Consider the following 67,413-nt stretch of genomic DNA (forward strand, 5'->3'; position numbering starts at 1 on the left):
ATTGAAGGGGAGGAGAAAACGAGGAAGGTGAGGAAACTGATAGCGCAGTTGACGAACATGAATGAATCAAAGTCGAGTTTTTTCTTCTGCGTGTTGGCCAACGAGCAACGTTGGAAGTCTAGGATTTGGAATTTTCTGTCTATTAATTTTTTAAAAATAAATATTAAAAAAAATTCAGGCGAAGGAGCTAGTTTTCTTTCTTTTTAGTTAAAAAAACGTTTTTATTTTGTCAATTTTGTCCAGTTGCTAGGACGACTTGACCGGGTCGTCGTATCTTATGAGTTTTAAAGTTGATAATGGCATTAATATTGGGTGATTGGATTTTTTTTTTTTTAGGTGATTGGAAAAAATTGGATCAGATATTTATCCGAACTTAGACTAATTTGATCCGAAAAATTTAGATTCGATTTGATTCATTTAATTAATAAGTCGGATTTGGATTAGATTTTTTTGACCCATTTATTGAGCAAGTCATATTTGTATTGATTTGAGAAACATATTTCAACCAAAAAATACTTTTTTAATTTTTTACTTGTAAGCTTAATCTTTTTTTTTTTATCAAATATTATAAACTTTATAGTCAATAGATTATAAAAAAATAACTAAAATGGGTTAATTGGTGGAATTGGGTCATTCGACTTGAAAGTGGGTCAGGTTTTATTGATCTTTTTTACTCTAATAAATTGGTTGGGTTCATATTGAATGAATTCTTGTTGGATCAATTTCAAATTTGACTCAAATCCAGCCCATCTATCTAGCTTGACGCCCCTATTCCCAATTCAATATCTTAATTTTTATTATGGCAGAATTCTAAATCAGTATATAACATAAATTTTTTTTTGTGACAAATATATGATATATGATTGTTGCGGGCTAGAATATACGCGGCGGTAGAGTTTACAAATTCATGTACGAGCGTTGCACGAATATTCAGCACACAAACAGAAAAGAAAATGAACACAAGGATTTTTACGTGGAAAACCCAGAAGAGGGAAAAAACCACGGGGCCACGCCCAGCTGAAAAGTTCCAGTAGTGTTTTTGTAAATTATAAGAAACTGATTCATCCCACAAATCAGGACGATCAGATTACAACTTGAAGCAAATTTACAAAGTTTTGTAGAATCCCATTGTTTCCCGAAAATCCGGCAGAGTTCCGACATATTCAAGCGGCGGGAAGAGCTCCGGCGATGGTCGAGGAGGAGAGGATTCTCCCTTTCCCCTTTCTCTTCTTCTTCCCTTCTTCTTCTTCTCTCTTCACTTGAGTCCCTCTTGTGAAGAATGAGGGCTATATTTATAATTTTTATGGAGTGGCATGGCATGTAAATTGGTGTGAGATCAGGGGCGAATTGGGAGTGGTTTGAATGAACGGCCGATATGGAACAATTTGATTGTGCATCATTCGTTGGACATTTGAAGGCCTTATTGATATCGGAATTCGGCGATCTTGGGCTCATTTGATTCATCTCGTCGAGCCGTTAGATTCGAGTATAAGCTCGTTAAAATCGGAGACCATTTGGTAACTCAAATTTTGGTTTGAACCTTCCTACAGCGCTTCGGGTCTTTGATTCAGACTCATTTGGGCTCGGATTGGGTTGAATTTGGTGTCATTGGGTTAGTATTTCCGAGACGCTCAGTTTGACTATAAGCTCGCTGAAATCAGAGTTCGGAAGCTCCCAAATTTAATTTTTGAAGTTTCCGGTTCAATTTTGCCTCGAGATTCGTGCATGATCAAGATAATTTTTTTAGAATTTATCTAAAAAAGAATAATTTTATGTTAAAATTTTGATATTTTATCATAATTTTTTTAATAAATATCTGATGAATTTATATTATTTTTAAAACTATTATATATAGTAATTAATCACCTCATGTGAATTAATTAAGGTCCGTATTATATGCATTGCTGGAATAAGGAAAAGTTTTAAAAAAACTTATATATCTATATATAATAAAAAATTTTAATCTTTAAATTTTTCTTATAAATTGTATAAACTTTATCCTTCTAAATTTTGAATAAACATTTTTCAAGTCTTTTTATTTAAAATTTCAATCCTATCATTAAATTATTACTTAATTATCATTTATATAATTTCTTTTAATATTTTTAAACTATTTTGCTATATATCATCACAATTACAAATTAGCAATTCCAGCTTATCAGTAACCCAAAACAGTTCAAAATTCTTATTCTATTTATTTTTTTTGGACATTTATGTCAATTAAAGCAAATTCATGCACACATCACATATGCAAAACTCAAACTTATGACCTCTCAATAATCAAAGCTCTCAATCAACAGACTAAGGCTTCATTTGAGACAACTTTCTTATTGCTTCTTAAAATAAATTTCTAGTATAAAATTTTTAATTTTTGTATAAAAAATTATTAAAAAAAAAAACAATAATAAAATCGTCCTAAATGAAATCTAAGTTGAGCTGTGTTGTTAGATTTACTTAGTATAATTGAACTGCACCGATAACATACCGTCAAATAAATTAGCATACTTTCCCTTTGTTACTAAAATGCGAAGGAAACAGTCCTAATCCATTAAGAGAGATATTACAATGAATATAAGATGATCGATTCAAAATAAAACCAATGCTTAAATTATTATTATTATTATAAGAGATGAGCATCAAAGTGTAATAGAAATTAACAGGCTAGCTAATGCATTTTAAGGAGTGAAAGCTCTGGATTAGGAGTGTAAGTGAGCCAAGTCAACTTAAACTAGACTCGTTAATGAATTTACGAGTCAAGCTTATCGAGTTAGGAATTTGAGCTCGAGCCTAGTCGACTTGACTCATAAGCTTGCCGACTCGCTGAATTAACATAAATTATGTTTCAAATTTAATTTTAAATATATATATATATATATATTAAAAAAAACTATTTCTATGTACTACAATTATTTTATTTGCATATTATAAGTAAAAAAAATCTTATAAATCTATAATTTCTTACTGTAAACCTATAGCATAAAGACCGCATAGATTTTCTATAGTTTATATCTCAATCTGATCCAAAGCACCTCTCTCTCTCTCAAAGGGCTCAAACAGGTCTCCTATGAACCCCACCTTATTAAAGAGAAACTTCATTCCAAGTCTTGGGCTTAATCTGCAAATACGCTAAGACCTTAGGTTTCCACAAACACTACTCAACTCAGTAGTCACAACACAACTCTAGTTAAAACTTACAAGTTATTTTTATCCTTAGAAAGAATTAACTTCTTAATTTTATATAAAAATTTAAAACTCGGATGAAAAAAACTGTAAGTGACAATAAAATTTTTATATGAACAACTTGAAGAGAGAGAAATCATGAGATCTGACTCGGTTGAAATAATTTATTATATATATGAGATTAAGGAAATATACTCTTCCCCTCAAGGGGACAAGATGAGATTACAAAGTATAAACCATTAGCTTAACCTCTTGTGGTTGCTATAGAGAATGATGGGGATGGAGAAGCAATGAAGGGTGGTGACAGTCTGACAAAGGTCAATAGATGCTACTCAAACAACAATGATTAGACTAGATAGACATATGATGATGCTCGAACAATGAGAATCGGGCAACGATTGAGGCAATAGTAATCGAGCGATGGTAGTTGGACAGACGGTTGGGCAATGACGATGATCATCTAGAATTCATTAATTAGATCTTTGCTTATAGTGATTATTGGTGGTGATTACCGAAAAATTCAATGGAGCTATTTACATTCCTCAGCTTTTGAACCCCCTTCAAATAGAAGCTAAGAACCTATTTGTACCACTATTTAGTGGAGTATTTTGATAAATTTAGCTAGAATTTAAAACGCTCAAACAAGCAATTCATATCAATCTCCTTGATCATAAATGATTAATCCAACAATTAAGTTCCTTAATGATCTCAAATTCACATGACCTTGGGCTCGTTATATTCTTTTTGTCAAGCCGCTCGATTTGACTATAAACACAAGATTTTGAGACCATTTGAACTTCCAATTAATATTCATAAATTTTCAACTATATTTTGAGTGCATGATTTAAGCTTATTTAGATTCATATCAGATCATTTGTGATGTCAATAGCTTCATCACATCAAGGCGTTAATTTCAACTATAAATTTGTCAAAATCAAAACTTGGATGATCATAAATTTAATTGTAAAAATTTTCAATTCAAATATTACAACGAGATTCGTACTGATCAAATGAATTTTTTATAAGCAAACCAAATTATTTGTCGATGATGATCAACAAGGAATATTGTAAGTCCGGTGATAGTGGATGGTCAGCTTGTTCATTCTTCTAATATTAGAGGAGACCAAGCAAACGGAAAAATGAGACCAAAAGCCAATAGTAAGTGAACATCTATCATTGGTGGTGTTGAGCAGTTAATGAAGAGCATAAAAAGTCTATTAATGATAGGTGATTAGCTTTATAATCACCTTAATAAGACGGAGATATGAGAGACTAAGAGGACAAGCCTCTACGAGATGAGGATCACAAATGCCGGGCATCAATTATCGTCATGCATCAAGCAAAGATTAATGGAGAGCGTTGGAAGTCGAATGATATTGGGCAACCAAGTTGGCATAGTTATTCTCTCGACAAGACGAAGATTGGGCAACAAAGGAATAGGCATTCAAGTGTAAGTGTCTATCAATGATTGAGAGGAAATGTTGAGGGTTAGGTGATCAACTTAATTCATTAGCTTGGTAACAGGGGAGATTGGGCAAACAAAATGAAAAGAATTAGATGTTTTTTAGTAGTAGAATTTAGATACTAGTCATTAGCAGGCATAAGGGCAAGATTGGATGGAAAACATTATTGATTGACTAATTATTTACAATTGACTTGGTCACTCTCCTACTAATAGGGGAGACGTGTCGACAACGAAGATGAGCATCAAATGTTGTTGTGCCAGGCCATGATAGGTGGTAACTTGACCACCCTTCTGATAGATGGGAAGATCAAGAGACTAAGAAGATCATTGTTACGCCTGAACCGGCCTAGCCGGCCCGTTGGCCGTCTCAGCACGTATACAAGAGGCGGACACAGTCCCCCTCCTCCTCCCTTGTCCGCCGAAACGGATGGGTCCCACCCATCAATAACAACAACAACAACAACAACATCAAGCCTTTATCCCACTACGTGGGGTCGGCTACATGAATCTCTTTTCTCCATTGTGTCCTATTAAAAGTAAAATTCTCGTTTAAATCTAATAAAGGAGTCCTCCTATCATTATATGCTATATGTAAATTAATGGATGATTTTTTTCATTGGTTTTATGCTATATGTATTTGGGTTTTGTATTTTTTTTTATAAATTTTGTCATTTTTTGGTATTTATCTTAATAGGTATTAAAATTCAATAGAGGGGGGCGGCTAGAGCTTTGGGAGGGAAATTAGATTAGGAAAGTTTTTGTATTGAAGTGCATGAGGGGATTAGGGAGATGTTATATTTTGTTTGATTGCAAATTAGAATTTTTTGGCGTTTGGGCTCTAGACTCTCTTGTCTAGAGATTTGGGAGAGACGATCCTCCTCTCGAATTGCGGATAATTTGTATCTTGTTTTTGTGTTTGTTTGGCTTTGTTCTCTTATTGCAATCCATCGTTTTGGGGCTTATTTCGCCCAGATTTTGCATTATTCTTGCTATTTTCACCAATTGGAGATAGGTTTGCTTGCGAACTCAAGTATTACCCATAGGGTTACTTGCGAACTCAAGTATTTCCTATCAATTATTGATGGATGAAAATGGTTGACAGAAGTTATTCATTGACAAGATTCAAGTGATGGCCTCCAAAGAATGTTAAAATTTGAGCAATAATTAGCAATTAGCTTGGTCATTGTCTTAATATGAGCAGAGACCAAGTGAATACAAAGACAAACATCAAACATTAATTTCTGGAAGATAACAAAGATCAATTAACGAGTCATGCCAAGCAGTAGGTAGCAAAGGGCAAGGATTGATGACTAATATGGTTCATCGGCCAACATCGATCGATGATTGACAATGAGAGAATGATTGACAATGTTGATTGACGACCAACATTAGGTGGCCAACAACGATAGGCACAATGTTGATTGACAGTAATCACCAAGTGTCATGTGACAACAAACAACGAATTGGTGTCAAATAGATTAACTTTTAGCATTAGATGGTGGGTGATAATGAGTGACAACAGGTTGGCATCAAGTAACAAGCATCCCATTTGTTAACATCTTGTTAGACCCGTCCACTGGACTGGTCCAGCCGATCCATATGGAACCGACTCAGGCAGAACAGACGCGCGACGGAGCTGCCAAAGCCAACAGAGCGAGTAGGAAGGATTTTTGGGAGAGTTAGAAGAGAAATTTGAATGTAGGGAATGATTAGTGATTTCCTTCTGGATTGTATGCATTAAATAGTTTGTTTTCCTAGGGTTAGGGCATCTTGAATTTGGCTGAAATTTGAGATCTTTGAGACTTAGATTTTTTTGAGCTCTAGCAGCGTCTAGAGATTTGGGAGAGATAGATCGTCTTTTTGAATAGAGGATAAATTGTATCTTGGTATTTTCCGTTTCTATTTCATCAAATAATACAAATTATCTACTGTTTTTCTGGTTTTTGTGTGGATTCTTGCGAAAGAATTTATGTTGTTTTTCAAAATTTGATAGGAAATTCTTAAGATCTACAAGTGTTTCCTATCACATTTCCTGCTTAATTTTCTTCTTTAATAATGTCAAAAACATACAATCATATCAATTTTGCAAGTTATACCAATACAAAGTCCTAGCTTCCCAAGCCAAAAAAATATATAATAAATGGAATCCTTCAAGAAATTGGTGCCCATAATCAAATCAACTGGTCAACTAGTAAAATGAATAAGAAAATCAACCATATCTAATATATCTAATACATATTGTATAAATTGATTCATAAATACAAAGGCAATTAATAAATTTACAAAAGAAAACTATCTAATAAGATAAATGGCAAAGCAAGCAAAAATCTTAACAATAAACAAATAGAAAACTACTTTTAATCCACAAAGCACCTCAAATAAGCCTTGGTCAACAACTATGCAGAAAATAGAAGTAGACCCCATATTGTAATTTTATAATTGTTGCATGTTAAAATATTTGTAACAGGAGAAAAAAACTTTAACGTGTTCATATTGAAAAAGAAATATGAAAAAAAAAAAAGCTGATAACATACCGCTAGTCACCTCAGCCTCCTGATCCTGCTAGCGACGAGACAGGAGTTTTAGATATGCAAGGCAAACCTGAAATTCTTTTGAATGAAGGTCTTTTTTTTTTTTTTGCAAAATCAAGAATATGACACATTAGAAGCCTCAAAAATGTTGGTTTACTTAATCCAACTTCAGATCAGATTGAACCCCTCTGCTTACGTTACCAGCTTGAGCAGTTTTTCCCCTTGAATGCCATGCTACAAAAGCTTTAATCCGCCAGTTACATCATCAACAACATCAGCAGGTCCTGTTAATCCACAAGGCGCTAAGAAATTTGAAGTGCAACATAGTAACTGGTGAAATTATAATGTAATGCTCTCCAAATAAATATTCACTCGATAGATTTGATTTTCTAGAGTTGTTGGTCGTATCAATATATATATACAATTTTTTTGGGCAAAATTTTTTGTCAAGTTTTCATGATCAAAATTTAATCACTATGATGATCATTAAATTTATTTGAGATGAGTAATATAAATTGTAACTGATTGCTTGTGAATTGCATTAATCTCAGAAAATTCAACGATTTAAATACACAAAAAATTTATATGAATATGTAATCCGTTCAGGAAAGTTTAAGACACAAGAAAAACATAAAAATGAGGTTTTATGTGTGGGCTCTTTTTTTTAGAGTGACGAACTACTACATTGCAATAGTCTACATTTTCACAAACCTATTTGTTTAATACTTGTCTATCTTCTTTCTCCATGCACGTGAATATTAAAAACCTCATAGTTATGCACCATTCCAAGAGACCATGTAAGCAAAGGGCATGGGAGCTTGGGTTTGGTATGTCCCTTTCATCTTGTATCTCTCCTGATGTTAGTGCTTTCTTCGCACCATATAAGAAACTCTCTTCAAATTTGATTTTGACAATTTCCCCCCTTGCCTGCTATGCTGGTTTGGAAATTTTATTTGGTCTGGTAACCTGACGTAGCTCTACATTCGGTGAGCAGTAAACAGGCACCACGTGTTCTCACTATTTACCGCACGGCCCGACAACCCGACCCGGAACGGACCTGGGAGTTTGCGTATTGCTCGGTATTGGTATTGGTCGATTTTGCTCGACAAAAACCAAAAATACCATTATGTGAAGACCAATACCGAACAATACCGAGCAATACCGAGTTCTTTAGGTATTGCTCGGTATTGGTCTTCACAGAGCGGTATTTCTCGTTATTACCAAGCAATGCCTAGCAGTACCGAGTAATACCTAGCAAATACCGAGCAATACGCGAACATAGTAATCCCGGACTCCGGTGCGAGAAGGGTCATCGGGCCGCACGGTAAAGAGTAAGAGCACGTGGCGACATATTATTAGCTACCGGACGTAGAGCTACATCAGGTCACCTGACCTAATAATTTTTCGCTGGTTTGAGGGCATAATAACTCTCGTCTCTCCTCCTCTTGCTTGTAGTTTCTATCCTAACCTCCAAAAAGCGTTCCTCTTAAAAATCGTGGATCTAACTGATCTCTTCTCAGTGCCTGCGGAGCAACTTGTGTTCAGAGGTTAGGTTCGGCTCCAACCCGAAAGACTTGACATAATTATAGTCAACTTGAACAAGATTAGTCTATTAAACAAGTAAAAAATTTAAACTTAAGCTCAACTTTATCAAACCTGACCCGACACAACACAAAAAAACATTTAATTTGTGATGGGTTAGTGTCAACCTGATCTCAAAATAAACATAATAATTCGATTTAGATACGACAGCTAAAAAAATAACAAAAAATTATAGTTTTATATGTTTTGGATTAAAAAAATGAATTAAATAGCTAGGTCATTATTTTTTGGGTTGACCCAAACTCGACTCAATTTTTAAAGCTACTTATGTTGACCCAAATCCGACCTGAATATTACACGAGTTGGCCTAAACCCAAATTTTTTTGAACTAGGTTCAAGTCGGGTATATATGTCAAGTCCAATATCAACACCCCAACTTTCAATACTTCTCTTCAAACTCCCATTAGATTCTCTCAAAGGACAACGAGAGAAATCCGCTCCCAAGACCAGCAACTCCAAACAAAATCCTAAAAAAAAACGAACAAAACCTTAACTAATCTACTTTGGGTCAAGTCCATGCATTGCATCTTAAAATGTAAGAAAGCTCTCGAGGGAAGAAAGCATTTTGGATTGTCTTCACCATATAGTCGCTCACAAAAGTAACATTTTATACCTTTTGGAGACCAAAATAAATATACTCTCTTTGAGGCCAAAAATTCTTCCATAATCTTAAGTTGTTAAATCATGAGAAAAGTACAAACAATCTCTCTGGTAGACTTTGAGGGACTTCACTAGCTAAAGTGAAAAAGTCTTCTTCTCCCACTCTCTTTTCGGATTGTGATTTATCCAAAAAAATGGGGGTCTTGAAAGGAACAAACTATGGAAGACCATTAAGAATTTCTCTACCGGAGTTGGTCATAATGGGTTTTAATGGGGAATTTCAATATTATTCACTCCTATAAAAATAAGGTTGGTGGTAGGATACCTCTACCTTCAAAATCATTGATTTCAATGATTGCATTTTCAAATCAAGATTACTTGAGCTTTCCTAGTGTTGGTCTTACTACTACTTGGTTCAACAATCAATTATACTTTCCTATCAGATCTAAACCTGATTGGGTTGTCTGCAATCCCTCGTAGATCAACAATTTCTGTACATACTAATTTTGTTATGCAATGGAACTAGCGCTTTCAAGCTAAAAATTCCAAGAAACTATGGTAATAGCCCAGTTTTTAATGTATATGAGTTGATGTTATTTCAAGAGCTTGTTATTAGCTAAATGGATATAACTTGTTCTTGTAGTTATTCAAGATGATGAAATTGTGTTGATTTTGATAATGGATTTCAGAGTTATCTTATTCATTGACATGACAAACCTCTTTGTGAATAATCGAGGACTATGCATCACACGCCACAAATTGCTTAATGAGTACCAAATGTCAAATTCAAAACTTATTTTTTTTCCAAACGAAACCTAAATTATTATATTATACTGAAGGAAATTCAAAACTAAATTTATCCAAGCCGAGCAAATATGATGGAAATATACAAATTCATTCTAAATCAAGAAATAATTTGAGCATTATTTATTTATTTTCATTACTTGGTTTATTTTATTTTAGTTTACAATTTTTTTTAATTGGAACATGTTTGTAATTATGACCTCATGAAAGCGTGTATTTGCTTCCTAATGTTAGGTTAGTCTATATGTGTTGACATGAGCTTAGTTTGGTTTGGTTCTTAGATACCTTCAAGTTAAACCCTCGAGTTTAAATATCTTTCAGGGGTTGTTTGGGTGGAAAAACTTGAGATTCAAGGGAGTTTTAAATACAATGTGAAGTAAAATTATGCATTTAAAAATTTCACAGGTGATTGGTTTCTTGTAGAAGGAACTTGTGAGTTTTTTTTTTATTTATTTGGTTGCTTGCAAAGTAAAACCAATATTTGAAATATGAAAGCAACCTAATGCGCCAGGCACCAATGGTGATCAACGGTAGTGGCAGCGATGACAACCAACAACATGGTAGTGAGCGGTGACAAACAGTGGTGGAGGTGAGCAAAACTTCACAATTTCAATGTACTAGGGATTCCAAATACCTTTACAATGAACTTTCAAATACCTCAACATATTACTCTATATTTATTTTGCTTCGAACAAAACACCCAAAAATTAAAATCCCTTGCATCTGAATTATTTTTCTATTGACCTGCATACCTAAGCAAATAAAATAAAATGAAATTTGTACCTATTCGGACATCCAACGACGCCTTTCGCACGATGTCCCCATACCAACATCGTGTCTATGCATGATCTCTATCCAAATCGCGTTGATAAAGGATACAAGCGATACCTCATTTGCACTTCTCTTCCCCACTTGGCATCCTTCGTCGTTGTTCGACTTTGTCACTTCGACGACATTCCCTTCAAGTCAGATCGGAAGTTAAGACACTTCGATCAGAAGTAGGAACGGGAGCTTGTTCACTGTGGAGGCAACTTTCTACCTTTGGCCTGCTTCTTCGCCCCTTCGACGACATTCCCTTCCTGTCAAATAGAAATTTAAGAAATTTTGGGCGGAAGCAAAGAAGGGAGCTCGCTAACTGAGAGGGTAACTTTCTCCCTATTGAGCGCTTCTCTGGCTCCTTCGTGGCTGTTCGACCTTGCCCCTTCGACGACTTTACCTTCCTGTCGGATAGGGAGTTACGACATTCAGATTGGAAGCAATAATGGGAGCTCGTGTGCAGTGAAGGTAACTTTGTCCATTATAAGTGCTTCTTCGGCACCTTTGACGACTTTCCATTCCTGTGGGATCGAAAATTAGGGCATTTTGATCGGAAGCAATACGGAAGCTCGCTTGCTATGGAGGTAACCTTCCCCTTTGCGCGCTTCTTCGGCCTAATCTTGTAAATTTGCCAAACCAAAGAGGTAGAGGGAGGGGATTAATGGTTTAATGGATTTTAATTAGAGTTATATTTAATTTAAAAAAATAAAGAAAGAAAAGAAGTATAATTAATATAAATTATAATCAAATTAATTAATTATAATTATTTTTAATCATTATTAATTATTATTAATTAGTTATAATTAATTTAATTTAATTAACATTAATTAATTATAATTAATTATTTTAATTAATGATGATAATTATAATTAATTGTAAATAAATATAATTAATTAAACATAATTATAATTAGTTAAAATTAATTGATATTAATTATAATTTAAAAAAATAAAGAAAGAAAAGAAGAAAGAAGGATGCTAGCTTGCTCCCTTGCCTCGATCCACAAGCCGACACAGTCGCCGGCAACTCATGCAAGGTATGAAGTTCCAAATCCCGCCCTTGATGCGCTTGATGCGCTAGTGAACCTCCTATATGCGCTCTTGTAGTACGGTGGGGGGAATCCAGTGCAACAGGTGTGACGAGGCGGGTAAGTCCTATACACGTTCTTGTAGCGTGGTGGGGACAGTCCTCGATCTCGACATCAACGCCGCCGAGAACTGCTATGCAAGGTATAATGTTCCAAATCCCATATTCGAAGTTTGCAACGGACCGGAGAACCACCTATATGCACTCTCGTAGCATGGTAGGAGGGAATCCGGTGCGATGCATACGGTGAGATGGGTAAACCCTATACACGCTCTTGTAGCGTGGTGGGAAAAGCCACTGGTGTTCTCGTACAGGTACTGTTGAAGGCCCCATACACGCTCTTCTAACGTGGTGGGATGAAAAGATATACAGACGTGGAGTCTAAGGATACCTACCATACACGCTCGAGTAGCGTGGTGGGAAGGCCCAGCTCCCCTACATTTCCCCGTAACGGAATATATGTCGGGATGCTGTCGAAATTTTCACTGAAGTGCACAAAGCTTGAACAATAAGAACATCTAACTTGAACAACAATGCAGAGGACCTGTATCTGAACACAAGTACAATGAACTTGGAAAAAATACAGAGAACTTGTATGAAGAGCAAGAGATCAAATTTGAACAACAACGGGCCTGCACTTGAACTGAAATGTATAGAACTTGAACTTGAACTAAACTACAAGAAATTGAAATTTAAACTCTAAAATGCACAATCAAGATTAAAGTTCAAATGCAAAATAATAACATGATGCATTTAAATGAATACAATGAATGAACAGGGGACTTGCGGTGGGAAAATTTCAAATGTAGCTGACTTACAATCAACATCAGTTAACTACAAAATACACAAGTATCATCCATATGCTACAATCAAAGACTTGTTATTGAAATGGAGGCACCTGAAATTAACAAGGGAAACTTGTCCTACATACAACAAGTCACATCAAGATAATAGGCATTGAATACATCAATGCCTTCTAAATGACACCGTCAATATGTGTATGACCTGTCCCTGCAAACAAGTACAGTCAACGACCACCTGTGAATGATGAAGGTGGACACAATGCAGATACAATAAACTCCTACAATAGTCAAATACAATGTACTTGTAAGCAACATCAATCGACTGAAGTATACATATGTGTCTCCTACTTGCATCGACGAGAGCCTCAATTCAAATAGCAGTTAGCCTGTAGATTGACATGGCGACATTGACAATTGATAGTAGAAGACTCATTACTGCAAACAAATACATCAGATCACCTAAGATTGGTGAAAGGTAGATATGATGCAAGTACAATAGGCTCTTCTACAAGTACGTCCGGGAGATTGTAGTAAACATAATCATTCCTTATGAGCAAGGACAGATGATACAACGCACTTGTGGATTACAACAATGGCTATATTGTAAGTACAATGAACCCTTGTGAACACAAATACAGATAGCACCTACAACAGCGGTGATTAAGATGCTGCGAGTACGTCGGGTATGAAGACAATTCGATGTACGGAGAAGGGCACCTCCTGGCAGAATGGAAGGAATGTTTGAACAAATTCGAACTAAACTTCCTAGTGTTCCAAAGTTTCTCCATTGCCTTTTATCTGAGAGAAAACATCTATAATATCTATGGTCATTGGAAATACAAATGATCTTTGAAGTTTGGCATTACGACACAATAGATCATGCACACTTATAATGCTATGGTACCGCCTCTGCCGACGCTGTTCAACCAAGGAATGCAGGTATCTACTGATTTCTTAGACAGAATCCTCCCCTGAGAAAGACACCTTCTGTAAGAATGGACAAGATGTTTGAGCAAATTCGAACTAAATTTCCTGGTTCCAAAATTTCTTCCTTGTTCCTATACTCGGGAAGAAAACAATTCTAACATCCACAAACACTGAAAATGACAAGTGCGCCCAGATACCTCTATTCATTTTGAAGGTCAATTATTTATTTACGAATGTTACATCTTGTAGAGATCTACTACACTGTAAATCTTGAAAAGAGTTCTTTTCAAGCTAGCAATCACTAAATTCAAGGTATAGGGCATTAGTAAGGACGCAATCATCCAAGGTTGAAATAATTGATTATTTATTTAAACCAACAACAAAAAAATGATGATGATGGCATAATCAAAGAGTCACCTACTAATTCATATACGAGTTCTAGGAAGAGAGTCAGATCAAATCATTATGAAGTGAATGAATCTCAGTTCAACCAGGTTCTGAATATTGAGTTGGATAAGATTATTGAGACTTGCAAGCTTCCTGATGAAAGATAGTTGTGCATCTAACACACCATCCATAGGCAAATACAGAAGGACTACGATGAACATAGGCTCCTACAAGCTATTGTAGTAGGAGACCCGTAGTATATTTACAAATATTCCAAAAATGTCCCTCGCATATGCACCGTAATTTGTATACACATAGGTACACAAAATGGGTAAATGTATAATACACCCGCATGGGTCCTGACGAGCATGTTATGGATACATACGTGACGTCTAGGGATGCTGCGCGGGTCAATAAATAAGCCTAAGTTTGAGCCCGATCCTCATATGAAGATAGATATGAGTCGACAATGCTCAAATCCTTAAATAAATATGGGGTTGTGAAGTTGACCGAGATATTTATTTTAATACATTCATATTAAGCTTTCAATACCTATAACAATGAGAAAATTCACCAATAAAGGAACAAAGCCTATGACGAGCCCGATCCTCCATCGACAAACTAACAGAGTCGACATGATTCAATTAACAAAGGGAAATAAACCCTTTCACCCCGATGATAGTCGTGTTGAATACATAGCTGAACCGAAGGGGTTAATTTCAAATATTTCAAAAGGCCCTCAAATTTACACAAAATTCAGATGTTTTCAAGTAACCTCAAAGTCACTCCGATGATGGCCGTGTTGAATGCAGAGCTCAACCGGATGGGTTAATTTTAAATATTTCAAAATGCCCTCAAATTTACACAAAATTATGATGTTTTCAAGTGATCTCAAAGTCACCCTGATGATGGCTGTGTTGAATGCAGAGCTCAACCGGAGAGGTTATTTTCAAATATTTCAAAATGCCCTCAAATTTACACAAAATTCAGATGTTTTCAAGTGACATCACAGTCACCCCGATGATGGCCGTGTTGAACGTAGATCTCAACCGGATGAGTGATTTCAACATTCAAAGCTCCACCAAAATACCCACTAAATCCAAAATTTCCAAAAATCACCCAAATCCAGAGATTTTAAACTGAAATCCATCCATCAAATTATGGTTTAAAATTGTGCAATATGAGGCTCGCCTTGAGGCTCGCATTTGCGCAATTCCAGTAAAAAACGCCTCGATGCTTACGCTTTGAGTTTTTTTTATGAGGCTTGCGCCTCAACTTAGTTGAGGCCAGCCTTGGGGCCAGCCTCGCCACACTGGCATGAGGCTTACGCCTTAAGCTATATATATTAAAACTTACATAAATCTTGAAGTAAATGCCCGACATTGGACTCTGTAGGAGACGAGGAAGGGGAGAGAGCAGTTCATCATAACGATGATTCAAATGAAGAACCCCTTAGTGATGACAGTGCTGATGGCTTATGAGTTCTTATGTGATATGTCATTGCTATTTATTTTTGGAAGTTGGAATTATATGTTAATGAAAAGAATACTGTGATTTGGGAAAGATAAAATTTTGAGTTGAACTATATTTCATGTTGTCTAATTATTGGGATATTTTAATTTCACTTCATATCTTATTCTTTTTTATGTTTTATATTATTCACTCATTAATATATAAAAAATTTATCATTTTATGTTTACGCAATCTTTTGATTTTGAGGCTTACGCCTCAAAACGCCTTGAGACTTACGCCTCGCCTCACGAATGAAAAACGCCTCAATACCCGAATACGCAATTTTAAACATTGCATCAAATAACTTAAAGTAAAATCCATCCACCCTCCGCAATAGTTTGCAGGGGTGGAGAAATTAAAATTTATTTCAGCTCACATAGAGCTAATGCCTAGTCGAAAATATCACTATGATCCATTCTCAAACAATCTCCTGTCAATAAGGACGTAGTACGTGTCCTCTGACCGGTGGTTTTGCCGTCAAATGACACTGCAAGATAAACGGTTATGACCCGGGGCCCTCTGTACCGAGTGGTTTTGCCATCAAATGACACCACGAGTTAGCGGTTACGGCCAGAGTTAATACGTTCTTTAGTGGCATCAAATCTTTGAGATATGAATCAATAAGATATGATCGATAAGGCACAAAGCCCTCTTCTAGCTAAGATTGATTCAAATTTGTCCCCTTAGACAAATATTCACCACAGGTTTACAAGGTCCCCTTGGAAGAAGCAACCCATGGCTGCCGACAAGGATCTTCTGTTAGGTTGGGTCGACTAACTCCTCTGACTAAGTAGATTAGGGACTACGATGGCCCGAAACGACGGAACCATGGGATCTTGATCGGGTCCACATCCAATCCCCCACCATCCGCTCTAAGTGCAAGATAGTGAAATTTCTAATTTTAAATATCAACCTTCAAACTCCCAAATCCATGCTGCTACTATATGCTGGATATCGTGTATCTATAGGTACGACATATTCATCGACGACAAGCCTTAATCGAAAGTTCTCTCTCGTTATCGGGAGGGGTAATTAACTATAGGGGCTTGTGCCTATAGGAAACTAGAACTCAAATCATAAAGTCCTCGCAAAATGAGGGTGAAATCTCTGGGTAGTTTCTTATCTACAAATCAATCTGCCTTCCCAAAATTTACCCCGGAACTTACATTGCATTAAAACTCCCCCGAAAGAAAAAGCAAAGCGGTGGAAGCCGGGGCTGAATTTTCGGAACCCACATTTGCACTAAAAATACTTGCAACCAAATGACCCCTTAATGGCATTAAAAGCTTCATTAGCTAGGGATGAATTCATTCAAGCCAAGAAAATTGATAAACTACAGCATTATCATTGATGAGGAACTATTGCGGGTTGTATTGCTACTCCTGCAAGATGTTTATGCTGCTTACAAGAGTTCAGATAGTTTTTGTGGCTTTTGTGTATGTATTTTGTAGGCTAATTATGGGATGGTAGTTGAGCTGCTTAATTGACTATGCTGAAGTGCTACTTACTAGACAGTTGTTGCACTCGCAAGATGGATCAGATTTGTATGGTTTTATGTGACAGATTCGGTTGATCTAAGCTATGAAGAGCTATAATGTCAGTAAGGAATGGACTTCCCAAACAATGCAATCAGCAGCCGATAAAATAGGAAGGAAATTACAACATATGCAAAAAAACATCCAGTACCAATTGATCTAGCCATAATAGTAAACAAAGGATACCATAGCCGCAAGAAAAATAGGAGTGTTGGAATACGTATTATACTAAGAATCTTACAAGTACTGAATGGTAATTACTTGCAATAATAAATTAAATAATCAAGACACTAGAGTAACATATCTAGTTCTTATAAACAACAACATCATAAGCATGTCATATTCAAAATAAACTAGAAAATATAAAATAAGACAAATTGAATAATACCAAAACTCAAAATGTCATTGTGTCCATCCTAACAAACACATACTACGTTTCAGAATAGTTAAACTTTTAGATATTCATCGCCATCTCTTACCCATTTTGTCTATTGTACATCCAAACGTGCATACAAATTATGTGGTCATACAAGTAATAAAATGATGAGTATCAATCATCATCTCATAGACTGTGTCAACAAATTACTAAAAGTGGATTGATTTCATACTATTTGAACAATAGAAAGCATTTTGAAAAAAATAAAAATAAAAAAGAAGAAAGAAAAATAAATGAGGACTAAAACAAAAAATAAAGACTGCTTGGGGTTCTAAATCAGACTGACTAGATCTAAGGATTAAATTTCATTGATATTCATTATACTGGTTTAGTGGTGATACAATCAAGAGTTACCAATAACTTGTTGTGATCAAATCTAAAAGGGACCTACCTTTCTCTCAAAAGCCTAGGATTACTAACTTCTCCAAACAACATTCCTAGTTCTTAATGATAGATTCAATGTAGAAAAGTTTCATTTAAAGGCACAATTGTTCTATTGAATTACAAGATTTCAACATACCTATGTCAAGGGGTGCAACCCAAACCCATCTGCCTTCCAAAATTTATCTCGGAACTTATTCAGTTAAAACTCCCTCGCCAAAGAAAAATGAAGAGCGGGGAGGCAGGAGCCGAATTTTCGGAGCCCACAGCAAGTTGAGCTCGAACATGATTTTGAGCTCGACAACTTATCGAGCTCGATCTTGAATAGCTCTCCGCTCGGCTCGCAAGTTCGTCGAGTAGCTCACGATGGATGCTGGCCAGCAGGAAGAAGAAATCATGTACACGTGAAAATGAAACGCGAGGATCTTGCCGGCGAAAAAATGAAATCGCGACTGACACTGGCGACTGGATGCTGGGGACGACAACGACTGACGTTGGCGACAAACACTAGCGAAGATGACGATGACTGACGCTGTCGACGGATGTTGGCGAGTGGCAACGCCGGCGACGGATGACGCTGGTGACGGGCGGATGTGGATGAGCAACTCGATGAGCACTTTTTTTCCTTATCGAATCGAGCTCGAGCTCAGTATTTGACAGTCGAGCTTGACTCAAACATCCCTGACTTGAGCTCGTCTCAACTAGTTTGCACTCCTAGCTCATATGTCTATCTCACAAACCAAAATTTCCCCTATGCGCTTTATGATGACCTACAAAAAACGAGATTGGCACCTAAGCACTGAGTCTGGGTGCCTGGGCATCATGCTCTCAATTTTTGTGGCACAAAAATCTAGTTTTAGGAACTGGGTGCAAGGACTGGGTCTCAGGCTAAGTGCTAAGGCTCTCAAAGCCTCTAAATGTGTTAATTTTGCCAGGTTTTGCTCGGATGGATCTAAAATGCTTCCTTTGCTCAACACATACAAAAAATTCGTCAAAATAAATGCTATCCTACCTAACTTTAAATTAATTAATTAGTGTAGCGAATTTTTAAGTTAAAGAGCAATAAATGCAAAAAAAAGATTCTAATTAGCATAAATATAATAAAAATCACTTGTATCATTGATATCGCTTATTCCAAAATCTAACTTTGTAATTTCCTTGTCTACTAAACATTCACCCTCAGTGTTCTTAAGAGTTAAGACCTCAATTTCATTCTTTATACTAATATTCTCTTGCATCTTGATCTATCTTCCTCCCAACCACCAGTCTTTGCCTTATAAATTTACCCTCTCTTCTCCACATATTCTCTTTGTTAGCAATGCACCATTATAGGAACGAACCTTAATATCTGAGCTTCTCCTTCCCTCAAGCCCTCCCCAACAAACGCAAAACAGGCACCAACTACCCCACCACCATGAATTTTACCCAATTGACTAGAAGGCTAAACCAATGATTTAGTTGAATAAACTTGACGGTAAAATAGCCCAGCTCAGCGAACCGGCCTTTCCTTTGGGATGGACTTTAAAACAAACAAGCATGGTGAAAGTCCATTATTATTAACATAATATCACTCAAGTTCATCATAACCCCGTTATGTATCATCCGTTGCTATGTTATTCTACGTTCATTCAACAGTTGTATAAACTAAACAAAACTACCCCAATGAGTCGAGCAAGAAAATCCATTCCAATAACAAGTGAAACTCAATGCAAAACAGGTCACATTTCTCAATTATATGAAAATCAGAAAGATAAAAATAGCAAATAACTTACCAAGAATCGCCATCACTGTCCTTGAATCTGTAGGAAATGATATCAAATCAGATCTGATATGTTATTCTGATATGAAATCATTGAGGAAATGAAAATATAACAACTGGTACTTGCTAAAAAGAAACTACAACTTGTAAAGTGGCGCCAAGATGTCAACGCCGTGGTTGGTTAAGTGTGTGGGGGTGCGCAAGCAGGTCGGATGGAGTTATATTGCTTTGCCAAAACAAATGCAAAGCAAGGATACAGAAGATCAGAGAACAGTAGGAAAGAAACTTCTAGCAACTTACTCGGTGCAATTTGCGTCCTTCCGGCATCAACTGTTATATGGGTTGGTAGCTTCAAGGACTTTGCTCTTTCCTGATATGTTTTAAAAAAGTCATATAAGCAAAAATTTCTAAAGTAAAACACTAGCACTTTAATTTTTTTGACATTAATCAATTGGTCATTGAAAATGTTTGGGTGATCCGTATTCAGAAAGAGGAATCACTTCCGTATTTGGGAAAAATTGACATAAAGGTAAACAGCTACACTAGGATGTCTGGATACATCAGATTATAAGGGCATGCAATGTTTGGCAAGTGCCTCTCACAAATATGATCAGGACATGGCACCTGCGCATATAAACACAGAAAATGCGAGTAATATATTTCAAATAAAAATTTTTCTGATATTGGTGTCCAACATGGAGGAGACATAATTGCATTTCTTCAGCATTTTTGGGCCTTTTTTTTTTGTTGGGATGGGAGGAGAGTTTGATCATGGCTTTCTATGATAACAAATGTAAGTATCATTTACTTTACTACTAATTGGCAGATTTCTTTTCATTTTATTGATGAAATCAGACTTCTATTTGAAATTATTTTTAATATATTTAGAAGGATAATCTGATGCTCACACATTGATTACTTTATATATTAAAAATAAATTATTTCTAGTACTTTTCAAAATTAAATTACTAATCTAGGGAGATTTACATAAATGATGCCAAATTCTATTATATTAACATAATCGACACAAAAATATTTGTTAATTACTCCCATACCACCAAATGCTTTTAACTACATCAAAACTATCATATAGGAAAGTGATCACAAAACCCTAACAATCACCTTTCTTGCCTGCACCAAGTAAAATATCTCGGATACGCCACATCCCATCACCTTTTGCCTTTTGGCAAAGCTCATGTTATAGGTGGCGTTCCCATGAACCAGTCTGAGAAAAATTGTCACTCCTCATTTCTTGTAAAGTTCATGCTTCACTAAACTACAGACCAAGGAAAAATATCGCTCTCATCCTTGCCAGTTTTCCTCCAAGCAGGAGAAAAAGCTGAGTTACCACTCCCTCTACCTTCTTTCATGGGCACGACAATGTAATTTCTTCTCTAATCCTCATACTTCCCTTCCTTCACCATCTCCTCGAGAATCACCCATCATGCATCAACTCATTCACCGGTCTCTATAATCATTTAACTTGCAAGGCCCAAATATTTTTTTACCAATGTCGGATCTTCAGCATAGGAGGATCCATATATGATATTTATTGATTTAGAAAAAGTATGTGATAAAAGTTTCAAGAGAAGTGCTCAGGAGAGTTCTAGAAAAGAAAGAAGTTAATAATGCTTATATTTAAGTCATTAAGATATGTCATAGTTGTTACTTGTGTTCAAACACAAGGTGGATAACAAAGTTTTTTCCTATTTCATTTGGATTACATCAAAGATTAGCTTTAATCCCATATAGTTTTGCTCTAGTCATGGATGTTTCTACTAGACATTTGCAAGAGGAAGTACCATGGTGTATGCGTTTTGCTAATGACATTCTTCTTGTTGATAAAACTAGAGAGGGAGTTCAAGGTAAACTTAAGCTATGAAGGTCAACCTTAGAGTCTAAAGGTTTTCTTTTGAGTAGATCTAAAACCAAATATATGGAGCGTAATTTTAGTAGTAATAGATCTAATGGAGGCTATGAATTTCGGCGATCAAGTCATTAATTAAAGTATATATTTTAGATATCTCAAGTCTATTATTCAAAGTGATGTTGAAATAGATGAGGATATTATTAGTAGAATTCAAGTTGGATGGTTGAAGTGGAGGAATGCATCAGGCATATTGTGTGATAGAAAAATACCCTTCAAACTTAGGGGAAAATTCTATAAGATAGTGGTGAGACATGCAATGCTTTATGGCACAGAATGTTGGCCATTAAGAGAGAAGCATAAAATTAAGTTTGGAGTTGCAGAGATGAGGATGCTGATAGATGAGTGGCTTCACTCTTAAAAACAGAATGCAAAACGAGTATATACATGAAAAGGTTGAAGTAACTCCAATGGAAAATAAGAATAGAGAGTCGTCTTAGATGGTTTGGTCACATATAATGCCAGTCTTCCGATGACCCGGTTAGGAGAATAAATGTATTTGATTTGGCTAATGTTAAGAATAGCAGGGGTAGACCTAAAAAACCTTGGCTAAAAATTATTAAAAATGACCTTTCTTTATTATATTTAAATGAGAATTTGACTCTTAATTGACACAATGGAGAAAAAAGATTCATCTAGCTGACTCCACATAGTGGAATAAAAGTTTGTTGTTGTTGTCAGATCTTCAAATGCTTCTAGTAGCCAGTAATATATATGAGCATGTTTTTAATTTGGAAGAAAGGGAGGGTGGTAGAGGGTGTGGGATTGTGTTAATTAGACTTAAACAAATGTTTTACTAGGGTAACATATACTAACAAAGCAGCATATTGATGAAATTATTATTATTATTATTATTATATATTAAAAAGTTGCCATGCCTATATCCGAGTCTAATAGCATCCATGAATATGGAATTAATATGATGTTCTTCCAAAATAGGAATTTTCTGACAAGATTGTTGGTCTCCAACAATTCCGGAGCATTAATGTCAATCATCTATATCAACTGATTTTGCATAATTATTTGCAAGCATCGTCTATATCAACTGATATTACATAATTCTTTTCATAATGATGTCAAATAAAATTACTTAAATAGTTGCATGATATTATAACTTTACACCGGCCAAGTATATGAGATATCATAGTTAAACGCAATTGAATATAGTTCACTTTATATAGGTACCAACAGATATAAATAGGACACCATATGTGCATAAGAAGAATAGCATGCCAATTCAAATGTTATAAAAATCACCATACCTGTAAAACAAGCATATCTTCCTCACTTTCAGTTCTCAAAACTACCTTAACCTGTCCACACATTTCCCACCTGCAAATAAAACTACAAAGAATAAAACCAAAGAGCCACAAAAACAGCAATATTTAAACGTTCCAAATCTCAGAAAGAAAGTTCCAACAGAGAGAATTAGATAATTAAACAAAGAACAACGATGCAGATTAACGTTATACCTGCTTAACGCTCTGGGCGCTCTGCTATGGAGTTTTTTATACAAGCCCAAAGTTGCATGGCTTGCAAAATAACGGCACAGCAAAAACTAGCATTAGTGAGAAAACAAGTTCAGCACTAAACAGCATATTTAATAATGTTGACAGTCTGGTTATGCACGTAATTAAGAAAGAAAGGCAATAACGATGTTCACGTAACAACTGAGTGACCATAACAAATGAAACAACATCTGTTCATATTTCATCACTGAAATTTAATTCCATATGTAAAACAGCCTAAGAAAATTTAAAAAAAAAAAACAATAAATTCAAAAACCTCTCCATGGTATGCATGATTTCAACTAAAAAGCTAAATATTTCTATGCTGAACAATTACCGCTATCATTCTTAAGGCAAATTTTTTATTCGTACCAATTCATGGAAAAGTGTATACTTCATGAATCCCACTTCATTCTCCAAACCATGAATCCTAAGGAAGCCCACTTTACACTTGAAATTGTGAATCCTTACATAATAGAAAGAGGGAGAGAGAAAGAGATAGACTATAATCCAAATCTTTCACTCTCAAGTATAAATTATTAATGGCTATTATGGCTAAACAACTGGTATACAATTTGAATAACTTTTATGATCATTTAATTATCAATCAAATAGATCCTTTTTTTTTAATGAATGCTCCAATTGCATAAGAAGATAATTGTGACATATAATTGTAGAGACTTCCAAATGGCTTGGAATCAAATAGATTATTAATAAGCATCTTTCATGTACTAGACAATTTGATTGATAAAATACATTGGTAAAATTAGACGATCAAAGGACAAATAAATATAAAGCCCAATCATACTTGTAATTTTCATATGCCTGATGAATAGTTAAATCAACATAAAATGATGAAACTCCATCCACATGTAATTCTTATACTTTAAATAACAATCATCTGTGTGAGATTTTGAATATAAAGATGATATAAAAATAGGTAAATTAAAATAAATTTAGGAAAGAATAGTCATTCTCCTCCTAGGAAGAGAAGAGTCCATTAAGATTGCATTGTTGATTGTGATATGCCGTAGAAGAATTGCATGTGTATCTAGAGTCATCAACTTTTATGATGATTAATCATTTATCAAACAAGTGAAAAGTATAACGATGATTGGATGACAAAGAGAAATCATTTTAAAAGTCAAATTTTAACCATGAATTTCACCAATCAAAATCATCTAACACATGGAAGGTATCATTAAGTAATGCATTTAATTACAACCCATTAGAAGGTCTATACACTTTGCAACCACGACAATCTTATTATGCACTCAAAGTCATGCAAGGTCTACTTGGGGCAGCTTTTCTATAGCATTGATTTTCAAATTAATATCACACATCTATTTGGTTACTGTTTTAATGTTGCTTTTCAAAAATTTATATGATGAGAAACTATTTTTACAACTTGATATGTTAGAGTGTGGTAGCTATAAAAAAAGTTATTTTTTATTTTTTTTAAATATATTTTTAATACTCCAACAATACTAAAAAAATATTTTTCCCATAACAACCCTACAAACAGATGCAGTTACCAAACAAACCCTTAAAGTGAAAACTTTGATGCATCAAAATGATAATCAAATATTCTTAAAACTTCTTCAAATCATACGGGCCATAATGGGTAGTTTTTATCTTACAATTGAAGGTAAATATCAAAATCTAATTGAGTAGTGAATGGTGATTCAAAGAAAGAAGGATATTGCTCCACCTAGGAGAAGAATGACTATTCTCCTCCTAATTTTATTTTGGCACATGTTGCTTTGTATAACATTCAAACTCAACATCACAAAATTGATTATGATTTACAGCAAAAAAATTATATATGGATCAAGTTTCATCAACTTTCATGATGATTTAAACACTTATCTTTTATGTGAACAATCTAAGGATGATTCAAAGACCTATAAAAGCCATTTTAAAGTCTAGTTTTACCAAATTTCACAAATCAAAACCTTCCATACATGCAAGATATCATTAAGGATTCCAAGCAATTTCAATATCTTTGCATTTTTAAACTGCATCTTATGCTATTGAAACCATCCATTATGAAATTTTTGATTAGTATGACAAATGATCAAAGAATCATAAAAATCTCTGAAATCATGCATGCCACTAGTTTTAATAATGTTGAAGATAATGGATGGTTTAATCTTATATTTGAACTTTATAAGATAAAAATATAATTGGGTAGACAGTAGTATCCCTCCTAGAACGACAAAAGTTCAAACAGATATTTTTCATATGCATATGAAAAGCTTCAATTAAAACTTTTATTCATCACTAAGGCTTAGTTGGACAATTTTTCAACAAGTTTACTTTTTAAAACCTGATGTCAAAATTTTAATTTCTGCAGTAAATATGGACTGAAAGTTATACTTCATGTCCCCCTCCATGGCTTTACGACCATGGACATTGATTGCAAGGCAGCTTGTCCATCTCTATGAGATTAGTTCATCACTAAGAACTATTAGTACTCTACTACCTCTGCACATCTTCCATGATTTTACCAGCATTTTTTTTTACATGATTTTACCAGCATTTTTTTTTTACATGATTTTACCAGCATAACTAACACACCCATAAACTAAATTTCTTGTTCATCAGAGTGACTAGCAATGACTTTATTTAGCACCAAACAACATAACACAACACAATAATAGCACAGAATTAGCATTACCAAATGAAATCCAAGTAATAAAGCAATTTAAACAAAAAAGAAAGGAATTTCAAGAATTAATGACAAGGGAGGGTAACAGAAGTATTGACAGCGATAGAAATAAATGATTGTATTTCTAAGAGGAACAGAAGCATTGGCAGTGAGAAAGATGGATAAAATCAAAGATTCAAATCTGAGCCAACATAGTAAATAATAAATATATAACTCGCAATCAAGTTCTAATTCAGAAAATGTGAATCAAGGCAGGTTCTCAAGTTACAAGTAACACGTCAACCATTCAGCATTAGGTTGAATAAGACAGCACAAAACTCAAGTTTGGTCGAGTTGAAACTTGAAACCAGATCTTTATGCAAAGATTAGCTAAACGTTAAATTTCAAGAGCTCTTAACCCTAGAGGCTACTTGCTTGGAAAAAAATTGACTCAAAATATCCTAACCAATTTTTTGGTCAAGATATATCTCAAAGCCATTAGGTTTGCTTTGAGATGAGTGCAATGCATGGGGAATTTATATTTCAATCCTCTCAAAGAAAATATACTGGCTTGGAGGCCAATCCTGATCAAAATTTTACTAAAATATCATAACCAAAAACTTTCCCTACTAGAGTTTGAGTCTAGTATATGAAAAAATGGAATGTTTCAAGAATTAAAATGCATCAACTTCTAAAGTTGTACTCCAGAAAATAAGAAGGAAAACTAATCAATAACTGCATAACAAAATGCTCACAAGAATCATGAAAATTGTGTTGAAAGAATTAAAGGAATATTCCTAGCTAAGAATGTCCCCAGATAGAAACACAATAAAGAATAGATTAAATAATATCAAGAACAACAAGCCTTGAAATGAGAGGCTGGTCATTGTAGCTCCAAAAAAATATCAAACAACTCTGTCCTGATATTTGGTTGGCTCCCAAGTTACTTGTTCCTCGGCCCAACCCTTAAAAGTGAAGCACGAATCCTCAAAGGTTTTCAGATTTCTCCTTATGCATAATGTTTAATGCAAATGCCATGCTTTAAACATGACATGAAATTATGTGTCAAAATAGAGTGAGAAAGTCCCATAGGAGGCCAGTTAATATAGTATATTTTTTCTTGTATTAATTATCTGAATCCAAACCTATCCATAGGTGGGGAAGGAAAGGTCAGGTGGCCCAAACTGGTGCCTTGAATGGGTGAAATAGGCACACAATTGGCCCTTAGTAGGGTGGTTTGCATGGCTCATAGCCATTGCCCATGGGCATATTGATGTTCAGTGCCAAGAATAAAAGGCTGCCCATAAAGCCACTTCAATCACATCCTCCCAAAAAGCATCAAAACATGATTTCATGGAAAGCGGCACCTCAAGCAACGCTGCTCAAACCTTAGCCACCTCCTAGAAAGCATCAAAGCAGTATTCCATGGAAATGGGCACTTCGAGCATCCTCCTTTCCCCTTTTAACTGGTCTTTTAAAGCTCTGTTGCATTTTGCTCATCCATCTCTCCCAATATCATAAACAAACTTAAAAACTAATCAAATTATTTTGTGTCATGAGTTTTTTCACAATTATAAACAAAATCAGTCACATTGACTCCTTAATCATTTAGTTGAGTTATTGATATCTATAAGCATACTCCTAGAACTCAATCACATAATTGCTACCATGGTTTAGTAATGTTCCAAAAAAAAATTTTTGTAAATAATGGTGACTCAAATTGCGTAGATGATTGAATAGAAAACCTCCTAAGGAAATTTGAATCATAATTGAGGAATCAAGCCTTAATCATGAATAGAAAGATCAAGAATTCTAACCAAATAGTTATCACTAGGTGAGATCCATGAGATCCATCTACATATTAAGAAGAGCACAACCATCAACATTTCTTTGTACAGAGATGCATTCATAATACCACAACTGAAAGATCAATTACAATAAATATGAATGCCAATTAGTAAATAAAGTCATGTATATACTAATTAAGAATGTTTATGAAATTAGTTGATTCCAATAAGAGCATCAAGATTAATAGGTATCAATCTAGTATCCATATCCTTCTAATTATATCGTTATTGTTATTTCCTCAAAGAATTATCTTGAAATGGTTCATGATACAATGAATATCAAGCTAAAATAATAATAACATCAAAGGAAACATAAACCATGAAATGTGTTATTTGCTTTCCATCCAAAAACCTTTATTCAACATCTGGTAGGGTCTTGTATCATTTTCTTCCCACTTCCTCAGCTGGCAATATTCTGATCTTTGAGCCTCTCTGCTCAAATCCAACCTCAGAACCGTCATTTACCAGCTAGGAACTTTCTTTAGCTCCTTCAGAAAGTAAAAAATATTCCTTAATTAACCTGGATAGGTGGTCATTTTATGCAATATTACTTTAGTAAATACCCCTTCCAAGAATACTCTATTTTATAAAATGGACAGCATTTTTTATTGGAGAAAGTAATTGAAATAGTTTAGCTTGAAAATATTGTTACCAGCAGATCATTGTTTGCATTGCAAAACACCAAAACATACAATCAAGCATTGAAGCTTATGGGTGCTCGGGAACAGAAGCTCATGTTATTACTGGATTATAACTTTAGGCTCGTATTCCAAGTTAGTCCACCATATTTGTTTTGTTGCATGAAACATACACTTTGCCCGTCTAAGAATACATAAAAAGCCCAATCCCCTATTACCAATCAAGCAAACGCAAATTGCCCAGCATATAATACATTAAGCATTTCCCAAATTTGCTCCTATAGAAAACCAATTCAAAGCATAGTTTGCATTGAGAGCGTTTAGATTTAAATCTACCTGCACTGAGCAGCAATCTTCCCTTTTCCCATCTTCAAGTCATTTCTGACAACGAGTACCTGAAACGAGTTCTTATCCTTTTCAGTCAGGACCTGATGATAAACCAAATCTAACTAAAATATCTGCTTAGCTTAAGATATGCAACTAAGTCGACATATCAAGGGAAGAGGTGGTGAAAATATCAACTGATAAGTGAAACTGGCAGAAGGAAAAGGGACCAAACCAAATAATGAAACTGAAAATTGCATATGGATTCTACCATTTTGAAGTCTTCGAGAATTTCCGCGAGGCTTTCGATCTCAAAAAGAGTGGGCTTGGTATTCTTTCTTTTCCGATCCACTACCGTCATGGCGTCTTTGTTCTTATCACTAGCCTTTCCCCGGACCACATCTTGGACCAAGTAGAGAAGCCACCGAGCCCCTTTAATACTACTATTCTTCTGATTTTCCTTATCGTCATCATCATCGGCGTGATTGAGGGTGCGGAAGGAGCGGGCGGAAAGAACGTAGCCAGCTGCGAAGCACACGGCGCCGACAAAGGAAGCGGTGCCTGCGGTCAGCAGAGAGACAGAACCCCCCATGGCCGGCGAGTCGCCACCACCGACGCAGAGCCCGGATAGAACTTATCGACTACTGCTCCGAGGGATCGTGGCCTCGCTTTCTGGAATATTTTGCGATTGGCCGAGAGCCAAATGGCTTCCTCAAGCTCGAATTTTTTTTTATTTATTTATTTATGACTGTTGAGCCGATTAAGATTAACTCACTCAGATCATATACTCAAATTTTAAAAACAAATCTCTTAATTAAATGAAAATGAAATAAAAAATATATAGAGTCTAACTCATTTTAAATAATTTTTTTAACGTGCCTTATATTATTAGAAATGATAGTATTTCTTATAATTAGATAAGGAATTCATATAATATAATAGACATGAATCATGAAATACTTACTGAGATGTTGGCATTACCATCAAGATAAGCTCAATGATATGTTTAATCTTTCTTTATATACGAGAGGAGATTCGTGATCAGTGTGATAAATATTAGAGGAGATTCTTAATTAGTAGGATAAATATCAGCCTCAATGGACATAATTGACTTCTACATTGGTGGTGGTGGCACCCATTAGCTAAGTGGTGTTGAGTTGGTTTTGTCTGTGATGGGTGGAGCATCGGTGCTATTAGTGATGATGGGCGTCGATGTCATTGATGATAGCAGATGATGTTAGCGTTATTTGGTGAGAGTGCATCGACTTTAGTGTTGAATACACACAAATCTTGTTGGCAGAGATAAGTGTTGACGTTATTGATGATGACCAACATTGATCATAATGATGGTCATGACGTCGACCTTTCTAGCAACAACAAATGCCAAACTTGCAGTGATGAGAATTGTTGGTGTTGTTGGTGACGATGAGCATTGGCATCATAGGGTACAATGGTCATTGGTGTTGGCGTCTATGGGAGATATCAATCTTATTAGTGACAATAGACGTTGGTGTTATTGATGAAGGACAAGTCTTGGTTCATGTGGCGAAGACGGATGTTAGCCTCCATGATGAAGTTTGGCTTTAGCATATTTTTACAACGACAGGCTTCATACATGGTGGAGATGGCAGAAATCCACTTTAGATGTGCTTGCGGACCTCAAACTTAGTAGTAGTAGAGGCTATCAATAGTATTGATGATGAAGGGAATTAGCCCCCAAAGTTTTATAATATCTTCTTTGGAATCCTTTTTGGGGTTCCATCTAGCTTCCTAAAATGAGCGGAAGTGTATTTTATCAATTGATTTTTTGTGGAATGGCATTATGATCATTTCAACTAGAAATTAAATTGCTCTATCAAATAGTTCGTAATATCTTTTTATCATAAAATAATTTTAGGCATCCTATTATTTTAATGATATTCTATTTAAGTAATGTTGAACTCTTTCTTTTCATTTCATTAAGACACTCATTTCGATACTCATATAATATATCATGGATATAAATGCCTTTTATACATAGCAGTTGATTCTCTTTTGCTATTAATACTATTTTCACATATGATTTAAAGAAACCTAAGATGATTGACCATCAATTAAGTGCATCAAATATTTTGAATGCTTTTGATTGCATTAGAAGAGACATATAATTTTAACTTTGTAAAATATTTGTAATGGCTTTTGCATTAAATATTCATAAGATGTTGATAACAGTTAGAGAGTAAATAAAACTAAAATATTAGATTTATGCTATATTTTCTTTTGTTTTCCATATGATTTAAGAAATATAAATTTATTATAAAAATGAATGAAATTTTATTTATATGTACTTACAGTGAAGTAAAGATCATTAGTATGATCTTGAATTTGAATATTGTATAAGATGGTAGATGCTATACAAGAGTGAATCATGGTTTTATAACACATACACATCCCTTATGTGTGTGAAAATACTAAAATAGCCACTCTCTCTCTCTCTCTCTCTAAACAGCTTCTCTCTCTCTCTGTCTCTAAACAGCTTCAGTGCTTCACATTAAGAGGTTGCATGTTCTCAATTTCGCAAACCTATGAATAGAGTTTTAATAAATCTAAATACATTTATAAGGTGCAATTTATTTTGACGTACTTTTAATTTGAAGTTGTAGGCTAGTATATTCGCGGCGGTAAAGTGAGAGAAGTTTTCGTCTTGATAATGCATAGATAAATTGAGAGAGCAAAGAAACATCCAAAAAATTTTATGTGGAAAATCTAAAGAGCAAAAAACCACGAGGCCTTGCCTTGCCCAAGTGAAAATATTCCAATATAGTTGCGTAGGTGCTCATCTCTTAGCTTGGAGACGGTAAAATTACAATAATTTAGGTAATTGGTTAAACTTTGTATGGTTACCTGGGAGTTTGTGCCGTGGTTAGAGGATAGAGATCGGAAATCTAGTGGCAACGGCTGGGAGACGGTCCAACAGAGATTGGTAGCCTAGCAGAGGTCTGGTGACGGTCAATGGTCGGGCGGAGATCCGACGATGGTCGGGCGATAGTCGATGGTCCAATGAAAATTCGGTGGCGGTTGGTGGTCCGGTAATAGGGTGAAGGTCCAATGAAGGTTTGTGGCCCAGCAGCTACCAGCGACTTGGTGGAGGTGTCGGTCAGTAGTTGGCAGGTGGTCCAACGGCGGTCGGCGACCTGGCATTGCTTTGACGTTGGATAGGCATAAGTCTGGTGGAGTTTGAAGGAGTGGCGGTGGTCCAACAGCGGTCGGCAAAAGGGCAGTGGTCCAATAATGGTCGGGCGGAAGTTCGGTGGAGATCTTTGGACGGACGATGGTCTTACGACTGTCTGGTGGGAAGTCTGACGGCTAAGCAAAGCTTCACCTGCTGTGGTGCTTGGGTAGAACTTTAGGAACCTTAAAGCCTCAGAACTTTCAACAATCTCGAGCTTAAGATTCCCTTCATGAAGCGAGCATGACTTTATTTATAATTTTTGTGAGTGTCATACCCCCATAAATATAAGGGAGATCAAGAGTGAATTCGGAGCGCTCCATCGGACGGCTCATATTGATTCCCCCAATCATAGATCATTTACTTGATATTTAAGTACCTTATCAGAATTAAGAAATCCAGGGCTCATTGGATTCGCCTAGTCGAGACATTAAATTCGACTATAAGCAAGTCATACTTGAATATCATTTTGTTATCCAATTAATACTTTTGATATATATATATATATCATTCTAATTGGATTCACCTTTCAAGGAGAAATTATTCTATGCAGAGTTCGAATAGGAAGATTCGTCTCGACTGTGAGCGTACACACTCTGTACATATATTGTGTACCAATAGTTGATACACTCACATATCCGAATTTTCCTGGTTCACGACGGCTATTTATTGTAGTGCCAAATAATAATTTTAGGCATTTTTTCCCTTTCGTCTTCCTCAAACCTTTTACCTGTGCACTTCAGCTTTCACGCATGCAGCACGCTGGCAACTCCTCGTCCTCAAGCACTCGAAATTTCAAACATTCACACCTCTCTCTCTCTCTCTCTCTCTCTCTCTCTCTCTCTCTCTCTCTCTCACCCCGTTTTAAGGATAGATCCGCCCATTTTCTGTCTTCATCTTCCTTTCCTTCTTAAGGTTCAGTTGCTGTTACCGTCAAACCAAGGTTTTGCATCGTATCAGGACTTAGGAAGTTCTTATCAACATGATATCTACTCTTTTTAATGACCATTGTTATTTACCTTTCAAAGAAGAAATTTTGAAAAAAATAAGGGAAATTTACATACATACCACTTTAAAACATTCTATTTACATATCTAACACCCAAAACTTTAATATTACATAAATACCACCCTATATTATTTTAATATCAAATATACCACCCATATTTTTTTCCTACCACTCATATATTTCATTTCTACCACTCATATTTCATATAAAAATGAACTATGGGTGGCATGTATGTAATATTAAAGTTTTAGATGTTAAATATGCAAATAGAATAGTATAAAGTGGTATGTATGTAAAAAAAGGGGAACAACTCCTTAGTTAAGAAAATGAATTATTAATTGAATTAATTTTGTATGTTATTATTAAATTATCAGTGGAAAAACATCATTATCTAATTATATTAGAAAAGAAAAATTAGCTCATAGAATGAGAACAAAGTTAGATCTTAATGAATAACTTAAGAAATTAGTTTAGAAAGTATGCTTTCACTCAAAGGACCACTTGAACTTTTTATATCAAACATGTTTGATTTTTTTGTGTTATAAAAACAGCTTTTTTTATATAATTTTTGTAAGATTTCAGGATTTAAATTAAACAATTTCCACTTTCTAATATCTGAAAATTTTTTAAATCAATTTACCCAATGTTTCAATAATTTAGAGTTGTCTACATTTATCATAAGACTGGTTTATCATGTCTTCTGCATGAAAAAAAATCTAAGTTTGCCCCTGAGTTCTAAGATAAATTATTATATGCAATCACCGTAAGCCATCTGGAAACGAATCAGGGCGCGCCACATTACCATTTTACTTTGTACCGGTGCTTTATACCGGAAGACATGACGCATCCTGATTCGCTCAAAATGATCCAGTGACCGAACGTAATAATTTCTCGAGTTCTAATTGCTGTTTTAATACATCCACATGGAAACTTCCTTGCTTTATAGCACTTCTGCTAATTGCTGCCATAAAAGCAGAAGCAGATCTGAGAATTTTGAATTGTCAGCCTTGTATTGGTTGTAGCAGAGTTTTGAGTGAGCTTAAAAACAACCACCAAGTTCTGACTTAGCTAGTAATTTTCTTCTTCATCGTTTCACCATTATCTATCATTCAATCCTGTATTAACCATCTGTAAACATTTTGGTGTTATTGCCATTGGGAAAGCCAATTCTTAGATTATTTCATTTCTTTTGTCTTCTAATATTTTGCATGATAACAAACATTTGAACAATAATTATATTACAATTGTTCGTAAAGAAAAAAAAAAAGTTCTTTCGTTCATATATTCTGGAGCAAAAGCCAACAACCAGGGCTCTCTTACCCTGGAGTAAATAACATATTAGACAGAATTTACATACACGAAAGAAAAAAAAAGAAGCCACACCGGAGCTATTTACTGGACGCATCAATAAACATGGCTCGCGTCCAGTGTTCAATGTCTTCAGCTTGAGATGGTGGAGGAAGTATAGGGTGTTCAATCAGATCCCATCCATCCACCATGGTTTCTGATGCTCTGGCCTCAGTTGTGTCAGCATAAAGAAAACTAGCTGCAGAGTTTGAGAGATTATGTCGAGCGCTTCTCTGAATAGCAAGTTGAATTACGATTATGAATTGGAATAGGTTTATGGAGAGCTTTAGAAGTCAAGAGAAGCTATGATTGGGATCTTACCGTTATGATCATACTGTGTTCACTCTCAAGCAAACTGCTTGTAGATGGAGTAGAATTTGCGTTCCAGATTGATTTGTTCAGTGGCTTTGCTTGATTATCAGACCTGCAAAATTATCTCAATTCAAATCTCAGTTCAGTTTTTATGTTCTTTTGGGGGATTTAATTATTATGTATTTACATATCTAAAATCTAAAATTTTAAATTTTAGGTGTTAGATATGTAAAAATATAAAAATTGTATAAATTTATCTTTTTTTTTAAAAATTTTTGTGAGGTTGGAGGTTGAGCGAGTGTGTAAAAAAACCTCTAATAGGATGGCAACAAGCTCGAGCAGTCTTCTTTCCAAAAATAAAATCAAAAGATTTAGCCTCTGTATAAGGAGAGATTACTCTATGCGGTGTCTGAACTTGTCCGGAGGTCAATCCGAATGCGCCACATCATTCAATGCACTGTGTATTGAGTGATATGTCGGGTCTGGATTCGACTTTGGACGTGTCCGGACACCGCACGTAATAATTTTTCCTGTACAAGAGGCAAGCAACAAGGTGAATAAAGGCTAGATGAAATGCTTACTTTGGCTTTGCCATCTTCAAGGAAATCACTGCACTCATTTCTTTAGAAGAAGACAACGTGGCCAATACTTTGGCAAAGGCTTCAAAAGTAGACGCATCGGGAGATATATCCAAGCAATATATATTATTGCAATAAGCTGTAATGCATGCCACACTTTTCTTGAGTAGTGAAATCCCTTTCTGCAAATCCTTTTGGGTCTCTAGAGAACATGCAGAAGCAGTGGAATAATTAAGGCTAGTGCTTGGAGCAGAATCCAAAGAGGATTTCTTCTCTGATTCTACTGAAGAAACACCAAAGTTACTTGAGCTTCTTTCCGACCACGAGGCCTCACCAGTTGAAGAACAGAAATTTTGCCGGGGGATGAAAAGAGGGTATTCCTTGCTGCGCAGAAAGCCATAAATTTGTCAACGATTAGAAACGCATCAATAAACATGGCTCGCGTCCAGTGTTCAATGTCTTCAGCTTGAGATGGTGGAGGAAGTATAGGGTGTTCAATCAGATCCCATCCATCCACCATGGTTTCTGATGCTCTGGCCTCAGTTGTGTCAGCATAAAGAAAACTAGCTGCAGAGTTCGAGAGATTATTTCGAGCGCTTCTCTGAATAGCAAGTTGAATTACGATTATGAATTGGAATAGGTTTATGGAGAGCTTTAGAAGTCAAGAGAAGCTATGATTGGGATCTTACCGTTATGATCATACTGTGTTCACTCTCAAGCAAACTGCTTGTAGATGGAGTAGAATTTGCGTTCCAGATTGATTTGTTCAGTGGCTTTGCTTGATTATCAGACCTGCAAAATTATCTCAATTCAAATCTCAGTTCAGTTTTTATGTTCTTTTGGGGGATTTAATTATTATGTATTTACGTATCTAAAATCTAAAATTTTAAATTTTAGGTGTTAGATATGTAAAAATATAAAAATTGTATAAATTTATCTTTTTTTTTAAAAATTTTTGTGAGGTTGGAGGTTGAGGGAGTGTGTAAAAAAACATCTAATAGGATGGCAACAAGCTCGAGCAGTCTTCTTTCCAAAAATAAAATCAAAAGATTTAGCCTCTGTATAAGGAGAGATTACTCTATGCGGTGTCTGAACTTGTCCGGAGGTCAATCCGAATGCGCCACATCATTCAATGCACTGTGTATTGAGTGATATGTCGGGTCTGGATTCGACTTTGGACGTGTCCGGACACCGCACGTAATAATTTTTCTTGTACAAGAGGCAAGCAACAAGGTGAATAAAGGCTAGATGAAATGCTTACTTTGGCTTTGCCATCTTCAAGGAAATCACTGCACTCATTTCTTTAGAAGAAGACAACGTGGCCAATACTTTGGCAAAGGCTTCAAAAGTAGACGCATCTGGAGATATATCCAAGCAATATATATTATTGCAATAAGCTGTAATGCATGCCACACTTTTCTTGAGTAGTGAAATCCCTTTCTGCAAATCCTTTTGGGTCTCTAGAGAACATGCAGAAGCAGTGGAATAATTAAGGCTAGTGCTTGGAGCAGAATCCAAAGAGGATTTCTTCTCTGATTCTACTGAAGAAACACCAAAGTTACTTGAGCTTCTTTCCGACCACGAGGCCTCACCAGTTGAAGAACAGAAATTTTGCCGGGGGATGAAAAGAGGGTATTCCTTGCTGCGCAGAAAGCCATAAATTTGTCAACGATTAGAAGATTTTTTTATGCTTGTTGTGCGTAGCAAATAAAATTGCAACCACTCAACCTTTGAGAGGAAGGCCGTGCTTCCCAGTAAGAATCTCGTTGCCATGTACGTGAACATGAACCCTGATTCAAAATTTCATATTAGAATTCGGATTATAAGAGCATAATTGCCAGATCGATATAATCTGACATAAAAATAATCATAATTGAATACTCGAGAAGTAGCTGCATGACCATAATGATAAATTTGGAAATTGCAGCGTGCGATTTAGCCTTCATTTGGAAAAGTTTTTTTGCTGCTTCTTAAAGCAGCTTTTTAATAAATAAAAAAAAATATAATAAAAAGCTATTTTAAGAAACAATAAGAAAGCCATCCCAAAAGAAGCCTAAATGAATGCCGGATAAGTGCAACTATTCTAATAGAACAGAACAAAGACAAACAGTCGAGTTTAGAAATATTTATGATCCGATTCTTATTAAGGCTCACAAAAAAATTAATATTGATGATGCAACTTTAAAGGAAGTTCTATAATAGGGTGACCTTCATAGCACCAAATATTGACAAGCATAGTTTTTGTTAAAATCAATTTTTGTCAAAATTAATCAGAAGCTATTTACATGCAAACTATAAATTGTAGTCCAATATATTGTCTCTTTCGTATCTTGTTTTCAAACAATAGTAGCTAGGTCAAAACGCCCTATTATATTTGGCAATATTCATTTCTTCAGCTTTCAATTTTTCTGTACCTGTCAGTGTGTACCTATCTAGACTTTAGTTACTTATTGTCAATGTTTGATTTATTAAAAAAAGTGTCTGTATTAACCGATACTTACTAAGAGCTGTAGAAAGCTTTTCCTGCTTTTTATGGGAAATTAAAAATGATGAAAGTAAAAATGTTAAAGCAAAGGAAGTTCTCTAAAATTGTATGAAAGGTGAAAAAAAAAAAACAGGGAGATCCATGTTACGGACTGTATCGAAGAAAATACAATATGGCAATTAAAAAATGTATGTAATAATTACCAGAAAAACGTGTGTAATTTAATGCAAGAAAGTTACCAAGTCAATGTAAAAGCTGTTGGGTAAAGAAAAGGGGTGCCGGATGAAAACAGAATAAGAAAGCTGCCAATGTAAAGCAGAAGCCTGCTGAGTGAATAAAAATAGCTAATGAGTCTTCGAAGTAGGAACAAAAGTTATGAACTACAAGAAGGGAACATTTGGATTAGCTTTTCACAACTGTTATTCAGACTGTTGCAGTACTTAGATTTTGGTAAATGGGGGAGTTGGTCGAGCAGCAATGAGAAATCAAAACAGAGCTTTGATGCCAAATATTATAATGAATGGGGTGATGGGATTGGAGATCATAGTGAGCTTTTTTTAATATTTGATTTGCTAAGAAGATACGAATATGATATGTGAAAAAATTATTTAGGGGAAATTGAATTTGAATTTTATTCCTTGGAATTATTACATATATATGCTTTCAAGGAGAATAAATAGAAAAAAAAAGACATTTAATCTAATTAATTATAATAAACAGAAGAGGAAAGTCATTTAACCTAATTGATTCTAATTATTATATCTCACGAATCTTGAAATCAATCCCATGTATTTTGGTGTTAGAAAATGAAATCTCCAACTGCAACCCAAGGATTGCTGACCTGTCAAAGCCGTGGGCCCCCACCTTGCCGTGTGATTCAACACCCCCTCAAGTTGGGTTTGTACAGGTTGTACAATCCTAACTTGCAAACAAATTTATCAAGTAGAGAGCCCGGTAGTGCCTTTAGTAGAACATCAAGTTGTTCATGAGTTTAGGTATATACTATTTCAATTTTTGAGTTCTTTATTTTCTCATATATAAAGTATCTATCAATAGTAACATGTATTGTTATGTCCTGATGTACTGGATCCTTTGTCATATTGATTGTGGCTTGATTGTCACATTTCAGCTTTATCGTGCCTTCAATCTTTATTCCCATTTACTCAATACTTGTCTGATCCAAATACCTTCACAAATAGTAACTGCTAATGCTCTCAGTTCAAATTCCGCACTGCTTCTGGAAACAACAGATTATTTCTTGCTCCTCCATATCATCAGGTTCCCCCACACAAATGAACAATATCATGTGGTCGACCAACTGTCAACCTGACTTCCTACCCAACTGCATTAGAATAAAGGATCAGTTTCCTATTTTCATTTTTCTTGAATAATAGCCCCTTTTCAGGAGTGTTCTTGAGATATCTCAAGATTTGATATACTGCCTCAATGTGCTCCTTCATAGGATTACTGATATATTGGCTCACCATTCTCACAACAAACCCAATATCTGGACGGATGTGGCAGAGTTATATAAGCTTTCCTACTAGATGTTAATATCTTCCTTTATCTTCTGGAACTTCCTCCTTTTCTATCCCAACTTTTTTCTTAGGATCCATAGGTGTACTGGCCGATCCGCATCCTAGCAAGCTGGTCTCCTTCAGTAGGTTTAAGGTATACTTGCATTGGGAAACAAATATACCTTTGGTTGATCGTCCTACCTCCATACCAAGGAAGTATCTAAGTGATCTTAAATCTTTAACTTCAAACTCCTAGAACAGAGTCTGTTTGATTTTCATTATTTCCTCTATATGATTTGCAATAAGGATGATGTCATGCACATATACAATCAGTATTGCTACCTTGTTTCTTTTTTACTGCTTCACAAATAAGGTATGATCTATCTGGCATTGTCTAAAACCACGGCCTTTTACATACTTTGAGAATCTTTCAAATCATGCTCTGTGAGACTGCTTTAATCCATACAAGGATTTCAACAGTTTACACACTTTGTCCATTCCATTAAACTTCTGAATCTCCATTGGAATCTCCATGTAATCTTCTTCTTTCAGGTTCCCATTCAAGAATGCATTCTTGATATCTAGTTGATGTAGGGGCCAATCTAAATTTGCTACTAAGGAAAGAAAAATCCTGATGATTTTGAGTCTTGTAACAGGAGAAAAAGTTTCTTGATAGTCTGTTCCATAAGACTGAGTGAATTCTCTTACAACTAGTCTAACTTTCAGCCTCCAACACTACCATCCTCCTTATGTTTTACGGTGAACACCCATTTGCAGGTCACAACTTTCTTTTCTAGTGAGATATTCACAATTACCCATGTTTGATTTTTTCTCCAATGCCATAATTTCTTCTTTAACAGCCTATCTCCATTCTGGGTGATTTAAAGCTTCCTGAATATTAGTCGGAATCTGCACATCATGCAACTTGGAAAGGAAGACTTGATAAGTATCTGATAATCTGCTACAAGAGAGAACTTTTTTTTATTGGATGCTTGGTGCATTATTCTTTATGGTCATTTGGCGACTCTATCTCGTTTTGAACTTCCTTATTCTTCTCCTTTGTACAAATCTCTACAGTTGCTCAATCCATTGAAGGAGATTTGGCAACTGCAAGACGTGTCTAATTGCTTTGCATTTGTTGATTTTTTTTTCTTTTCCTTGAGTATACATATTGTTGTTCCTTAATTGCTTCTCTTTGCAGAGATTGATTAGAACTTATGGGTGGAGGTAATAGATCAGAAAGTGGAGGTTGAGACATAGGATATATACCTTGCAAAATACTTGTGGTTTGGATTTTTTATGATATTTGTTGATTTTGATTGGACTCTGTTTAGTTGTATAATAAGAAATTCCACTCCTAAGTTTGAAATTCTCCTTCACTCTCCCCCTGAATTGTAGAACTAGTGAAGTGTTGGTTGTTTTAAAAAAAGATGACATCCAAGATTTCAAATAACTTCCTAGAATTAGAGCTAAAGCATTTGTAGCCTCTTTTTGTCAGGTAATGGCCAATAAAGACACTTTTTTTTTAATCTTGATTCAAGCTTACTCCTATCTTGTGAATAAATATGATAAGGTAGAGCACCCAAAATTTTTTGGGTGGAAGTTTTAATGATATGAACTGAGCATGATGATAGGCTTTGAGTAGAGTTTGTCTAGGTGTTTCAAATTGTACCCGAGTAGGTAACCTATTTATTAGGTATGCAGCAATAAGAATGGCTTCCCCCTATATATATTTTGGTACTTTTGTGAATAGCATACTAAATCTGGCAACTTCCAGAAGTTGCCTATTTTTTTCTCTCAGCTAACCTATTTTGTTGAGGCATATACACACTTGAACCCACTTGGATTGACCCTTGGCTTGATAGGTATTCTCTCATGATAGAATGAAAGTACTCTCTCTCATAGTTTGACTTTAAGATTTGATTTTTTGTATTAAACTGGTTTTGAATCATTAGTTGAATGACTTAAATATCCTTTCAATTTTAAATTTTTCCTTCATTAAATAAACCCAAGTGACTCTATTATGATTATCAACAAATATTACAAACCACCTTGCACCACTTATATTTTTAATCTTTGAGAGTCCCCAAATATCACTATGGATCAAGATAAAGGATTTAGAAGTTGGTAAGGAATAATTGGTTAAGATGATCTGATATGTTTAGCTAATTGGCAAGTTTCACATTTGAATAAACTTAGATTTTTATTAATTGACAAGTTTCACTTATGGAGACTGTTGGTTCGTGATGTTGTTAGGCAGCAACTTCAGGGTCTCTAAATGCTGAAATAGCTTCAGCTTTGATGGATTGATCTTGCATGGTATCGGCATAGTTCTCCTTGCTTTATTGTGCTGATTTGTTTGCCTTCCAATCAACTGATTTTCCACGAATCTTCCAACATGTCTCCTTTGTATGTCCAAATTTGGCACAGTGCTCACACCATGGTCTTCCTCCCTTCTTTTGATGTCAATTTTTAACATGTGAGGCTTTTTTATTGTTGTAGATAGTAAGAGCATTTCCTTCTTCAACCTTTGGAGATCCTTGTAGGCCTCCCTACATGACCTTTCTTCTGCTCTCTTCCCTTCAAACCTAAGAAAAGGCCTCCCGAATATTTGGAAGAGGTTTGGTTCCCATGATCCGTCCTCTAACGCCATACAAGTTCTTGTTCAAACCTATCAAGAATTTGAATATTCTTTCTGCCTCAACAATCTTCAGGTGAAGTGTGTGACCTTCTGGGCATTTCCATTGATAATGTTCAAACATATCTAATTGTTGCCAATAACGGGTTAGAGTATTAAAATATTGAGTTACTGTCATGTTCTTATCGGTAATCGTGAAGGATGGTCTCAATTGAGAATAGCTTGGAATTGTTGTCGGAACTGGAGTAGGTCTCTTTAACGACCTCCCATATTTCTTGGGTCGTCTCGTAAAGAAGAAAGTTCTCACCGATTTCTACATTCATGGAGTTGATGAGCCAAGACATGATCTGATGATTATCTGCTTTCCATTTCTTATAGAGAGGATCAGTTTGAGGTGGTATAGGGGCTTCAACAAGGAGATCGTCATCTTTTCCTCTCCTGCAAATAAACATTCTCACCGATTGAGATCATTGCAAAAAAAATTTCCCGTTGAATCTGTGGTTTGTGATGAGAGGAGGAGGAGAAGAGTTGTCTGCAGATCCAGAGTTTCCAGTGTTTAAACCAGTAATATTTGGATAGGAGGATGAGATCTCGCTATCTATGGACATGGTTGGGTTTCCTCATTTTAAAGAGAAGATGAATTTTGGGCAAGGGCTACCAGTGCTTGAAGAGAGGCTATCAGTAGGATGATGGAGAGTTACCGCTGGCTGAATGTTGGAAGAAAGGGAGGAAGGTTTGCCGCCAGCACTCAAAGAACGCTTAGAATTTTCCTAAGCTCTGATACCATGAAGAAATTGTTTAGGAGATATTGAATTTGAATTTTATTCTTTGGAATCATTACATATATATACATTCTAATAGAATAAATAGAAAATAAAGATATTTAATCTAATTAATTATAATAAACAATAGAGAAAAGTCATTTAATCTAATTGATTCTAATAATTATATCCCATGGATCTTGGTGTCAGAAAAGGAAATATCCAACTGCAGCCCATGAATTGCTAACCTATCCAACTGTGGACCCCCTCCTTGCGATGTGATTCAACAGTATATCAGAAGGATAGCGGCATACCAAGAAGAATAGGATTGAGGAGATAAGGTAAATGAACATCTAAATGGAAGAGAGGTAGATGGTAGGGAGAAAGAAAACAGATAAAGACCAGAAGGGAAAATTAATCCCTAGAGGGAAAGCAAAAACAAAACATTTCCTTTATTCCATTTTGTAGCTATCAGTTCCCTTTATAGAATTATGGCTCATTAAAACAACGAAAGTACCCTCAATCAAATAAAAATAAATGTCACAATAGCTCCAAATAACAACTAACATTTATACAACTAATGCTTAACCTAAATTCATACAAGGATGACCACAATGTCAATTAAATGATACTTAACACACATATATATATATATATCCATTAAATGATACTAAAAGCACAAATTCCTAACTAGATTTATAGATTTCTCTTCCCTAGATTGGTAGATGCGTTTGGCATAAGATTAGTCCAATATAAGTTTAACCTAATCCCAAAATTCAAGCACTAGTTTCGTTGGTTACAAATAATCCCAAAGTTCTGTTTGATAATTGCATAATAAATCCAAGTCTCGACCCAGCATAAACTTTAAGTTTCCCTAGATTGGTAGATATGATAGGCATAAATTTTGCTCAATTCAAGTTCAACCTAATCACACTATTCAAGCATTAGTTCACTAGGCTACAAATAATCTCAAGATTTTATTTGATAATTGCAGAATATATCCGTTTCAGCCCAGATAAAATTTTAAGTTTTTAGAAAGTTCTGCAGTTCAAATCCTTTCAGAACCACAACTAATCAACAAGACAGATCGAAAGAAAACCCAACGTTCATTGAGATGTGCCAAAATAGCGCCAATCACCAGTTCTCTTGATTTCTTATCCTTGAAATCACTATAAAAGGCGGCGGCCATAGTGACAAATAGAAAATCTATTGTAACCACAACCCCATGATCAAAACCCATAAACAAACAAAACCATAAGTAACTTGATAATAAACTCCAAATAGTAACAATAGCAGCAACAAGGTATACTACAATCCAGCATTAACTAGATAGAAAAAAAAAAAAAACTACTAAAAAATAACAGATAATAAATTAGTAATAAATAACTAACAGACTGCTAATAAATTGCTTATAAATTTAGTGACACTGACTAGAATAATAATAATAATAATAATAATTATTATTATTATTATAAAATAAAATCTAATGATAAAATAAAATTTTTAAATTTAAGTAGACGTCACAGAGCTTTTCAAGAACAATAGATTTGCCTCAATTCTTTCATAAACATGTAAACTAGCTCACCGCAAAGCCTGAAGCGTGTAGAGTTGGAGCTGCTAGGCATGGACTGACAAGATTCACAAGTTGAATCATATACCTATCGTTATATCAGAAAATATTTTATTTATTAGATGAAACACAAATAAAAAAAGGCTAAGAAGTCAACAATTAAATTCATAAAATATTGAAAATATACAAAATTCAAAAATAAATATAATTAAACTAAATCATGGGAAGACAGATTATTTAAAACAGTTCCTGAATATATTAAAACATGAGTATTGGAGTGTGAGGCCAAGATCACATAAGAAGATCTTCATGTGGCATGGACGCTTTTTCCTTATAGTAGGGTGAAGCAGAGATCTTCTTATGTGACTTGTATCATTTTTTTTTTCATTTACATACTTAGTAATTAGTTTTTGAATGTGTAATTGATATTTGGTCAATTTTACTATAATATGAATTTCTTTCTTGCAATGTGACTCATATTTGTGTAGTGGTTTTGTTTTGATTTAAAATTACTTGCATAATTTCAGTTTTGGACGATCTTTAAACTATAGCTGTGAACAAGTCTTACATGTTTCTTCTAGTTTGCATCAAATGAGAAAAAAGTTTCACTAAATAAAGCTCATGGACTGCGAATTTTGATTTATTGTATGTGTTCATGTGCATCACATCATAGTTGCATTATAGAAAACCTAGACCCTCTAAGACATACTGCATCATATTTCTTGATTATTTTGATTATGAACCTGAATCAATCAAGCCGGCTAAAATTGATAAATCAATTGAATAATTTAATAATTTAACTCATGGAGTAGTTTTTAATGAAATCACTTTACAAATCAAACTAAAGTTAGTTTATTTTCGATTCTTGGTTTCTTGATTCACAAATGCAAAAAAAAAAAAAAAAGAACTTTATGGTTATTGAGAGAGAAAAATTGCAATAGCATTTTAGAAGATTCATTGATAATGGTTACTTAACAGAAACTTTAAAACTCCATCTATCAGGGTCAATTTCACAATCTTTTCAGTCATTTGGGTTAATTTTCTCTAAAGAAATTTTTTGCCCATATAAACTTATCATAATCGCAATTTGCATTTTTAGAACACATATTAGCATTCTAGCACTTTCATTGTTTACTTCATATCATTTGTATGATTTACATGGCAACATTGGATAAAAAAATTGACAGTAAATTGTAGAAATTTTAAGTCTGCCATTAATGTGAAGATATGTGGAATTCAAATTAGATGATACAATAATTGTACATTTTAATCCTAAAAGAGTTTGTATGGTGCCTTCAAAAAATTAAATACTAAGAAGATGGGAACACAAAATCTTAGAACGCATTAGGATAAATGTTTATAAATTGGAAAGTTCAAGAAGTTCTAATATCAATGTATTAAAATGTTACCAATGCCTTGGATTTTTTTTATCTTTCTATCTCCTTATTACAAATTCACATCCAACAATATACCAAACAAAATCTACTCATATAATAATTGAAGCCATTTTAAATGATGAGACTATGTCCATTATTGATAATGGATATCAGAGCTATATCGGGATTTGGTATGACCAACCTACTTGTGATGATCTATAGGTTACTTAATAGGAGGCAAAATAGTTATGTCCAAATTTGCTTGGTAAATATAAAATAGTTAATTAAATGGAGTCTTTTTTTATATGAGGCATAAAGATGCAAACTTTGAAACCTGGAGCATGTCAAATTTAAGCCTTGGCTAAATAAAATCTTAAATTCCTCTCAAACTTGTATGCTAGTTGGACATGACTTCTTCAAATGCCATGCAAGTCATGACAACTATTTTCAAGTCAAGCTTTCTCCTTGTAACAACATGAGGCCTTCATCTTTTTTGGTGTCTATCCTAGTTCCTTTTCATCTACACTGTGATTAGTTTTTGCGTGTATGATTAAGATTTGATCAATTTTGCTACAAACCTTCTTACGGTGTGAATCCCATTTGTGAAGTGGACTTATTTTAATTTCAGATTTCTTGCATAATTTCAGTTTTGGATGATCTTTAATTATTTTTTAGAGTGGGTTTTACATGTTATCTGACTAATAACAAAAAATAGAAAGTTTTTGATGTGGAACGTACATGCGATGATGGAGTTACTTTAGGAAATTATAGGGAGCGATTTGAACAAAGTAATCCAAATTAAAATTATCGTTTATAATGGACTGCAAAGGTTGATCTTTCATGCATTCTCATGTGCATCTCATTCAATATTTGCATTAGAGAAAACTTCGACACAAGTTGTCTTTCCGAAGGGGGTGGGGGAGCATCAGCAAGGTTGGGAATCAACAGCATAGAGAATTTTCAGACCACACGGAACATGTAAGGCCAACTTGTAGCATCAATAGAGCTACTCACAAATATAATGGAAAGAAAAGCAATACGAAATAGCACAAAGTATATCCAATATAGCGGCTTTTGGTAACAACTCGGAAATTATATACACAATCATCACTAAGGAGATATTTATTTGAGTTGTTGCCATAACAAATTGGTGTTTCTCCTGCCTTATCCCTATGGAGTCCAATGTCTTCCAATCTGCTTATTCTTTTTTATTTATTTTAGTCATCTTACTCGTTCATAAATGTTTATCAAAACATAAAAATGAGAGTAATACTCAAAAAAATTTTAGAGGAGATGGAGGTGGTTTACGGATTTTAAGTAAACCTCAATGGCGGCAACGAAGAAGTCAGTGGGTTGGAGGTCGAGGCAATCAAGAGGAAGTTTCTACCACTCGGGATTATGAAAACATGATTTGTTCAGGGCTTTTGTTTAGAATTTAGATAAATTTTAATTTAAAATTATATAAATAGGGTGAGGCATATGTCTCACGCCAGCGAGGTGAGGCACACCTTAAGGTGGGCCTCAGCCAAGCCTTGAGATGTTTTTCACTGAAATTGCATGGAGTCGGGCCTTAATACAAGCCTAATATTGTGGAATTTAAAACAATGATATATATATATATATATATATATATAGTCTTTATCCTCACAAAACTTCCATCATTCAATTAAATTTTTGAATGGTTGAGATTTAAAATAGTTATAAATAATTGTTATTATAAAAACAAATCACAACTGATATTTTAACTAACCATTTCAAATTGAATGCATGCAGAAGGATGTGTAAGAATATAATATATATATATAATATATATTATATATATATATATATATATTATATATAGAGAAGAGAGAGAGAGAGAGAGAGAGATGATAGCATGTGGGGGTGATCCAAGAAAGAGAGGGATTAGGTCAATTTTAACTAAGAACAAATATGAGAGAGAGGTTGCTCAAGAGGGAAGGTAGGGTAGTTTTTTTCAAAGATAGCACAATTAGATTCGAGACTCAAAATATGCCAGTTAAAAAAGCTCCCTAACTTGTGTTAATAGCCACAAAAAGATCCCTAACCTAATGCCTGTAATTATAGCACGTAGTTTCCTGACTGTGTTCAGAATAATTGTAAATTTTATTAAAGAAAGGTTCAATATGCCTTCTGAAAATTTTAGGAGCTTTTTCAGAGCCTAAAATCCTCTATTAAAATGATCCTCTCTCGCATCCACAATTCTGAGAGACTATTAACCACCCCTTCACCTGGATCTCTCCTTGTCTTGCTTCCTCCCTCCATCTCGCACAAGAATTCATATACAGTATATAACTGTATCAACTAATAGTCCCAAAAACAGTATTTAGCATACCCTTAATATTTCTAGAGCTAGCTCATTCTCTAGGTTTTTCTTTATTTTATGGTTCTATTTCGTGCACACTTAGGGTAACTCCATGTCATATTTCAAAAGTTGATGCCAAATGTATTTAGTGGGGAAAAAAAATTCAAAACTAACTTTATCTAAAATAAAAGGTGCTATTCAAATACAAAAGTCTTACAGTTGTCATTTCATTAAAAAAAAATAGGAAAGTATTAGCACCTCTGGCAGAGTTATCTTAGAATGAAAGAGCATAAAAGATTTTGAAAACTAGGATAATAAAATTGTACAAAAATCAAGAAATACAACTAACATTTCAAAAGAAAATTTTCAAACGAGAAGAAATTACCCTAATGATGCAGAAAGCTCATCAGGGGGAACTGAATGGATCAAGTCCTCTAGGCAAACGAAGCACCAACTATTGTATCATATGAACCACCTGAACCCACCTTTTTCTGGTATCAGAGTTTTTCTGGAAATGAAAACATTAGATCAAAACAACCATTGTAAGCTCCACTCATTACGAAAATGGTAAGCCATAACTAAATCACAACCAAACACCAACAACATCAAGCCTTTAACTACGTGGGGTCGGCTTACATGAATCCTTTTTCTCCATTGTTCTCATTAAAAGTCAAATTCTCGTTAAATCTTAAAAGAAAGGTCATTCCTATATTTTCTAACAAGTCTTTTTAGGTCTACCCCTACTTCTTAACATAAGTCAAATCTAATACCTCTCTCTCCTAACGGTCATCGCAAGGCCGCCGTTTTATGTGACCAAACATCTAAGGTGACTTTCTCTAAATCTTATTTTCTACTGGAGCTACTCCAACCTTTTCACTATATGCTCATTTCGTATCCTTATCTCTAAGGGTAAAGCCACTCACACCTGAGCATCCTCACTCTGCCACACTTAACTTAGTATTATGCTTCTCTTTTTAAGGCAACATTCGGCACCATAAATGCATTGCAGGCCTCACTACCATCTTATAGAATTTCCCTTAAGTTTGAGGGGTACATTTCTATCACATAACAAGCCGATGCATTCCTCACTTCAACCATCCAACTTGAATTCTGTTGAATATATCCCCATCTATTTCACCATCACTTGAACAATAGATCCAAGATATCTAAAATTGTGTACTCTTATAATGACTTGATCGTCCAAAGTCACAATCCCCTTACTAGGTCTATTACTACTAAAATTACACTCCATATATTCCGTTTAGATCTACTCAAGCGAAAACCTTAGACTCTAAGGTTGACCTCCATAATTCAAGTTTACCTTCAACTCCCTCTCTAGTCTTATCAACAAGAAGAATATCACAGCAAAAAGCAACACCAAGGTACATCCTCTTGCAGTTAGTGAGAAAATCCATGACTAAAGCAAAAAGATAAGGGTTAAGGCTGATCCTTGATGTAACCCAACCGAAATAGGAAATACTTTGGTCAATCCCCTTGTGTTTGAACACAAGTAATAGCTCCTGCATACATATCTTTAATGATTTGAATATAAGCATTATTGACTCCTTTCTTTTCATCCATAGCACTTCTCTTGGAACTTTATCATATGTTTTTTCTAAATCAATAAATAACATATGTAGATCCTCCTTATTTTCTCTATATTTCTCCATCAAACCTCTTAATAAATGTATGGCTTCCATAGTCGACCTACCGACATGAATCCAAATTGATTTTGAGAAACATTAGTATCACGCCGCAACCTATGCTCCATAACTCGCTCCCATAGTTTTAAAGTATGACACATAAATAATACCTCTTAATCGCACAACTTGTGCATCACCTTTATTCTTAAAAATAGGAATAACACAACTCATTCTCCACTCATCTGGCATCTTCTTAGTCTTCAAAATAGTATTAAAAAGTTTAGTAAGCCATGAAATTCCTTCATCTCCTAAGCATTTCACACATCTATTGGAATATCATCAGGTCCAATAGCTTTTCCACCCTTCATTTTCTTTAAAGCCTCTCTAACTTCAGTTTTTACTAATACGCCGATAAAAACAAAAATCTTTTTTCATCTAGGGTGCTAAGGTCACTATAGTCAATCTTATTTTCACAATCTTCATTAAAAAGTTTAGCAAAATATCTCATCCATCTTTGGTTGAATATCATCTTCTAAGAAAAGTATTTTTGATCTTCATCTTTAATACACTTCACATTGAACTAAATCCTTACACTCATATCTCTTTTGTTGGCTAACTTATACATATATCTTCTCCCTCTTAGTATCTAATCATATTATATAATCACTAAAAGCTAATGTCTTTGCATCGCATATTGCTTTCTTAGCATCCTTACGAGTCACTTTATATTTCCCAATTATCAGAATTTTTAAAATTAAACAATTTTTATAACAAAGCTTCTTATTTTTAATTTTTTCTTGCACATTAGGATTCCACCACCAACTATTTTTACTATTGGGGAGCTTTTCCTTTGATACTCCAAGGACATCTTTTTGCATATTCTTAATATCACTAGCCACTTTTTCCCACATAATATTAGCATCCTCATGCGCAGACAAAATCTTAAGATCTAAAATCTTATTTCAAAAATATTTTTGTTAATATTCTTTAAATGCCCCATTTAATCCTAGAAATTGTTTTACTTTATTTTTTATTTTATGCCCCTTTATCTTAAAGTCCAAAACTAATAATCGATGTTGGGTACATAAATTTTCACTCGGAATAACTTTACAATCTTTGCAATCTAAACATTTAATTTTCTAATAAGAAAATAGTCAATCTGGTTGTATTTATCCATTTTTATAAGTGATGGATGCTATTTCTTTTCTTAAAAAGGTATTAGCAATTAAAAAATCATAAGCAAAACAAAATCCAATATGTCTTGCCACCTTCATTCGTCGTTCCAAATCCATGGCCAACATGAATGCTTTTAAAATCATTTACCTCTCTACCAACATGTCCATTTAAATCTCCTCAAATAAAACTCTTTCTTCAAGAGGTATATTTTGTATTAAATCTTCTAAGTCATTCCAAAAATTTAATTTAGAACTCATATCCAAACCTACTTGAGGAGCATAAGCACTTATAATATTAAACATCTTATCATCAACAACAATCTTTAAAAGCCTATAATTCTATTCCAATCCTATTAATTTTTATAACATATCCTTTAACTCTTATCTATAATAACACCTACTACCATTCTAGTATACGACTCCTACCCGAATACCAAAGTTTAAATCCTAAACTATCAATTTCCTTTGCCTTATCTCCAACCCATTTAGTTTCCTGAATGCACAAAATATTTAACTTCCTATGAATCATAATATCTATTAATTCCATTAATTTTCCTGTAAGGGAACCTATATTCCAAGTTCCTATCCTAATTTTAGTTTCATGGACTAGCTTCTTTGCCCACATCCGTCCTTGATGTGGGAACCCTTGCCTATTTAACACTGCACCCGGGCGCCGGTGCAGCGGCCCTTGCACACTTGTCACTGTATTCAGGTCATACAGCGCGTCGCTTCCAGGGGACGCCCTAGCATTAACACAATTTCTTAAAGGATTCATGAAAATTTATGTATGCAGGAGCTATTTTATCTATAAAAACCTAACTTCCAACTTTCTCAAGAACATAATTAAAATTTAGGCTTCATTTGGGACGATTTTCTTTCTGCTTCTTAAAACAGCTTTCTAGTATAAAAATTTTAATTTTTATACTAAAAAGCTGTTTTATGAAGCAGTAAGAAAGCCATCATAAACGAAGTCTTAGTCTATACCAACATTCATAGTACGTTATGTGATGACTTCCTCAAATGCATTTGGTGTAGCATGAAATAAAAAGATTAGACATAGACCAACTATAATTTCTTTTCTTTTTAAGATATTAAGTCGTTGTTTGGTTTAGTGATATTCAGATTTGCTAATAAGATGCCATTGTTATCTCAAAAAGTTTATGTATTTGGGTCAATGTTATTTTGTTAAAAAATGTTTTGTCAACTAAATCTTAATTGTTTTGTCCAATATTATCTCTATATTCCATTATATAAATGATTAGCTCCACCCTAAACCAACAACAATAAGAACATTGACCAAGGCAAAACAATCAAGAAAATGTGTGAAAATTTTCAATTCAACTAGCTATTTACGACAATAAATTCAATATTAAAAATCCTTTTATACCTCTAGGCAAAACAATCATTAGTGAGGCTCGAATTTGATCACAAGTAGCATATATCATAGCATGGTTTCTTTGTTACTCTAACCAGTGCAAGTAACGCAAAACAGTAATAAAAATATACGACCAGCAAAACCCTTAATATAAGGGTGAAAGTCAAGTTGTTTAAATGGCGAGTAAAGAAAGAAGACAACAAGATTTCACTAGATTGAGGGGGAATAAGAATGGCAACAAAAAGAAGTCACGACATGTCCATGTCATTTAATTTGAAAATAGTCATTATTATACTGTTATAAACATCTCATAATAATATGACATAATACTGCAAATGTCACGATACAAAACAACCTTAAAGACCATTTAAATAAAATGAATCAGAACAGGATGCTAGCATAAACGGATAAAGTACGTTTATGACAAACTCTAATGTAACGCAATTTGATAGAATCCATTTGACTGACAAGTCAAAGAGAACAAACCTCTAATTTTAGCCAAAGGGAAAGAAAGTAAATGCAGTTTATTTAATCCGTTCATCACAAAAACAATTTTTAGAAAACTATCCCACTTCTTTTTTAAATTAAGATAATAAGTTAAAAACCTGAGGAATAAACAAGAGAAAAGATAATCTGTTGCTGTAAAACTTTTTTTTTTTTTGTGGGGGAGGGGCGGGGGCTTGATTATTGTGCCATATAGTTTTCTTATAAAGTGTATAAATGTGATTAAGAAGAATAGTGAAAGCATAGATGTGGAAAGAAACTTGACCAATATTGTATTAATAAGCAAAATTATTTTTTGATAGATCTCTAACATGTTGCTTGTAAGTGTGAAACGATATTCAAAAGAACTTTCAATATTTGGATGGTTTCGTTGATATTCTTTAAGACAAAGATGTCAAACACAATTTGAAGGAGAAGCCAAAATATTATTATCATATATCCCGACTGTTCAAGCAGCTCAAATTCATTTACAGGATTCTTGTAAAATAGGCTTCAAAGTTTTGACACTATCAAGTCTACCAAAATAAATTTCCAAAAAACCATAAACAAAATTAAAAAATGCTCAAACAAATATCAACACTGCAGTTCGGTGGCACAATTGAGGCAGGTTTTCCATCAACATATGGAAAGGATTATAAGAAAAACAGCTAACTATTTATGTCCCTCGCCTAAAAATCTCTTCAACATAGAAATTATGTTGTAAGTTAGCATGAAAGGCTAATGTCCAATCTCATTGCTACATGAAAAAAAAAAGGAAAAAAACTGGAAATTGAATTTCTCTGAAGTTTCATACAGCTAAATATACCTATGTTCAAAATGAGTTTTTATTTTCAATGAAATTTAACAATTTAACAAGCATCAGATAATCAAGCAACAAAAATGCAACAATTTGCAAGACAATCTATTAGTCTTAAATAATTAATAAAAAATACGATCAAAATCAAATCAAATCCAAAAGCCTTATGCTAGAAATTAAAGATCAAGAAAGCATGCACGGTGTGAAATTCATGCACAATGTAAACCATATTATATCAAATTTGACTAACACAACACTCTACCAATATGAAAAAAAAAAAACTAAAAAAGAAAAAAAAAAAACAAGAGGAAAAATAAGGTAGGAAAATAATTCACCAAAAAGCAAACCTCAAACATGCAAAGGAATATAATGTCTATAGGAAATTTTCAAGTTTATCACGTAATCGACAAATTTAATCCTGAAAGTAGAATTGCCGCACGAACAAATAACAAATTATTCAACCACAAATTCAGCTTTTGTGTTTGACATTGAATACTATTTATAATCACAAAGCCATTTAGAAATTTCCTAGCTCAATCATAGATAACAATGGAATCAAAACTAAAAACAAAATTCCATTGGAGCAGAGGTCGCAATACCTAGTTAGAGCCGAAATAAATAAATTAAAAAAAAAATTAAAGAAGAAATAGGGAAAAAAATATAAGAGCCGCAGAACCCAATTAAAATAAAGAATCACAAAAGAGCAGTAGGATTCAACTAGAAAGAATTGTGCAAAAACAAATGACAACAGAAAGATGTTGAGACATCAAAGCAAGAAATCAAGGGTCTGTTTGGAACTGTTACAATATTTTTTAAAGATGATTTTGAAGTAAACGTGGTGAAAGTAACTTTTTTTTAAAGTTGTTGTGGATATGAAAAATATATTCTATTTTAAAAAATCAAACAACTTCTTTCTTAAGGTGACATGAATACATAGGTGATATAACTGTGCTATGGATGTTGTCTCGTTCAAGAAAGATGATCGAGATGGTGTCTTGCTTGAATAGGTGGAAAGCTTCGATAGAGACAATATAGAGATATGTGTGATTTCCTCTTAATTTTATCAAAAATATGAGTTAAAGAAAAGGACGAGATGTTAGCCAAATCAGATGTTAAATATGGATAAATATAGCCAAGTCCAATGTCAAATGTGAATAAGCCTCAACCAATTACAGGTGTAGTAGAGATGTTGGAGTTAATATTTCCCCTATATTTTCTAACTTAAAAATCAGTTGGAAGACAATAGCACTCTCAAATCAATGTGCCCATTTCAAGGAGATCGTGATTTTAGAATTGAATTGAAATCCCAAAATTGAATGAATAAAAATTTATAATTTATAGGGTATTATCTTGGCTCGAATGAATTTTTGACATTTAAATTCTGAATGATTGGATCAGACATGTTTGATTTGAGGTCTAAGATGTTCAACAAAGATGTAGAAGTGAAAATTCTGAATTTAGCACTATTTGTCTTAGTTCCCTTAACAAATGATGATCCTGATTCAAACCGAAATAAATATGGGAAAATTTTTTATATGTAGCTTTTTACCTTTTTGTGGAGCAATAAAAGAAGTGTGTTTGCCACTTTGCCCTCATTTTTAAGCTTTAGGTTATGTATGATCAAGCAATTCCATGTATTGTTTGAATGGAATTAGCATCAAATGCCACTCGGAATTTGGTGTTATGACCCTGTATCAAACCGAAATAAACATTATCACTTTGTTAGCACTCTTCTAACAAGAATCTTATTGAAGAAGTGGAATCTCACTGTTGAGATCTGTGTTGACTAGTTGCACTTGGATTGATCATGAGTAATGCCTATGTTGTGAGCATTCTTATTTGGTTTGTTAGGCTTTAATATTGTAAAATTGCAATCATTAATATATAATTCATTTTAAATGTTCTGAATGTTTTTTCTTCTTTTTTTATAGGCGATTTGCATGAATGAATGATTGGTTTCAGAAGTAAATAACAAGAAAGCCAGTGGCCTTTTACTAGAAATTAATGATTAAAAATATAGGATCAAGAAAGTCGCACATGTATTTTGAAATTCATGCACTTGATTTAAACGAACTAGATCAAATTTGATCAAACACAATCATTCTTTCAAACCAGCTATAAAAAATGCATAGGCGAAGAAAGAAGAAGTGGAAAAGAATTCACCAAAAAGAAAGCCTTGAGCGTATGCCGTATACAATGAGACAATCTCTCTAGGAATTCATCAAGTCTCTCACTTGGCTAACTAGTTGAATCCCAAAAGTAGAAATAATGACACATCCAAATAGAACTTTTATTCACCCACCAATTGAATGTTTGTGCAAGCTCCAAGACCTTATTTATACTGACAAAACTAATTAGAAATTTTCCTTGATCAACTATGGATAGCATAGCAATGGAGTAGCACTAAAAACCAAAAAGTTGTTAAGAAGCTATAAGAGAAACAAAAGAGTCGCAAAACATAATAGCCGTCAGACCCATGGAGAAAATTAGCAGTACCCAATTACAAAAAGAAGTTATAAATAGACAACGACAATAGAAAATCATAGAAGCAAGAAGCTACAAGGTCCATTCGTAGGAAGAAGCCTCCATAGCCATAGGGAAGTCACAAGCTCCGTAACAAGAAGTCAAGTGCCTGATGCATTAAATAGCTTATATAGAGATATTATTAAACATGAACTACAAAATTAGTCAAAATCACTTGCATTATAGGGTTATCTTGCATATTTAATGTGAATATATGAAACATACTTCGTAACTTTATTACTATATATGAATAATAAAAAATTTAACAAAATAACAAAATTTTGGCAAAGCAAATATTGTCCATACAATCACTTAATGCTTCATCAATCTTCGTTAATTATGTGGAAGCTAGCAACAAAAACATAAGATAAAAAATATAGATCAAAGCTCCATGTAGCTTACCCATCCCATTGGAAAAAGTTTACATATCAGTTTCACAACCACAGCTTGTTTGTGCATGAGTTCAGAGCTGATTGCCATCTACAACAAGCATTTTTGTACAATATTAGAGGAGGAACAAAAAAATACAAGAAAAGATAATAGACAATATAAAGAGTTACGAAAAGAAAAAAGCAGATGTTTTTAGGGTGAAAAGTTTATTTGCACTCTAACAAGATCAGAAAATGACGTTCAAAGAATAAGGCTTAATCTCAATATGTTTACCTAAGATAATAAGTAATCCATTTTTGAATTGTGAAAACTAACTCATGCAATATATCATCTAAAAAAAGAATAATATATAATTTTCCTTCTTAATATTACATCATTACTTCATGAATTTGTACTCATTTTTTGATAAAACAATGGGCATAAATTTTGATATTTATCAATTCTACTAAGAAACTTCTGGCCATCATCTCTTTGGATAAGACGGTGTATGTATGCAGGCACACCGATAGAAAGAGAATGTATTGAACTATTTTTTAAACCAAGTCACTACAAGTATAAGTTCCTCTAACTCATGGATTTGATGAGACTAGAGGATAACCAAGACAAAAATAATCACTACGAAAACATTTCTACGTGATTTCAAGGCTTATCACCTTAAAAACTGTGGAAAAAAGGTTAAAAATATAACTCTTTGAGCTGTCTTATTCATAGCAACAATTAAAAAGTAAGCTAAGCAGCATATATGATCCCAAAGCAAGCTAGCCATAGAAATTGGATATACCAAATATGAGAACCCATCAATATTTGATAGCCCGACAAACTTTTGAACATATCTATAAATAGTTCACAAAATAGAGTTTACACTAGATACAGCAATCATCAGGAATGACTAAAGGAGGATTCATAAAGCCAGCGCCAAATGGATAAGATATGGTCATGATGATGAAAAAAAATCTAGAATTTACAAAATAACAAACTGGGATCACTCACAAGCCTGAATTCATGAGTGCACTTGAGACTGTGATATTTGCTCTCGAGCTTCGTGCGACTTTCTTTTAACTGGGATAATCAACATCAGATCAAGTACATATTTGATGAGAACAAGCAAATTCCAGAGGTAGTCTTAGAGGTACATAAAAGTCAGTACAAATGGAAAAACACATACCGTTGAGAGAGCAGACTCCACGAACTCAGTTTTACTCTTTAATTCTTCTGATTCTTTGGCAACCATTGCTTTTTCTGATAAGACGCCAAAATATTCAAAAGAATTCAGACAATGAAAACAACAATGAGATAGTTCGTCAAATACATTACCTATAAAAAGACCAACCTTGCGAGAGTTGCTTCTGCATGTTGTGCAACCGCTCCTTCAACTTTCTTATTCTTTCCTTTTGCGCGAGTCTCCAACTCAGTTGTTCGTCCATTTTTCTCTGGTCACCAAAAGGATATTATAGACGGATATGGTGGCACGCAATATAACGAGCCATTTAACAAGAATTAGGAAATCAATGTAACCAAAAACTAACCTTGGCCTCCAGCGTCCTCTCCAGCCTCGCGTAGAGAGATTTCCGCTTGCTGTGCAGAGATCTTAACGAAGCGTAGCATTCGTTCAATCTTCATGAAAGCCGAAGGGAACCAAAGCATTAAATTACACCGAAGCATCGAAGGAAAGAAAAAGAGAAAAGGATGGATCGAGATGTAGCGATTGATTCACCTGTAATTAACGCAACCAGCGCAGAAAGAGGGGAGATTTGAGTTCTCACAAATGGCGCAGCTGCTGTGCTTCTTGGCCATCATCCCGGCCGAATCCAATTCAGAGAGATCAAGGAGGAGATAATTATAGCTTTCAGTTGATCAATTAGAAAGGATTGAGATTCCGAATCAATCAAATCTTGAAAGGTAGTTCACGAAGAAAGGATCTGGGGTTGGTATTCCGTCCAAGATTTCTCTGAGGAACGGAGAAGGGTTTCTTCGAGCGGAGAGCAACGACCGATTCGCTGCGCCGGAGCCGATCAGGTGGCTCGTGTGCGCAGGTGCTTAGGGCCGACACAGGTTATGACCCGCTTTAATTAATTTAAATAAGGTTGAGTTCTGATATGGATGGTCCATAACCTGCTTTGTTTACGTTCAATCAATTATTTTGTCTTATTTAATCACAGTACATTCACCCACATCAACTATCTAACCGCCATGTGGCGTTTTTTGAGACGTGGCGGCCGGTGACGAGATGGTGTACAGAACGAAGACGAATTGATGATAAAATTTTGGTTTGACGATGGCGATGCTACAAGAAAAGAAAATAGCAAGAGCTGTGATCGAGTGGTTGAAAAGGTCTAAGATACCATAAATTATTCTGATTTATTCTGACCGGATGGTCTCGAGATCAATCAGAATGTGTCATATCATTTGATATTGAGCGGTGCTTAGCAATTGTAACGAGCAAAAAAAGTACGTGACGCATTAGATACATGAGAAGGTTAGGGGCTCACATCATAAAATTTTCATGCATTTTATGTTATAATTTTATTCCTATTGGGTCTTTTTTATTCTTATTGGATATTGCTATATAAATTATTCATTTTTAGGGTTATTATTTGCTATGTTTATGTATTTCAAAGAGTATGATAAATATATGACATAAATTTTATAAAATTATAAAATTAACATATTAAGAAAATGAAAAATGATTGCTATACAAGTTATACTATTGATAAAAGAAAATTGTATTGATGCATTTGATGATCATTATTTTGACTTATTATAACTGTTGTATTAATATTTAGCCTGATAATAAATAAGTCAAATAAAATATTTCTCTAATTTGTTAAGAAAATTATTTTTAAGATTTTGAAGGATTGAGGATAAACAAATATCTAGCACACAGATATGACAAAATAAAATTACAAGGGACATTAATATTTTTTACATGAAAATTTAGGAAAAGAAAAAAAATTATGAAGCCTAGCCAAGTTGAAATTAATGATTCAACTTATGCATGTTGGTATGTTAGAAATGATAATTTTCCCTTCAAATTGACTATTGATACAATGTAATAAACATGAACTATTAATGATAAATTTTGGTTTCGTCTGAGATGACTTTCTTATTGCTTCTTAAAGCTGCTTTCAAGTACAAAAATTTTGTAAGAAAGTCATCCCAAACGAATTTGTTTTGATGAAAGTTGGAAGAGTATTGAAGCAATAAAAATTTCTTCATGTGACCGTTTGTGGCTTTTTTAATCATTCTCATTTGAGGAGAGAAGATCAAAGACCAAAAACTTAAATATAATATTTGCATTAACATCGAAAATTAGATAGATTTCGTGTCGATAGTTGTGAACATTCAAATTTCTAAAAATAATTGAAAATGGAAAAAAATTGAATTTCTATTATAACTGGAGCTCTGTTGTGTTAGGCCTAGAGCACATTATTTTTTCCGGTACTTTTAAACAATTATAATTTTTTTCTTCAATGAAGGAGGAGTGAGAAAAGGAAATATGTATTTTTTTTATCTTCGGATTGCTTTGCCGCTTTTACAAAAAAAAAAAAAAAACAAACAAAGTGGGTGATTATAATTCTATCTTTATTTCAAAGATTTTGATTTTGATCGTTAACTTATCCTCAAAATTTATTTTACTATATTTTTTCGATTTATTAAATTTTACCACACAACTTAATTTTTGTATGTTATCGTACTGATTACCAAGACTTCTTGTTTGTTTAATTGTGACCACCGAAATATATGTTACATATTCATTATTATTGTACGACTTTATTGATATTATATTTATTTATTTTCACTATTTTTTTTACTATATTGCTTTATTATTATTGCCACCAATTTAATTGATGACATTATATTGATACTACTACATATATGGATATCGATACTGTTGATTCACTATTATTATTACTGTTATTGATTCGTTGTATAAATATCGAGCATGTGATATGATATACTAAGCAGCATATGATTAAGTTTCTGATTTAATATTGATATAGAATAATTGAAAATTATGTGTACATTATTATAGAGTTTTACTGCATTAATATGATTCCGTAAGTCTTTGTTGAAGCTTTGATTTTACTTCTTTGTAAGATTTTTTTACTAATTAATAGTATTTACATAATGACTATTTTATTGATTTGACATATGTACTGATTTACTAATTTTCTCACTGTACTATTTAATTGGCTTCCATATCATACAATTTTATTATTTATTGATTCTACTACTACTGCATGTGAGTTTTATTGTTTATGCACTGATTCTTGATCATATAAGTGTTACTCTTATGAATTGATTAATGACATGTATACTACTTCGTTACCCTATTTTGAATTTAGTTATAGGATTTAAATAACAAATTGGAATTTTTAACTCATTATATGTAGTTTAAATGGTTTTAGATCTAGAAAAAGATTCGGAGTATGAGACTGATCAAGATTCCTCAGGTTCTACTTCCTTTTGTTTTAGTTATTCTTTTTTGTACTCAAGAATGAAAGGATATGTTGTGATTATATGATTCATGAGTATTGTATATGATTTATTTTTAGGTCAATGAATATAGATGTTTATTAATGTTTTGAATTATATAATTTTTTTTGTTTATTACTTATAGATGAAAATAAATAGCTCTAACTGTTGTATAATAAAATATAAAAGAAAGAATTCTTTTAAATTATATTATGGGGCATGACATTAGTGTACATCGATCTTATTGGTGATGATGTGAATAGAGATTGTGAGCAACTATTGGCTCTAAAATTGATGGGCATTGTCCTTGGTATTATCGATATGCCATTAACCATATAATCAATAGCATGCATTGATGCATGCATCGGCCATATAAGTGATGGCGTGCATCACTCTTATAGGTGATGAAATATATCAATATTATTAAAAATGATAGGAAACAAATTCGATAAATGTAGGTAATGTTAAGTGACAAGGGTCGAGAGATTGTAGTAGGGTTACAATAGCCAAATAATAGTAGCCGAGAGAATATAGTTAAGCCATTATATTTTGTTGGCATTTATTAGAAAACTATAATTGCGACACAATAGATGGGTGATGCCATATAGGCCACAACAGGTGGATGACAGTCATGGATGGAGATGATATCTTTGGCATCAAATGCATAGTAAATTTCTAAAAATCTTCATATCTCCAAACTCTCTATAATCCTCAATTAAAATATCTTTCATGCAAATAATGGAGTTGTACTTATATTTTTTTAGAGTGATATTTTCATAAATCTTGCTAAAATACTAAATCACTCCTTTAGGTGACCAATGTTGAGTTATTTGAAGATCGAGCATTCTTTTAATATTTAAATGTCATAATAAAAATAATTTAGTGATTTTGGGTTCATTGGATTCCGCACATCAGGACATTTAATTTTACGATAAGTATATAATATTTAAAAATTATTTGATCATTTAATTAATATTATTAAATTTTTAGTTATGTTTCAAGTACTTAATTAATTAGGCTCATTTATACTCATATCATATCAATTTTGATATTATTAGGTTTATCTCGTTGAAATGTTCAGTTCGAACATAATTTGCTATAACAGAGTTCGATGATCTTAAATTTAATTATAAAAAATTTCTATTCAAAGAATACATCAAAATTCTTGCTTATTTAGATGAATTTTGTTGTGATATATCATTTGCCTCTTATTTTTTGACATCATATCAATTGACTCCAAATATAATACCATTCAACTAAAAATAATATGAGCTATACAAATTTAATTGCATATAGCACCATGATACTTCTAATTATTGTTTTTAACAATATTATATCACCTCATGATTAACCATCATAATGAAGGTTGATTGTAATTCTTATCTTTAAATTTATAATTTTATTCTTCAAAAGTTTATAACTCTTCATAATAAAAATTTAGTCTAACTCCCATATTTAAATTTTGTAACTTCTTCAATATTTATAACTCTTCATAAAGATACTTAAGGTGCAACTCTGATCTTTAAATTTTATAAACTTTTAGGCTTCGTTTGAAACAACTTTAATGCTTTCTACATCATCTTTAAAGTACTAAAATATCTTAAAAAATGTGAAAAAATAGTTGACAAAAGTTGTCTCAAACGAAGCCTAAGACTTAATTATTTATATTTGTCACCATTAACGATTAATTCACCATTAGGATTTGTTCTTCCTTTTGGCTTATTATGTGGATTTCTATGATTTCAGATCAAGGAATAGGGTCGGGACCATGTGGAGTGAGATTGACATAGATCTTCAGGTTTTCTTTTGATTTTATTTATACTTTTCTTTATTCTTTTGTAATCAGGATTCTGTGATAGAATAGTAATTGTATTGATCTTTTGACTATTGTATATTGATTTTGAGAGAATGAATATAGTGCAATATTTTTTTACATATGCTAGTTGTTTTCGCTAGATATATATTTATTATTTTGGTGATTTATAGAAGCTCTAGTTGATTAATTAAGAAGAAAAAATAGGTAATTCTTTCAAATTTGATTCTGGGACGTTATAGTCAGACCACAGCCTGATTGCCCCCAACATACCATAGTCTGATCACCGACACCAAATCACTTTGTTTGAACCGCCACTACCTGAGCATTAGACCTGTCAATATTGGACCCGACCCGAAAACCCGACCCGAACCCGACCCGAAAATTTCGGGTTCGGGTCAACCCGAACCCAAACCGGGTCGGGTTCGGGTTAGAGATTTCGACCCGTTTGTAAAACCGGGTCGGGTTCGGGTTGACCCGGAAACCCGAAATCGACCCGGTTTGACCCGTTTTTAATTAATTTTGGAGGATTTTAATGAATTTTTATGAAATAAGTAAATAATATTTCAAAAAATTATAAATATTATTGCTCAAATTAAATTAATCTTGATTTATTTTAAATTAATTGAAGTAAATCTATCCTTAATTTGATTTAAATTTAAATAAAATGAATTAAATAAAAAAATTTTAATTAAATATACCCGAAGCGGGTCGGGTCGGGTTGACCCGGACCCGAAGCGGGTCGGGTTCGGGTTCGGAAAACCAACCCGTTTGCAAAAACGGGTCCAAATTCTTAGCAAATATTTATTATGAAACAAATGACCATATTTATAAAAAAAAATTATAAATGGCTCAATATTTAAATTTATTAATTATATAATAAATTTAAAATTTTATTTTAATTTATTTAATGATTTTAATAAATACCAAATTGTTTTTTCCCTTACACTAATAATTTATTGCCCTCTCAGTGTTCTCTATTAAGCTCAAGATTTGATTTTAAAAGTTAGTTCTATGGTTGGTGTTTAATTGAAACTTACTTTTTATTTGAGACAATTTTCTTACTGCTTTATACAACAATTTTTTGGTACAAAATTTTTTAAAAGTAACGAAAAAGTATTGATAAAAAGTTATCTCAAAAGAAATCTATATTAATATCATAGTAATTTCTCTCAAATATTTTTAACTCTTTTATTATTTAAAAAAAAATTAACTGATTTCACACAAATAATCCATATTAATTGGGTCAAGCACACCATAATCCAAAATAAAACAGGCAGCACATCACAACACAACACAACACAGAGAAATTATTCTGTGCAGACGGCGAGCATAATTTACCATCCGGAGACCAACCAGAATGCACCACGTTAGTAGTGCCGAGCGATACTGAGCCGCTGTACCGAGCAGTACCGAGCCGAGTACTAAGCAGTACCGAGCAGAGGGTGACATGACATAATCTGATTAATCTCTGAAGGACACTCGACTTCCGCACAGAATAATTTAATTATTCTTCAATACACACGACAGCATGTTTGTCATGCCTAACCTTGACGATAAGATTAATTAGTACAGCTAAAAATAGTTAATTAATGTAAAAAATGGCCCCACAATCGCCATCCAAAGCCAGAAACCATGACAAGAACCCGCAGCATAGCCACAAATTATAAGATTATTCATTGAATTCAACTAAAGATAGCGCTATTGTTCTTATCCAAAATCATCACTGACCCATTAAACTATTCTCAGAATAACATAGAGCATATATATATCAAGCACTAAAGCAGTCCATCCATCAACAAAAGTTCTTTTGATTTCTCTGATATTTTTGTCTTGCTAGCAGAAGTGATGACAGATATAGCTTTGTTGATTGCAGAAGATTTTGAGAGGAGGATGAAGTGGCTGGAGAAGGGAGAGGAGCAGAAAGGATTTGAGTTCAGCTCCACCATGGCGGTGGCTTCATCTGTTCTCTCCACCATTGAAGCAAATATGAAGGAGCTGGTTTTTCTGAAGGAGAAGGTTTCAAAGAAAGTTACAGAGCCGAAGAGTTCTTTAGCTTTTGATGCTTTTAGTTGCTTCTTCTCTGCTTGATTGATCTGTCCTGCTCTTTGTATTTTGATATATCTCCTTTCTCTGTTTATAACTTTTTATTTGGAGAATTTGTATATAAATAGTTATGGAAATTTAATGTAATTGTAGAAAATGATGGTTATTCTACTTCAAATCGATATTCCTTTACTAAATACTATTACTCATTCATATATTTTCTTCCTCTTGAGATATTTTCTACTTTTCAATTAGTTAAGGCTCCCCCTCTATCTAATATACTTTCTTTCCATGTATGATTATCTATCTTTGTTTGCCATTGTTTGAACTGTTGAAGCCCTAAATCATGGCAATGTTATACAACGAAGATGAAAACCTTAGTCTTTTTTTTAGAGTTTTTTTAAGATGAAAACCTTAGTCTTATTTTTTTTTTCTTTTTTTTTTAGCTTTCTTCTTTTTCCTTCTACAGAGAAGGGGAGAGGAAGAGCGAAGGGAGATGAAAACCTTAGTTTTTTTTCCTTTTTAGACCTATGTTTCATTTATTCCAATCAATAAAAGACAATTACATCAAAGACCTAAAAACAGATAAACCCAAACTACAACAATAAAAGAAAAGGTAAAACATTCTCCAACGAGTGGACAACCAATGACGAAGGCAAAAGAGCCAACCAACAGGATCAGTAAATGGCAAGATGCTCCCTGCACCACCCCGCAGCCAGGCAAAGACCATCCAATAGTGACATCAACCCACAAAAAACAAGCAATATCCCATAAGCCACACAGGCAACCACCGAGTACAAAAGCATGATCACCAAGGTTGCCAACAAGGTGGTGAACAGAGAGCCGCCTCATTATCTTCCAGAACACCAATTAATTCTACACAATTCAATCGCACAACATCGAAAGAGAGAGGGTCAACCAAAAGGGTAATTTCCTCTTAGTTTTACTTCTACGCCTTAGTCTTCTTTTTTTTTTTACTGTACCGCGGCTCGATACTACTTCTACAGCTTCGTCTTTTTTTTTTTTTTCTACGCCTTAGTCTTGATATAGTATTGTATTTGAATTAGGGTTTAATATGGAGAAATTTTGTGGTGGAGATTTATAAAGTTAACATGAAAAAATGTATTAATACCAACATAAAATAAACTAAAGGCATCATAATTGAACAGGGAGATTAAGGTAATCAATTGATCAGAGAGAAGGAAAGTATTTAACAGATTAAATTCATGATAAATCCTTAAACGCTATGAATTTCAAATCATTTGATATTGATTTGGAGCATCATTTGCTCAAACTAGTATCATTTTAAATTGAAATAGGGCTTAACATGAGAGAATTGTGTCGAATTGTGTCGAAACTTACTTCTTATTTGAGACAATTTTCTTACTGCTTTATACAACAATTTTTTGGTACAAAATTTTTTAAAAGTAACGAAAAAGTATTGATAAAAAGTTATCTCAAAAGAAATCTATATTAATATCATAGTAATTTCTCTCAAATATTTTTAACTCTTTTATTATTTTTAAAAAATTAACTGACTTCACCCAAATAATCCATTTTAATTGGGCCAAGAACACCATAATCCAAAATAAAACAGGCAGCACATCACAACACAACACAACACAGAGAAATTATTCTGTGCAGACGGCGAGCATAATTTACCATCCGGAGACCAACCAGAATGCACCACGTTAGTAGTGCCGAGCGATACTGAGCCGCTGTACCGAGCAGTACCGAGCCGGGTACTAAGCAGTACCGAGCCGAGTACTAAGCAGTACCGAGCAGAGGGTGACATGACATAATCTGATTAATCTCTGAAGGACACTCGACTTCCACACAGAATAATTTCTCCAATACACACGACAGCATGTTTGTCATGCCTAACCTTGACGATAAGATTAATTAGTACAGCTGAAAATAGCTAATTAATGTAAAAAATGGCCCCACAATCGCCATCCAATGCCAGAAACCATGACAAGAACCCGCAGCATAGCCCACAAATTATAAGATTATTCATTGAATTCAACTAAAGATAACGCTATTGTTCTTATCCAAAATCATCACTGACCCATTAAACTATTCTCAGAATAACATAGAGCATATATATATCAAGCACTAAAGCAGTCCATCCATCAACAAAAGTTCTTTTGATTTCTCTGATATTTTTGTCTTGCAAGCAGAAGTGATGACAGATATAGCTTTGTTGATTGCAGAAGATTTTGAGAGGAGGATGAAGTGGCTGGAGAAGGGAGAGGAGCAGAAAGGATTTGAGTTCAGCTCCACCATGGCGGTGGCTTCATCTGTTCTCTCCACCATTGAAGCAAATATGAAGGAGCTGGTTTTTCTGAAGGAGAAGGTTTCAAAGAAAGTTACAGAGCCGAAGAGTTCTTTAGCTTTTGATGCTTTTAGTTGCTTCTTCTCTGCTTGATTGATCTGTCCTGCTCTTTGTATTTTGATATATCTCCTTTCTCTGTTTATAACTTTTTATTTGGAGAATTTGTATATAAATTGTTATGGAAATTTAATGTAATTGTAGAAAATGATGGTTATTCTAATTCAAATCGATATTCCTTTACAAAATACTATTACTCATTCATATGTTTTATCCCTCTTGAGATATTTCTACTTGTCAATTAGTAAAGGCTCCCCCTCTATCTAATATACTTTTTTTCCATGTCTCTATCTATGTTTGCCATTGCTTGAACTGTTGAAGCCCTAAATCATGGCAAGATTATACAATGAAGATGAAAACCTTAGTCTTTTGTTTTTGTTTTGAGTTTTTTTTAAGATGAAAACCTTAGTCTTTTTTTTTTCTTCTTTTTTTTAGCTTT

The 67,413-nt window shown here is 34.0% G+C and overlaps 4 protein-coding genes across 9 annotated transcripts in view; all 4 read right to left on the bottom strand.

Moving 5' to 3' along the window:
• Positions 1-145, bottom strand: part of LOC110094621 (RING-H2 finger protein ATL3) — a 1,565-nt gene extending 1,420 nt beyond the window's left edge. Inside the window, exon 1 of the mRNA XM_020819887.2 lies at positions 1-145. This exon is cut by the window's left edge and continues 1,420 nt beyond it. The gene's annotated coding sequence lies outside the window, so the exon portion shown is untranslated.
• A 6,811-nt stretch (positions 146-6,956) lies between these two features.
• Positions 6,957-29,427, bottom strand: LOC110094631 (peptidyl-tRNA hydrolase 2, mitochondrial). 6 transcript variants are annotated; one of them, XM_028699281.1, is made up of 8 exons: positions 28,990-29,427; positions 28,731-28,789; positions 23,224-23,283; positions 23,014-23,083; positions 20,125-20,194; positions 19,838-19,864; positions 7,378-7,460; positions 6,957-7,269 (listed from the first exon to the last, which is right to left on the bottom strand). In XM_028699281.1, exons 1-7 carry the CDS (start codon positions 29,308-29,310, stop codon positions 7,411-7,413), a joined length of 657 nt encoding a protein of 218 aa, XP_028555114.1. In that variant the 5' UTR covers positions 29,311-29,427; the 3' UTR covers positions 6,957-7,269; positions 7,378-7,410. The 6 variants fall into 6 exon arrangements, 4 of the variants coding, with proteins under 4 accessions (XP_028555114.1, XP_028555113.1, XP_028555115.1 ...); XM_028699280.1 differs by having other exon boundaries at positions 7,373-7,460; XM_028699279.1 differs by having other exon boundaries at positions 7,020-7,460.
• A 4,652-nt stretch (positions 29,428-34,079) lies between these two features.
• LOC110094625 lies at positions 34,080-35,578 on the bottom strand (the record flags this gene model as incomplete). Its single annotated transcript, XM_020819891.2, has 3 exons — positions 34,080-34,514; positions 34,603-34,705; positions 35,175-35,578. Coding segments are annotated over 3 exons (699 nt in total), but the record flags the coding sequence as incomplete, so codon positions are not given.
• A 14-nt stretch (positions 35,579-35,592) lies between these two features.
• On the bottom strand, positions 35,593-58,313 carry LOC110094632 (the record flags this gene model as incomplete). Its single annotated transcript, XM_028699256.1, is given in 15 exon segments — positions 35,593-35,772; positions 35,861-35,963; positions 36,433-36,813; positions 36,900-36,961; positions 44,158-44,230; positions 48,227-48,265; positions 48,267-48,286; positions 48,288-48,332; positions 54,961-55,023; positions 56,260-56,337; positions 57,238-57,306; positions 57,413-57,486; positions 57,578-57,677; positions 57,774-57,861; positions 57,962-58,313. Coding segments are annotated over 15 exon segments (1,458 nt in total), but the record flags the coding sequence as incomplete, so codon positions are not given.
• Between the last annotated feature and the right edge of the window lie 9,100 nt (positions 58,314-67,413).

This window comes from Dendrobium catenatum, unplaced genomic scaffold, assembly GCF_001605985.2.
Source record: "Dendrobium catenatum unplaced genomic scaffold, ASM160598v2 fragScaff_scaffold_1226, whole genome shotgun sequence".
NCBI classification, from domain to species: Eukaryota; Viridiplantae; Streptophyta; class Magnoliopsida; order Asparagales; family Orchidaceae; genus Dendrobium; species Dendrobium catenatum.

What these genes read in the sequence shown, in the direction of transcription:
- LOC110094631 (XM_028699281.1), bottom strand. Translation starts at nt 29,310, where the DNA reads ATGGGGGGTTCTGTCTCTCTGCTGACCGCAGGCACCGCTTCCTTTGTC. An exon ending in AAGATTGCTGCTCAGTGCAG is followed by an intron (nt 23,284 to 28,730) that starts GTAGATTTAAAT and finishes TTATTTTGCAAG; the next exon opens with CCATGCAACTTTGGGCTTGT. An exon ending in GACAGTGATGGCGATTCTTG is followed by an intron (nt 7,461 to 19,837) that starts GTAAGTTATTTG and finishes GTGGATTAACAG; the next exon opens with GACCTGCTGATGTTGTTGAT.